Source organism: Clytia hemisphaerica, unplaced genomic scaffold (genome assembly GCF_902728285.1).
Source record: "Clytia hemisphaerica strain Z4C2 unplaced genomic scaffold, Clytia hemisphaerica genome assembly, whole genome shotgun sequence".
Classification (NCBI taxonomy): Eukaryota; Metazoa; Cnidaria; class Hydrozoa; order Leptothecata; family Clytiidae; genus Clytia; species Clytia hemisphaerica.
This window is the reverse complement of record NW_027103274.1, coordinates 330,056-402,144: the sequence shown is the minus strand read 5'-3', so window position 1 is coordinate 402,144 and position 72,089 is coordinate 330,056. Positions and strand designations below refer to the sequence as shown.

Below are 72,089 nucleotides of genomic sequence, written 5' to 3'. Positions count from 1 at the left end.
GAAAATGGCAACCTCATCTTAATTTAATTTGAAATTGAATGGCGGTGGCTTATGGATATTTAATTGAAGGAAGAGTTACACATTGAAAAGTTGTGTGTCATGCAAAATATAATTATATCATTGTCAGGTGAGACCTTAGTGGGCTAGTTGAATTTCTGGCGGCAGTGGTTAACGATGGACTTTCAGAGCTGTGGTTTTCATTTTTTCACCAGTTTAACTTCGCTGCTAATGTTGGAGGCTTGAGTGGAACTCGATGAAAATGTGAAATCTATTGGCAGAATAGGTATAGAAAACCAGTAAAGTTGGAGCAAAATTTTAGGGAAGTCCTGAAACATAATATGCTTTCCGAGCAGGTTCTGATTACTATGCACATATTAAATGATGGCTTCTTAATCTGCCTAGGTTGGCGGAACGCATTGATCTGGTTAATCAGATTTGGGTTGAAAATTAAATGACTTTTTGCACGTAAAGTAAGTATATTCATCCAGTGACAGTCGGTGGAGCTGGGAGTCAGAGAGTCTTTTCCTTTCTCTATTTGCGCCAAACCTGGGAGGTCGAATAATGAAGTGGAGCGCAACACCAACTTTCAGCTCCCAGTCGAGCGAAAAGCAAAACAGTCGCCTACTCTTATCTCCCGAATAGACGGCGGTCCGAATAAGCAGGGGGTAGGAAATTCTAATAAGCAGGGGGGTGGAATAAGGAGGGGGGGGGGGTAATTTGAAGAATTTTTTTTAAATGGTGTCAATTTCAACAAAAAAAAAGAAACTTTAACAAATGAACACGTAAAATGAGAACCAAGTACTAACAAAAAGGAAAATTTTAACAAGTTTAAGGTCTATCTACACTGTAATAAAATATTGAATTATTCGAATTTAATTAGCGGGGGGGGTCTTAATAAGAGCGGGGGGATGGATTTTTTTGTCTCTTAACAATTAGCGGGGGGGGACGTCTATTCGGGAGACAAGAGTAACTAAAATTCAATCATAAGCATAAACATTAGAACCGAGGCGCATTCAGTTTCGTTTGTACGGAAAAGGATTGGCGGTTTTGAATGCTTTGGTTCAACAACTAGGTCGAAACTCACATTCTCCACCTGATTAAATCAGAGCATGGAGTGCGTAGAAAAGATGAACTATTATATAAGACAAAGGGTGAAGTAGCCTATATTAGATCATGGAGGTATAAAGAAACAGGAGAAGTATGCTATTGTAACCATGCTCGCCCTACGATTAAAAAAATTACGAGGTATGCATGCTCATAATCTCATATATCGTGCATTTTTAATGAGCTCTTTTGTTGATAGGTGAAATCTGAGACGAGACGAGACGAGATTCATTGTTTCTGACATCGGCGTAAGAAAATATTCGGACTAAAACAGGGCCTGTAAACTTTGCAATCCTTCATCAAATGACAAGATTTTTTGATCAACATTTTCTTCAAGGTGAACTCTATTGCTTAATACTTTCCTCCAAAATTCTCCAGCGACTTTTTGTCTACAAGTTGGGTCTGAAATTGTGTATGCTTATAAAGAACTTTTCATTTTCTGGCTGGGGAAAATATCTTTTCAAAACAACATTTAATGGATGACAAAATTGAACGCAAACTTATTTCGTGGAGCTAAATTTTATTTTATTCTCGTATATTAGAAGGCTAGAAATCTTCGATGCTGATAGTAAGAATGTTCAGAGCAAACTTGAGTTCTACTAAAAAGTCGTATTTCATCGTGCGAGCCTAGAATTTCTTTTGATTTATTACATAAAAGAAATCAAAAGACTTTAACGACCAATTACCGACAAATTCATCTCCTGTCTTTCTTTATACCTCTATGATTAGATGTCAGGGCTTATTTTGTACGCAGTAACGTCTATTTCACTTTGCGGCTTTTTCGAATGTTTTGAGCCCAGGTTTCCGGGCTCTAAATATTCGATTTCTTGACGTCACTTTAAACTTTCAAAGCTCCTGCAGTAGCGAAAATATCGAATTTGCGTCAAAGCACTTGAAAGGCTTCTATTTTTCGAAAATCGTCAAAGTAGAACTCATTAAGTGCTCTGACCATAGTGAATTTTTCATAATTGCCGTGTTTAAAATGTGTTTTCTGACTGATGTAACCAACAAAATTATGGCATGTTATACATTTTCTGTTAAACAAACTATTCCTGAATCTGAAAATTTAAAAATTGCATTGAACAAATTTGATGAAGTTGAAAATGAAGACTTTTGCGAGGAAGACTATTTTAACTTTGAAGAGCTTAGTTTCGGCGAAGAAAAAACATTTTGAAATTTTTTTCGCAGTAGATGGTGTATCTTTTACCGAACAATAAAAATTTTTGTGGAAAATTTTTGTAAATGCTTCTTTGTCTCGAAATCTTCAAAACAGTGGTTTTTCATCAATTTTTGATCTGGATTTTGCTTAAAAAACAGTCATAACTTTTGACACATCTTTTTAGAAAAATTTTCCGCAACATTTAAAATAGTTCAATTCTTTGCGCACAGTGTAAAGAAATTTTGAAATCACCCATTAAAACCAAGCACTTTTTGTAAAAGAGGGTGATGCAACATATTATCAACATCTTTTTTAAGTTCATAACGTCATTTTTGCAATTAAATTCTTAATTACTCTTAAGGGATTCGATTAAACAGCAATTTATAACGGCAATTCTTTGTTAAAAGTGTTAAGGAACCTGAAATGTAACTTTTATGTTCAAATACCAAAATCAATTTATGGACTATGGTCAGGGCCCTTAAGAAACGAAATGAAAAATCCCGGTTTTTAGTGAAGTGTAGATGCTTTATAGATCTCCAAGGATGTTTAAACTTTCGAGAGCTTTCCAGAGGATATAGAATATTGGACAGCAAATTGAAATAGATTTGTTTTTGTCAGCTTTAGTTTCCTATATAGAGAGAAACATCCCCCGCAGAAACGGTAGAAACGTGTTTGAACACGCTTTTTTATAAGAAAATCCGATATCTTTGAGGTTTTCGGATGCTCTTACTTTTTTTTTAGTTTTAAGCCTAAAAATGTTCTTAACATGTTCTTATTTCAAATACTTTGTGAGAGTTGTTGTCCATTTCCCTGGAAAATTGGGTTTAGTAAAATGTTCTTAACTTGTTCTTAATATTTTGGCCTTCGAAGCCATATGTTCTCATTAAAGTTTGCTATTATAAAACAAAACGTGTAGTCGAGAAACCACATTTGGTTTGAAAAACAAAAGAGGTTTTCATTTCCTGTTAACGGCTTCATCTTATCCTGGAAATTCGCTGATATTATTTTCGTTTTCCATATTCTGAAACAGTAATCAGAAAAAACGGAAAAACAAAATGTTATATAAGCATTTTCAAAAATGGTTCGAAGAAGTATATTACTTGTTTTGTCTTTATTTTGTCAATATTGAAATGGTTTGAGTTTGATGGGATATGGAAGAAACCTAAGATCTCACCTGGCACACAACGTTGTTTCAACGTTCATCTAACGTTATCTAGCATTAGATAAACGTTAAAACAACGTTGGCTGCCAGCTGGATTGGCATAGGAAACTTTTTGAGGAGGAAAATGATTTTGCTTGTATTCATATTTAACTATAAAAGGATTTGATAGATCAAGAGAACTTTTCCTCGTTGTTTTTTTGACGTTTTAAGATACTATTTTTTTCAAATTTTTAGCTCAAAATTACCAGATTTTATGAACCAGATTTTGGGGCGTCAATTTTTGACATTTCGTACTTTTGGGACCCTTTAAGAGAGCCAATTGTTAAAAAAGTGAGCCTCATGGTTCACATAACAAAGAATTCCATTGTAATAAACAATTGTAGTAGGAGGAAATTAGGGTCAATAAATGGGGAAGTAAAGGTACTGTACACGTACATGTATCAATTCAAGGTCGAAAGGTTGTCTATCAAATTGTATCTGTTCCTGGGATCTGATATAGCGAGTATCTTTTCAGATATAATTTCCCTTAAAGCAGCCTAGCAGCGGTAAAGGTTAAGTACAGACTTCCATCCGCTTATTAAAAAATAATTAAAAGGATAATCATTAAGGTATATAGATTACAGTCAGTTATTTAGCTTGTCTGTTTAATTAGTTGAAAATGGTGCATTTTTGAAGATTCATGATAATCAAGATGTTGTTTTTCATACGGGAGCAACAAAAAAAGGACCCGTATGTGTTTCCACTAATTTTTAACTCAAACAGTGGGCCAGAAAAAAAATTGAATATGGGGGGGGTGGAGGATATAACAATTTTCAGTGATTTACCCCCTGGACAAGTATCAGTTGCCCCCCCGGACAACCCAAATTACCCCCAGACAGAGCAAATTCACCCCCCGGACAAGGCAAATTTTGATGATTTTTTGCTACCCCCGGACAATATATCCACCCCCAATGTACGGACATTTTCTGGAATAGCCTAATATAAACCTGTGGTAAGTACCCGGGCTATTTTGGGTAATTCCGTATTAAACATTACGTCATGAACATCATATGTGGACTAGAATAATGAGACAAATTTCCTCGTCTTCTGTGAAAAAGAATTATCAATTTATCAAACAATAAGCTTTTCACCATAGGTTTTAATGTAGTGAATATTTTATCTACTTCAAATTGCAAAAATAATTTTAGATGTCTTTGTCAATATTGAACCGTGATTTTGCGAGGATAAATATAAGAAATATGATGCTGACAAAGCAAAATAAACAAAGAGAATTTCTTTAAATTTGTGCTTGCACGGCTTTAAAAATGCTTAATTTTCCAGTGGGGATGGGGTCCCAGCGGGTCTGTGACACAGGGGTGTTTAAAAATAGAATGAAGTCGATGCAGAGATGAATGTATTTATTTTTGATCAAATTGTCACCACGAAGGGATGCAAGATTTCTTAAGCTCTAATATTAGAATAAAATACCCACCGTCCGCCAAATGTCTCGTCGGGTGGAGGGTGGAGTAACTCTTTGCGGTGTGCTGCATTGCGTTACGGATATCCAATAGATTAACATTGGCGTGGGTTGTCTCTGAGATGAATTAACTACGCCATGTTCCTATTATTTTCCAGCAAACAAACATCTTTTTAATGTCCATCTAACGTTATTTGTTGTCTATGAGATGAATTCACTGTGACGTATTCTTCATTTCAATCATTTTGACGTTCGTCGTTCATTTAACGTTATATGGTTGTATGGATGTCTAAAGTTGGTTAGTTAGAGTCGATATTTTACGTGGATAAGCCAGTAATCTAAGTATTTTAGGCAATCTTTCGATTGTTTTCACAGATTCCACGGCCAGCCGGCTTGGCTATGTAAGAACTGAATGGAACATTAAAAAGAGTGGGGATTCGAACCGTGAACCCTGGTTTTAAACGTCGACAACTTTGGCCACTTGGCCATCGTTCCTTAAGCGATGCCTAAACAATGTTTTGAGCTACCTGCGGTATCTAACATTCACTTATATGAAAGAGGTAGAGTCTGTCTCTGGGCAGAATTGGTGGAGAAGCAAATCACTTTTGCGGTTATCAACTTTAAAGAGATTCTTTATACTACCGCCTAGGTTTGAAGTTCTTTCGTGAGGATTTAATGAGCTTTTGAGCGTGGGTGCTAAAGACAATCAAAAATGTAGTGCTTTTTACTTGAAAACAAAAGCGAAAACGACTGGAATGTAATGTTCAGGTTTATGATTGGCTTTTGATTTTAGTGCAAATTTTTTGCTTTTGTTTCTACGTTATTTCAACGTTCATCTAACGTTATATGGACGTTGTGAACGTTATATAAACGTCGTAAAAACGTTGTGTGCCAGCTGGGAAGCTCATTTAATGTTCATCCCAAACCTGGATGGAAAAGATCAAAGCGTTGCGCCAACCTGGGCAGACTCTTTACGGAGCCATGGCCTTAAGAGTGAACACGTGTCATGCGGGGACTATCATCTGCTTTGAGATTTTTTGTTATCTAACTTTCATCTCCACTTGTATCTGTCGTTATTCCTTTGAAAAAGCATTGGAGCGAGCCGTTTGTCTGATAAAAAAAAAACAGGAAACTATTATTCTCTGATTTCCCTCAGAAAAGCCATTAGTCATGATTATATTTTTGTGAACCTGGGTTGTTTGTGTTTACCATGACGTCACAATTAAAGTGTCTGATTGAGGATCATTGACAAAACCACAATTTTCATTGAATGATCTCCATTTGGATTTGATTGACCTCTTCGTTTGAGGATCGAAAAAATTTACTTTTTAATCATCCCTGTACCACAGACCCGCTGGGACCCCAGCCCCACATTTTGCTGAATCCCGGAATCCCAAAAATTGAAGAAAATAATAACACCGTCACACCGGAGGTTAAAATACCGGCATAATGACAAAAAATAATGCTAAATACCGTCACATTCTGATTCTAAAATACCGTTTTCCCGTCTCTTTCTTTTTTTGTCAAACCCCGTAATACCGTACTAAAATAGGGCCAATCTCGTCACACCGTAAAAATACAACCCCCTCCCCCCTTTACAATACCGAGTTTATGTATCGGAGGATATCAAGGGCGACGGTAAGTAAAATCGATACAAAACAAAGTCGATAGTTGATGAACGGCTCTATATTGCCTTTGCTCACCTAAACAGACGACGGTATCTTGGTGTTTTTACCGTCCTAGAGCAAAGTGGACGGCGATTTCGACCCCATGTCAGCTTTGCTTTATACCGCCCCCCTCGATTTATCTCGAATACATAAACTCGCTAATAAAAAAGAGTGGGTCCTTCTTCCAATACACAATATCTTCCTTGTGTAATTGATCACTACCTGAACGAAGATTGAACTGGATGTAAATGTTATCTAATGGGTTTCCCTTCTAAATGTAACGCAAAGGATATTGCAAAGGGATAATAACAAGAAAATATAATTTGACAAAAAACAATATGAATATTAATAACTATTCTTGAATGAGTGTATCCTTTATCACTTCATTTTATGGATATATGTTGAAGGTTAAGCGTTGCTTCAAGGGAGCTCTACAGTAAAAGAGTATGATAGTTTGACAAAAAACAATATGAATATTAATAACTATTCTCGAATGAGTGTATCCTTTATCACTTTATTTTATCTTATCATTTTATCACTTTTTATTTGATGGTAAGACATTTTTGAAGATACTCGAAAGTGTATGTTAGAATGTAGCCTAGGATTTCAGACCTTAAATTAATTCACAGTCTAGTTTTTAATATTTTTTTCTATGGTTGACAGTCTGTTTTAACGTATGTTGAATGTGTTAAATTTTGCTTCAAGGGTGCTCTAGACAAATGAGCTACGGCACAATTTTCAGAAACATTGACACAATTTGCTTTACAGGTGGGGGGCGTACGGTTTTTCGGAATTGCGGAAATCGGCCCTTTTTTCTTCGGAATTTCGGAATTCATGCAAAATTCCTTCGGTATTTCGGAATTCTGAAACTGTTTCGGTATCGGTAATCCATGAATTTTTGCTTTGAAAATTTCGGTATTATTAAGTTTTTATCCCCTTTTTTCGGAATTCACACATGAAAAATCAAATTTGATTAAAAATTAGTCAAAACGAGGAAAAAAAACCTAAAAAATCGGTATCAGAATTGCAAGTATATTTTTATGGAATTTCGGAAATTTTGGCAAAATTATTCGGTATTTCGGAAATCACAAACCCCGTACTATACTTTACAGTATTTCAAGTTTCACATCTGTTCACCAGCTTCATTGATAGGCATTTCTGAAGATACAAAAAATTTTAAATTTACACTCTGAACCATTTATTGATGCGCTGGTTTGAATTAAATTACAATTGCTTATTTGTTTCGAGGTTTCGACTCGATTTTGTATCGAATTGTATTTCGTCTGTATTAGCCCTTTCAGTCCCACGCGACCGCACTGCGGTCCCTTTGGACCCGTCGTTTTTTCCCAGAGGACTGCATAGCGGTCCCTGATTTATTTTTCAAATCGTGATGTTTTGGCGGGAAATAAAGAGATGTCTTTAAACAGCTTTCAAAGAAGATAAGATAGCGCGTCGTGTGCAAAAGACCGCGTGAAAAAGCTTGTTCGAAGTATTTAGAAAAATTTTTGCAAGCAAAATATGTAAGGCCGAAAATGGGATTTTTTACAACTTCTATCAATTATTATGATTTTTCTATGAGGGCTAATCAAACAATTCTTTTTTCAGTTAGTAGATACTGTTGTGCTAAACATTTATTAGAAGAGTGAATGGGTTTAAATCATTTTTTCATAAAAAAAATTACCATTGAATGGCAAAAAATTGCTGTTTTCAAATTTTTTTTTGCCTTTCTCTGATCATTTGACACGCTGATGACGTCATTTTGCAAATTTTTTTCTAGCAAAATGATCCTCATACTATAAGTGAAAAATGGTGAAAACTTGAGAGGACTAGGTTTAGTGATTCCAGAGATATTGAAGCATGAGTAAATGCATTCAAAAACTCGTTTTACGGCTCTGGGAAAGTAGCTGTGAAAACTCTGGGCCTGAAAGGGTTAGCCTATTTCATAGGATTCGTGTTTTTAGTAGATGATAATTTTCTACGTCACTACAGTAATCACCTTTGTATTGTTGAGCACTCTTTTGCGCATAGAGATTATTTTACAAAGAGCGCAGGTTTTGCACAGATTCGAATTAAAAAGAAAATAGCATGTAACGGACATTGGCTTCCAAACCCAAAGGGCTAGACTCGAATCTCCTGGATGGGAAATGAAACCACTTATTTTCCATCCAGAACGCCTGCGCTTGGTTTTACACAAACTGGATGGGAAATAAGTGGCTTCACTTTTTCTTGCCTGGGAAAGGTTAGAGATTCAACTTTAGCCCTTCGGGCTTTAATCTCAATGGGGGTCTCAATTGTAACGGGTGCCTGAATTTGCATCGAATTGTATTTGTATGTATTTTGTGTCCGTCAATTTTAAATTGTATTGAAATGAGTACTATTAGAATAGGAAAGCATGTTACATGGTTACTATTTGATAACGGTATACAGACAGACAGACAATACAAGATCTTAAGCAGGTTGCAGACAAGTCAGTAATCTGTTGTGAATTTCCGATTGAGAGATCAGTGTGCCCAGCAACGTAATGAGAAATGATTTCTTGATTGTTGATTCCTTTCACGGTGAAATGGTTTATTTCTGGTTACAGTGTATAGATAGACTGACAGGTGGTAGAATGAGTCATCAGGTTCGAATGAATGGAGCGCAACGCTGTTTCAACGCTGTTTTTATGTTTAAGACGTCCTTATAACGTTAGATGGACGTTGAAACAACATTGTGTGCCAGCGGGTTGAAAACTGCAGTCGTATCATTAATAAAGGCAAAATATTTGGTTTTATAAGCTATCAGTAAATGTTGGGTAAATATAAAAATATTGAATTTTAACTTTCGTGTGAAAGATCCCTTTTTCGTTAACGAGATGACAGATTGTTGGTGCCCAGTTGGCACACAACGTTGTTTTATGAATGTGAAATAGACGTTGTTTTGACGTTGTGTGCCGGCTGGGTAGTGTGAAATGTAATCCGTCCGAGGTTATTTTGTCAAGCCGGCTTCTTATACTTTAAGTTTTCGCTATATACAATAGAAACTCTCTGATTATATTTTCAAGCCGGGAAAATCACAATTTAATCGAATAAGGGAGGTTATCGAATAGAAGAGCGTCGTTTAGAGAGTTTCTTGTTAACAGTGCCTTTCAAAATAATCGAATAAAACGAGCGTAGAACCTCGAATTAGAGACATCAGCTGTAGCTATTTCAATCATTTCCCTCTTTTTCCAGGAAAAAATACCAAAAATAACAATATGAAGACATTGGCAGCTACTTGTATTCTATGCTTAGTTGTGATAGTTGAAGGACAAGGAGATTGGAAGTACCCTTCGCTATCATCCATACCCGATCGTCGCATATCAAAAGTACTTTATAAGGTGCTACCCCTTTCTCAACGACTTAGATTACGAACTTCGAAAAATTACTTGAGGTTGAGGAAATTGTCGAGGAGAAGAAGAATCGAGGCAGGAAGATTACGTCAATGCAAGATACAGAGTGATCAAATACGAGATAAATATCAGAAAGCGAGATGGATTCAGCAACCAATGTTGTACGGTTTCACGGATGCAGAGGCTGCTAACTTCGTGCAAAGGTTCGACGATGATTTGACGGAGGTTGTCCAAGCCTCTTGTCAAAACCAAGTTGAAAGGATTCAACGAAAAGATGTTCTTGAAATGTATCGGAATATGAAAAGAACACAATGTTATGTTGAAAGTAAACAAAGTGAAAACATTGAGAATAATAGTAATAATAGACGAAAACGTGACTTGGAGAAATTCTTAGAAAATGATACGAAATCATCAATTGATAATATTACAAACTTAGTGAATATAGACACTTTACGACATCGTTCGAGACGAAATACTGACGAACAGCGAACGATACAGAATACTGACGGAAGCGTAACGCGAATACGTAGATGCGTACGACGTGGTGCTGTAACACGTAACGGTTTCGTTCGTATGTGTAGTCTCTGTCACGCTGTCACCGTACTACCTGAAAATATGTAAGTTCAATTATCTTCGGCCAAATTAGCCTTGTTTAATTAAAATCAAAATTAACAAATTTAAAATTACGAGGACTATTTTGTTAGCCTTTCAAGCAGGAGAGAAGCGGCAATTACTTTGTTCAAATTAGAAAAAAGGTTATAAACTTATTGCAGTGCAACGTGTTCATCTGGTGGCTGTCGGTGGGTTGAGGAGTAAAGGAGTCTATCCCCTGTCGGATACTAATTTTAAAGATCTACCTACCTACTCAGCAGTGAATACTTTGAGCTCCAATTTAAGCTACTTATCCGCTGGGTTAGCGGTGATTGGGGATCTAACCTACAACCCTTGAATTAACAGGGAGATTAACGAACTGAGCTACCCAGAAGCTATTTCATTTATGGTTGAGGCTAAACATTCATTTTCTTTTCTTATAATCTTTTTAGGTATCCACGTTACATCAATGAAGTTATATGCGATCCAAGAGACAGAGGATGTCTCACTGGGGGTGGTGAATGCGCAGAAAAAACCCTGAAATTACCGTTCCGTAAAGACACACAGGGACTAGGATCTGATCAACTTTCTGAATGGACAACTTATGAACAGCCTATTCGCAGCTCATGTGAATGTGGCGTTTATCGGGATTCGGTTTTCCAGTATTTTGTATAACGGATGAAAATACAGCCGTCTTTTTGTGCTCGAGTCATGGTGAGAAGCATTGCTTAATATATTCTCAGTACTGTATAAAACATCGCAACCCCGGAGGGGGGGGAGTACTAGGGCAAGATGGATTACGGGGATGCTCCGCTGGTCAGGGCACCTTTTTTAACCTCCACGAGTCCCAGGTAGGGTCGCAAAAACACAAAAATAGAAAAATCAGTCCCTCGTAGGGTGCCTATTTTTAGAAAATTTGGGGAAAAAGTAGAAATTTGAGAAAATTTTGGGATTTCAGTCCCATTCAGGGTCACTTTTTTCGCAAATTTCGAGTCCCACGTAGGGTCCATTTTTCGAACCACAGCGGAGCAACCCCGTCCGGTCGACAAGGGTAGTACCCCCCCCTCCCGGGATTGCAACACCGTGCTCAACACTTTAGAAAAGATCTGTGTATCGCAAACTTTTTCAGCACATGTTCTGAACAACCGATCCGTGGTTTGTTTGATTGTGGCATTCATCAGGATTCAGTTTGTCAGTATTTTGTGTGACGGAAAATGCAAATGCATAGCTGACACAAAACGTCAAATCAATGTCAATTCAAGTAGTTTGTGTGTTAGAAACATGCTGCAGTGACACTGTGGCGTTTCGTATAAAGTTATATCGTCGTCAACATCATAACGACGTATGGCCAGTTCTTTGTCAGTATTGTAAGAAATATTGCTCAATTGTGTTCATCACCATCCAAAACATCTCCACTTCGTTCTCAGCAACGTTTAAAACATCGCATCGCTGTGCTTTGTACTGTGCAAACATTGTTACACAGTTGACAAGAAGTGTACAATTTGTTATTCTATTTGAAAGATCGTGTTTGTTCTTTTTTCCTCAGCCTCAATAATTATTATGATTGCTCTGGCTTAGGAGAAATCATGGAATTGACAGCTATTATTGTGTAGTACCATAGGTTAAATATTCATTTTCGCTGATTGTGACTACATTTATTGGCAAATGAGATTTCACCTAGAAGACAGGTTTTGAAATACACAGGCTGCAAAATTAATTAAATTCCTATGTGCTTGTTACATGACATTTATTTCTGATTGGTTCGAATTCATTGACACTAAGTTATCAGATGTAAGTTGTAAAGCAAAGTAACATGGGAATAAAATCACGTGAACTTGTTCGAGTAATCACATGTTTTGACTGCATTGATATAATTTTGCAACCCGTGTATTAGCTTCATTCCCCATCCAAGAGTTTTCCTCTCAAAGGATTGGAAATTCATTAGCGACCAATTACTTTTGTCTTTTATATTGTAAATAAGATTTAGATTTTATTTATTTTGTAATTTTTAAAGAGAAATTTTAGTTGATTAAATCAATATTTATCAATATTAATTTAAAAATTATTTTATTTATCCCAAATACATTTCTTTTTATAGTACTTCCTTTTCTCACAATTTCAATGGTTGGTTCTCCTGTTACTTTAAATGTTAACCTTCGGGGGGAGAGGGCACTCAAGGTGAACGATGCCATTTTATGCTTTAGACGTATGTATTAAATGAAAAATCTAGTTTGAATTAGCATCCTAACCTAAGAATGCTGTAAGAATATTTTAGGATGATTTTCTCTAAAAGTTAAGAATATCCATCATGAAATGAAAAAACATTATTCTTATAAAAAAAGCGTGTAACATGCACAAAAAAGAATCATTCTTTGCAATCGTTTAAAATTTTTATCTTTCTTTACTTTTGCTTTTTTTCCACGAAATCAACTTTTGTATCTTCAACAAAAAATTAGACATATATCAAAAAAACTAAAAGACCAGCATAACCTTGAAAAACATCTTATGTACAGTTGGTGCTAAAGTTAAGAAGAAATCCTTAAAGGTACCTCTGATCAAGCGAAATTATGCTAAATTTTGCTCAGGTTGAACCTTCAAAAAGGATAATTTATCTGGGTTTTCTTCCAAGACATGTAGTAGCACACCTGTATCGCATTAGATCTCTTAGGATTCTTCAGATGTATATTGATGGTTTGTCCAAATTCATGTTCATTAAGTTGTCAACTTTCTTACCAGAAATGGATGTCCAGTCGATTGGTTTTAAATCTTATTGCTTAAAACTCTTAAATCTACTCTCAAAGTAATAGCCGGGGGTCTGGAATAAGCAGGGAGTTTGGAAAAAATCTCAAAACTTAATAAGCGGCCCCTCCCCCCCGGCTATTAGGTACCCGAGAGCAATAGTGCGAATTGTAAGAAGTGACTTTCACAACGGTCATCCTTGGCTAGAATATCACCATTTGGCTCTTTAATAAGCTTTTAAATGGCTTTCTCAGAGGCTAGAAATGAAGCAATTGAAGTGCAGACAAGTGCTATCTGACTAGCCTCTAACTAACCCCCTCGATGGTTTTCATCTCATATCATAGCATTTCATGGTGTTTTTAAGGTGCAAAAAGTGAAAAATCATCTTCCTTGCCTAACCAGGGTTGGGGCGACAATCCTTTCCCCAAAGTTGTGTCCCCCTCCTCACCTCAGACGACTCTCCGGGGCCCACGTATCATACTTAGTTAATAGGAAAGGCAGGATGACTCAAAAGAGGATATTCCTTCTTTTTTTTTAATCTGCAGCAAATTGCCTCTTATTCTAAGTATCTTAAACATTATTACGAAATCAGACAAAGATAAGATCCTGATGATCGACGTTTTACAAGAAGCGTCCAATTTCAAAATAAAAGAGGTCAGGTTCTAAACTCTACCCAAACTTTGAAGAATCTTCCTGTAGGCCATTTTAAAGCAGGGTAATAATATAAGGTATCAAATCCGTACTAAAATCTCTCATCTAACAGTTAGAAGGTACTGGACAGACTGTCGAGATGAGAGATGAGAGATTTTAGTACGGATTTGATACCTTATATTATTACCCTGCTTTAAAATGGCCTACATTGAGAGGAAGATTCTTCGTCATTGCCAACTTCAATCTTATCCTCTTATCCTCTTATCCGTAGAAGTTTTAACTGCTAGCCTACTTCTTCCTTCTTCCAACTGTTATGTTAGCCCACTCTGGTCTGTCAATTTTGTAACTTAAAGGACATCATTTAACGTATATCCCATTTTCTCCTCTTTTTTTTCTGTCCAGTACTTCTAACTGTTAGAGTGGGCTAACATAACAGTTGGAAGAAGGAAGAAGTAGGCTAGCAGTTAAAACTTCTGTTTGGATAAGAGGATAAGATTGTAGTTGGCAATGACTCTAGTCTCTTGATCTCACTTTTCAAGCTATGAGAAAAAAAAGAGGATATTCCAATTTTTGAAATCTGCAACAAATTGTCTCTTCTTCTAAGTATACGAAAATATTATTACGAAATCAGACAAACATATAATGCTGGCGATTGACGTTTCACATGGCATCAAATTTCAAAATAAAGCCAAAAGGCAGAGACGTTTTAAAACAGAAAAACAAATAATTTCTGACGATATTGAAACTTTTTATTACTCGATTGAATTGGAACAAGCAGAGGCGAGAATTTGGTTTAGTTCTTGCTTGTTAGTGAAAGGGACTTTTTGCGTACAAGTTGTTTTTGATAGATTTGCAAAGAGACAGTGCCGTCAAAAGACCCGTTTTACTGTAAGTAAGAACCTTTTTAAAATACTTTTTTCGACTTAGAATGTTGACATAATCCCGGGGTATAGGTGTGCTGGCAACAAGTAGGTATCACCTGACAATTTTTTAAAATTTGAAAAAGACAAAAATTTGAGAAATCTGGGGAGTCGTTATAAGGTCAAAATTTTCCCGTTTTTGTAACCCTTATGGGTTTATTTTTATAAGTGCATACTATATAAGAACATAAGGCTTTGCTGGTCAGAATCTGAAGAACATGTTAAGAACATTTTTAGGCTTAAAACTCAAAAAAAGTGTATTGGACTGAAATTATACATTATGATTTTTACGACCCTTTAGGTCCAAAATAAGGGACCAGAGTGGCAAGAACCCTTGCCCTCCGTTTTCCTAGATACTAATTAAAATTTCAAATGATTAACACGATAATCACAGGCTCGACATGCATAGCTTTGGGAAAAGATTATAATATTATAACATTCTTTTGAGTTGACTCTCTCTGATTCACCGTTCTACTCTCTATTATTAGATGAAAATCGAATTCATAAATCGAATAACAGACCCACAGGGACCCCTTCCCACTGGAAAAATTGTCCGAAACGTCCTCGTTGGAAATCATCCTCCAATTTTTGTCCCTACTGAAAATTCCTCACTGCTAAATATCATGCTATTTTCCTATTCCCACTGACTTTTTAAAAGTGAAAACAAAAGAAATTGAAATCCCCAGCCATAAAAGATATTGGAATACCCATCGAGTTTCAGTCCATTATTTTTACCCCCACTGGCTGAATTAAACCTTGCGGGTCCGTGAGAAGAGGGTGTTTTTACTTAGAACCAAAAATTGAGATTTCATCTGAAGGTCACTTTTTCGATTTCTTTTTCTTTTTGCAACTTTTTATTTTCGATGCCTAGGGAAATAGGGCTTTAAGCCCGCGTAGGTCAGAAATATAAACAGAGATTTGAACTCTTGTGTACGCCTATTTTAGTAACTGAAGAAAAAAAGATACTCGCAATGTTTTTGATATTCGTCAAAGTTGACTGAAAAAAAGTCGACGAAGGGAAGAAGACAAGAACCATGCTTATCAGAGTCATATTGACGTCGCATAGATATATTTCTGTTTATAAAGATAAAAATCAAACATTCTTTTCATGACCATATAAGGAAGTTGAATCAAAATGAAAACATTTAAACATTTTCAGCATGGTTTGTTTGAGAAATCAAATTGAGAATATAAGCAGAAATAAATTGGCGAATTCTTGTCGAAATACTTTTCTTATGAAAAATTGTAAGAGGATCAAACTCGTGGAATTCGACAACTAGACCTAAGAATGCTATTTTGGAGCAATTTTCAATAGAATATTAACGATTATTCATGTGTAAGGCTAAAAACGTTCACAAAAAAGCCATATTTTTGCTTGGTGTGTTGCACCTAAGAATACCGTTAAGAACATTCTGGGATGATTTTCCCCAAAAAGCTAGACATGAAATGGAAGAACAAGATTTTATTTTTACAAAAAATAAGTTATTTTGGAGGCGGCATGGTGGCAATACAAATTTGGAGTGCTTTTTGATTTAACATGCTCTATTAGTAAAAACCTTTAGGATTGCATTCAACGGCTTCTAACTTCAAACAAAATAGAACTAGAGCAAAGGGAAAAAAGTAGATGATTAGATGGTTAATTTTCAAGCGTCTTTAGAAGTTTACCGTGTACGTTAAATATGAAAACCTGTTATCAGGTTGGAAATAGGAAGATCAAAGAATGTCGTGAATTTTATTTTCTTATAAGAAATTCCCTTCGCAATACATCTTTTGGACCGTAGTCACCGATTGCCGCGCGGGCATTTTTTTGTCTATTTTACCACCCTAAAACCGTCCCAGTCTTTTTGTCGCATCTAGAGGCAATAGAAAAAAACATAAAAAAAGGATTGGATCGAATTTAGGGTGGTAAATTAAATAATAAAGTGGCACGCGCCTGACCGCGCGACTACGGTCAAAAAGATGTATAGAGATTGTGAAATTTCTATTCAGATAAAAACAAACTCTTTCGAAAACACGTGGTGTGAACAGTTATATGAAATGCTGAAATATTAATGTCTTGCGTCATTCGGGCATTCGGTCGATTGGTATTCCTTTTCAATCTTTTGAATAGCGTTATTCATATTCTTACTTGATTCATATATTCTCAAATTACATTTAAAATCTTGCGCCGCGTGAAGGTGGTATCTGATTTTCAAATTTTATATGTTGCGCTTGGTGGAAGGCGTGGAAAAAGTTCTTCAGACAAAATTGAGTAATACTTAAAACAAGTCTCATACAAGGCTACAGGATATAATGGCTAATCTTTTTTTTAAATGTGTTTTTAGTTCTAGTTAAAAAATACCCAAAAATTGGTATTTTTGGGGTATTTTTTAGCTGGACCCAAAACAATGATTTTTTGTTAGGAATATGTTTATAAGGTCCCGGGATGTGAAAAACCGCCGAGCGCCATTTTTACACAGCTTGGTTATTTTCCATAATGACTGAAATTCCAAAATGACGGATTTCCAAAATTTTGAAATTTTGAACTGGCTCTTCATTACAGCCATATCTATACCGTTAGAAAGGATTTTAAATAGTTGCAATTAAAAGATATTGATAAAAAGTATCAAGAATTTTTACGGGGGAGAAAGAATTTGTTGATTTGTTGAGTGTTGGCCTCAATAAGAAAGAAAAATCTTTTGATGATTAACAGAATAAACTCCTGATGGATTGGATTAGATCTGGTAAAAGGGATTTCGTCAGGAAGGGAATAAAATTAAGGTGTCAAATTGTTGAAGGGCTGGATAATAATTATTTTCTTATGATTCGGGATTTGAATTTCTACTGTTAACAGCTGATATCATTTGGAACTTTCAATAAATTGGGTTCAGGGAATTTATGAGTGGAATTTTAGGCTTTTTCTTCAGCCAAAGACGATTCCAACGTATATATAACCTATATAAATTTGATTCTAGATCCCAGTTCTCTACCTCTATTAGAAACCTTAATAAGTCCGTCTTTCGATAGCTATCTATCCGAAAATGGGGTAAAAGGCTCTATTTCCCTTGATCCTTAATTCTATACCCTGATATATCATCTTCACTGGTTCTGACAGGGGGATAGAAACACAGTGTATATTTCACATTAATAAGTAAGAGATGAAATATATACCTTATTTGACGGAAACTAAATGTTTGCCTTCTCCAATCAAATTCACTTGACAAGCTCATGCTGTTACGTCATGATAATGACGTAAGGGAATCCTTTTCGGATGTATGATTCAGATTTGCTTTCAAGAGTATTCAATGTAAGGTATTATTACATCACGGACCCAACAGCTGATTGGTTGAAAGTACGTATTGACGGGTTTTACGTCACTTTCAACCAATCAACTGTTGGGGCCGTGATGTAATGTCAGAATACTTGTAGTGGTGCATACCATAAATAGAGGTCTTGTTAAATTACATTTCTTCCGCCAGTATGGAAACAAACCTTCGATTTGCCTTGGTCAATTCAAAGTTGAAATAAATCATGAGTAATCAAGACTGATTGTGATTCTATAAAGGCTTCCCGTTGGCTAGACGCAAAAACTTCAAACAATTTAGACCAATAGAAAAACGTTATCGAAGCTGATTACAAATAATTCTTTTCAACTATGAAATGGCCTACAAGATCAAAATCAAGATTCGAACGTTTGATTCGATAATGGCCGAAATTACGTCAATCAACAGTGCATCAAAACTTCTTTTGGGAGATCACAGCAGGACAGATTCGTCTTTTGGGGGAGAATAGGGCAGGGTAGACTCAGGCCGGTGGAAACGGAGAGACTGGGGTGACTTTGGCCTCCCCCTTTTGAGCAAGTGAGATTTTTTTCTCAAACTCAACGGTCGTAAGGGGCTCATTTTCGGTTTTTTCAAAACTGCATGTACTTCCACCTCATAAACATACCTATTTTTGGACTTTTTTGGAGAAGCTTAATTTAGCCGTCATGAATGTGTCCTGTCAGATGTCCCATAATGCACCAAACTCGAAAAATTTTGGAAAATCCTTGAAAAATCCGCCATTTTGATGACGTCATTGACAGAAAAACTTGAATAAGTTCAGGTAGAAAAAAGATTTCGAGCTGAAATTTCGACCAGAGACGTATATAAATAAAACAAATTAGAAAATAGGAAAACAAAATCGAAAAAATGCTTACGTCAGCAAAAATGGCTGAAAAACCATTTTTGCGAAAAAATGCTGACGTCATCAAAAAATCAAAACAATTTCGATTTAAAATGCTTTAAATTTTTAATTTGAATCTCTGGTAAAAATTTGAGCTCGAAATCTTTTTTCTACCTGAACTTATTCAAGTTTTTCTGTCAATGACGTCATCAAAATGGCGGATTTTTCAAGGATTTTCCCATTTTTTTCGAGTTTGGTGCATTATGGGACATCTGACAGGACACATTCATGACGGCTAAATTAAGCTTCTCCAAAAAAGTCCAAAAATAGGTATGTTTATGAGGTGGAAGTACATGCAGTTTTGAAAAAACCGAAAATGAGCCCCTTACGACCGTTGAGAATTCCTAGCGGTTTTTTTTCATTTTGAGCCTTTCAGCCTCCCAACGGTTGTTCCACCGGGCTTGAGACTTGATGCAAGATCTTTAGTATTTTAGTTAAGATTGTTTAATTTTTCAGTTTGAAATATGTCTAAAGTTTAAATAACTCATTTTAGCAAAGAATGTTCAATTTAATAATGCCGATCGTGTGAACAGTAGCAGCGATTCAAACAAAACCAAAAATTTCTGTGCTTTTTATACATAAGCACAAGTAAACTCGAGAAAGAGCAGAGGATATTGATAAATGTGGTTCACGAAAAAATCTCATGACTTTAAAAGTTTTGCTTTTAAATAAGAGTGATATTGTTTGCTTATTCATCAATTTTAATTTGTACAAGCTTATTTCGATATTGAATTAACACGGATGTGGAGCAAGATTGGTCAGAAAGAGGAAAAGAAAAACATTTTTTGCTTTTATCAGCAAAATATAACAATAGGCAGACACTGTCCTGATATATAATATGTGTCTGATATAAAACGGGGACAATTATGTAAAAATAAAACCTTTAATCGTTAGCGTGATGGGTGGGTCATATCGACTTTTTGAAAGAATTAGACAACACGATTTGAATCCCAGCCGGCACACGACGTCAAAACAACGTCCATTTGACATTCATAACGTCCAAATAACGTTATTTGAACGTTAAAACAACGTTGTGTGCCAGCTGGGATGTTAGGGCAAAAGATCTTAGAGAGACAGATTATTGGATGATAGTAGTTGAGACAGGGGTGTTTTTTCAAAGATTTTCAATAATACACCTCTGTCTCACAACACCGGTGAAACTTCTTCCTGCAGGGAGGATATAAATTTCCACATCAAATGACATTGGATTTCGGTGTCAGAACAATCAAGTAGAAACCAAATCAATTATCATTCATCCAGCTTGTACTTTATTTTATTTTCTCCAATTTTTTAAGGTATTTCTTTTTTTTATGACTTAAACGAGAAACAAAAATACAATGTTAAAGATATTTTAAAGAAACTTTCTAACAGGTGGTCTAAAGAGCGCTAAATCTCATAAAAGATCATCCATTCTGCGCATACCACGCTCTGCTCTAAACGGATATGGCAAATGTAAGTGACGATCTGACCTGTTAGTTCAGCCAAAACAATCAAACCGCGTTGCTTTTGCAAATTTCTATTGAAATCCCACTGGGGATAGATATTCTAATCTTACCAGATTAAAAAATTCCGGTAAGATTATTTTGGAGTGCAATTCTCTCCATTGAATTTCAAATGGGCATGAAATTTTAGGTTATTTTTCCCACCTGGGACAAAATTTTGGTTGGGGGCCCCACCGGGTCTCTGACACAGGGGGTGTATATAAAAACACAGGTTTGCAAGATGACGTAGGTTGCCGCCCGACTTTTGAAAATCGGAAAATTAGGATCTAAAATCGAGGGAAAACGGGAGATTTTTTCATAAAATATTGCCTTTTCTGGGGATATTTTTTTAGTGTTTTTCCCCTTAGTGGAAACGAAATTAGATATTGTGATTTTTACGACCCTTAGGGGGACTTTGAAGGTCCAAAAAGGCACACTTGAGGGCGGTAGATTGTCTTACTCTCCAATTGCCTAAGTAACCCCCCCCCCTCGAAGAAAGGGTATTTAGGCATGACCTAATACTTTCCTCACACTTTTAGATTAAAAACGTGAAGTCAGATCTTCGCCAGATCTTCGCCAGATCTTAGATTATTTTGATTTTTCGGTATTTAAATAAAAAAAAATTGAACACTCAAAATATTCCAAAATATAAATTGTTCTTTATTGTGAAGTCGAAAAGAATCCCAGTTGGCCCACAACGTTTTCTCGACGTTTATCTAACGTTCACAACTTCCATATAACGTTAAATGAACGTTAAAACAACATTGTGAAGTCGAAAAGAATAATAAGAACTGATAAGAATCTTAAGAACTTCTACTTTGATTCATAAAGAAGCATTTCGAAAATGGGGACGAGGTCTACATATCCTTTTATAAGAACAATCTATATAAAAACCTGAGGCTTCAATTGCCCATTAAGAACAAGTTAAGAACATTTTATGGCATTGTGGACTCTAAAACACCCAATTTTTTAGGTAACTTTACCAAAATACTCTAAGAATATGATGAAAATAAGAACACTTTAAGAACATTTTTATGCTTAAAACTCCAAAAGTTAGGAACATCTGATGGTTTCAAAAATTTCTGATGTTCTTATAAAAAAACGTATAATTAAAAGATTTTCAAAACACACTCTGAAATATTTACAAGTTGTTGCGTAAAGAGTGAAAGATTGTTTTTAGATCCTAAGATAAAAATATTTTGAAATAATTTGTAATATTTTTCTTTTCTTTAACTTGAATAGCTTAGCTATGAACTGAAATTACTGATTCCGATGATGGATAAATTTATGAGCTTATGATCTCTAGAACTTAAAATAGCTTTGAATTTGAAAATAAAAGGGAAATACAGTCCTACAAACCATACATATGGTTTGTTTAATGGTGAGAGGAACTTGCAAGAAGTAAAAAGATGGATTCCGTGAACCAAGAAGTTCAAGCTAGGTGGGCGGCCCAGCAGTATGCAGATTTACGAGGTGGCGGATATGTCTGGTCAGAGCAAAAAATCGATTTCTATTTCACTCGAAATTTGTCCAAACTTTTGAAAATCATGAGAGGTAATTTCGATTTTCGTGAATCTTGGACCCTTACAGAGACTCCATTTGCTTTTTAATCGTTTTTGTACCCCTTTGAGAGACTTTCGAGAGTGTAAAAAGGGACTCTTTTGAAAAAGAGGAGGAAGCTTAGCAACTTATAAATAATTCTGAAAGTTATGGGAAAAAAGTTCTTTAACCAGGCAGAACGGGAGCCTTTACTAGTTTCATTCGGAATATTATTGTCTCCCCTCCCGCCCCCTCTGCAATGTTGAATTTCACCGTGTGAGACATCAAACTAACTCATCATCATTGTAGAGAGTGGAAAAGGGAGAGCAACAGGAAAACCAGCCTGCTTTCTTGCTTAGCTGCTCGGGCCTTCTTTTTCAAATAAGACTATATATCCATTGCAACGTCTTGGAGTTGACTTAACTTGGGTCCATCGATCGTCGATTGGAACCTGATCCCCCCCCCCCCCCTTTTTGGAGGTCTCCAATGTGGTCGTTGTCGCTTGATGTTTGTTGGGTTGACTGGATCTTTACGAATCACGTAAAAAAAACAAGAGGCGCATTTTTCTAATGGTGTCTATGATTTTACAACAAGTCGTTCTTTGATCCTGCCATGGTCTGAAACCAGTATAGGATCGGTAAAATTCCATTTACTTTCGGCTAAGGTTGTAGTCCTGAAGGTAAACGACTTAGAGTTAGAAAGACTCAAAGGAAAGCTTGTATTCTTGTCCTTTTCTCTTTTACTGTCTTAAACGAGCTGGTATATGAATTTGATGTCTTTGAAAATTAGTTTCGAATTTCGATGCAATTTTTGGTTGCGAAAGATGACATTTCGTTAGATAGTGCTTTAGAAATTCGGAATAATTGTCAAAATGGCAGAAGCAGGTACCCCTGAAACCCCTTTCCGTGACCGTGGATGATTTAGAGTAATTACTACCCTATAAGTAATATACTCTTTTTTTTAGATAACTTTTAAATGTATTCAAATTGTGCCAGTACCCATTGAAACCTCTTTTCACAAGAAAGGTTTCTTTATGGCTTAAACGATCGAAAACCGGTCCTCCCTACAGAGAATTCCCGTTTCTGTATTCAGTGGTCTAGGAATCATCTTGTTAGAAGCATCTTACACAGTGGCGTTGTGGCAGGGGGACCGGGGGGGGCATGGTCCCCCAGCGGAGATTTTTTTGAAGAGGCGCCGAAGAGCAAGGGGCGCCAAAAAAGATTTTCTTAAACGCCCAATCTTAAAAATCATACTTTACGCGCTTTAAATTGCGCCACAAGACCAATTTTAAATTACTTGCAATTTTTTTTGTTAACTGCAATCTTGCTTATTTACAAGTTTTTTTGTGTACAATATAGCATTATTAAATGAAAATCTAACTGCGCCTCAAGACCAATTTGCTCTGTAATGTTATTATAATATTGGTAAAATTGTAAAATTGCCCCTTTTTAACCTGACTGAAATTCGAGCCGTTACTAGCAACCCTGCGGGGCGCAAGGCGCCGAGTATGCACCCGACACAGTGACAATGACACTGTCAGTCACTGATTGAATTTCTATCTACCTACTTCTTGGAAGACAGGCAAGATTGTCCGGGGAGTACCTTGGGTTGCGAGCTGATGAGGGTGTGTCGCCCGACTTTCAACTCTCGTACCTTTACTTAGCGGGCCTAAAAATGAGGAAAAAAATATTTTTGTGAATGTTAAGATCCTTATTGGGAGAAATTTGACCAAATTTCGATCTTTCCGGGGACATTAAGTTGAATTTTTCCGACTTTTAGTGGGGCTGAAATTAGATTTTCTTAAAAAAGGTACCCTTTAAGGGCGGCACATATCCGTACCCACCATTTGCCTAAGTATCCCTCGCGCAAGATCGATAACCGCTGCACTTCTGCGTTTGAACAAATAACTAACTTGTTAATAAAATATACTATTTTTTTAGATAATCTTAAATATACTAAGATAATTAACTAAAACTTTATCAAACTAACAACAATTTGTTCTGTAATCTTTGGAAAATGTCAGGGCGAAGATCATTTTATTTGGACAGTAATTCTGTTTGTTCAGCAGAGGAAGATGAAAATGAAGGTAATTAATTAACTCTATTAATCCAATTAAGTGCCACTGGATTCATATGAGATCGTTCAATCTCTTTTTGTCATGTACCCGCAGATTTATGTAAAGCCCGAACTGCTAGATATCGTTTTTTAAGCTCTTCCAAGCAAAAAAAAGTAAATATCACAAAAGATTATGCTGCTATTGTTTTCGAAAACCTACAAAGCTTGTTATTGGTCAAGCGCTGAAATTCGATCGTAATGTCACGTGACCTAGGTAGGATTTTCTACCTAAACTTGGCACTCTTTTCAACCGAAGCCACTACATCTAGCCCTTCGGGCTTTATAAATCTATGTACCGAATTAGCTTCACAAATGATATCATCCCTCGGGGAATTTTCAACATTCGGTTATTATCAGTAGACAGTCATAATAAAAGGTCGAAAGCCTTCTTAGGGGAACACGTACCCAGAGACTTAACACGATGGGGTTAAGAGCTTTCTCAATTAAAGTCTGTAAATTACTCACTATAAGTATATCTGTGAATAACAATATTTAGCCGTACTTTCAGATCATGGGTGCAAATGTTGCATACCATCTATTTCTGATATTTCATTTTCAAGCAGTCGTAGCTTCGAGGTTCCATTATCGTGCGCAAAGTTGTGTGGTTGGCGTCCGTCTGGGCCATGTCTAAGATTCCCAAAATGGGGGGGGGGGCGTACAGGGTTTGCGAATTCCAAAATACCGAATAATTTTGCTAAAATTCCTGTGATTCCGTAAAAAAATACTTGCAATTCCGATACTGAATTTTTTGGGTATTTTTCCTCGTTTTGACTAATTTTTCATCAGATTTGATTTTTTCATGTATGAATTCCGAAAAAGGGGGATGAAAACTTTATAATACCGAAATTCCAAAGCAAAAATTCATGGATTTCCGATACCGAAACAATTTTAGCATTCCGAAATACCGAATGAATTTTGCCCGGTTTCCGAAATTCCGAAGAAAAAAGGGTCGATTTCCGCAATTCTGAAATACCGTACGCCCCCCCCCCCCCCCCCCCCACGAAATGGTTACTTGATGTATGCTTGATACTTATCAACCAAAGAGAGTATATATTTCTGATTGGTTTTAAAAAATTTCAAGATAATCTTCCTAACGGTAATCAAATCTCAGAAGAACAAACTTACTCTCGGGTACTTAATAGCCGCCCCCCCCCCCCCCCGCTAATTAATTTTTCGAAAATTTTCCACCCAGGACATTCTTATTCCAACCCCCCGCTTATTAATTTTTGGGAAGATGTTTTTGAAAGTTCCCTTTTTTTGTCCTAATTCAGCTGTATTAGCCTCCTTTTCAAAAATTTTCCACCCAGGACATTTTTATTACAACCCCCCCCCCCCCTTATTAAGTTTTGAGATTTTTTCCAACCCCCCCCCCCTCCGCTTATTCCAACCCCCCCCGGCTATTAGGTACCCGAGAGTATGTTATTTATTAATACATTGGAGTCTAAGGAAATTTCGATTTTTAGAGTATCCTCGGCTAACCAACAACCTTGAGCACCGTAGCTAGATGCTAAGGTCCATTTCTAGGATAATATCTTGTTCAATTGATACATTTTTTCATTCAAAACCCCTCTGGTGAAAATCCTTCAATAATTTAAGATGGGAAAAAAACTCGACATGGCAGGTTGAAAAAAATTATATTTTGTAACAAATTTTATCTCACAATAGTTTAAAATTTGTTAACAGCTCAGTATTACTGTGTAGTTTAGCGAATTAAAACTAAATATCACCTTATTTCTTCTTTCGTAGCGGATTTAATTAGCAATTATTTTCTCTAGATTTCGTAAGAACAGAGGGGGATGAAAAAGTTCTACAGTATAATATCTACACCAGTCTGTATTACGTAGCAATACTTTGATATACTAGCGATGGTCCATCTTTCCCAGCTGGCACACAACGTTTTTTTGACGTTTATCTAACGTTCACAACGTCCATATAACGTTAGATGAACGTTGAAACAACGTTGTGTGCCAGCTGGGTTACTATTGCTTTCGATAATTAAGCCTGGTTGTGAAACGTGACCTATTATACACGCCTGTCTCACAGCTCCGGTAGAACAATTTTTTCCTCAGTAGAGATCAAAGTTTCTATTGAAATCCCAATGTGGGGATAGAAATTATATTGTTCCAAGGTTAAAAAATCCATTTAGGATGGTTTAAGTTTGTGATTTTTAAACATTGAATTGCGAGTGGAGATGAAACCATAACCAAACTAATTAAGGTAATATACTGGGGGGGGGGCACTCAAAGTAAACGACTTACCGTACGTACCCTTAAAGGCCCTTTTTATAAACTTCCCAAAGTGCACTGAAATGGTCGAAATGATAGCAAAAATGAGAAAAAGTTGACTGTAAGGGTGTAAAATTTGAAAAACCTGCCCATTCATTTCCCTCAAAATGGTCAGATTCCTCCTCCTTCCAATGTTCCGTTGAGGTCATGGTGATCCTTTAACAACAATAATCATAAACGTCGAAAAATCTTATATTACTGAGCTATCTACGTGAAATATCAACTCCTATATTTATTTAACCTGATGAAGGGAAGATATTACAATAGTCTGTTTGGCAAATCCTCATTCAATATCACTCAATAGCTCTCAAAAAAGTAAGACCATGGTTCCTCCCCCACCCTTGAGATAAATTAGGGACTAGTATATGGTTTTTTCGATGCAGACCCGCAGTCCCTCTCTCACACCGAGCTATTGAAATCAAAAAGACTATGCTATTTTCTATAAGAACGAAATTTACAAGAACAGGCTTCAACTGGCACATTTTAAAGCATTGCGGACTCTAAAACACCCGATTTCTTAAGAAAACAAAATACTCACAAAATGGTGGAAATGAGAAGATGTTAAGAACATTTTAGACTTGAAACTCAAAACGTTAAGAACATCTGAAGGCTTCAAACATTTCGCCTGTTCTTATAAAAAAAAACGTGTATTACGTATTGGACAATGCATTCATAACGCACAAAAAAAGCGCAAAATATTTTACAATTTTGTTCTTGTCATAAAAAATTGATTGAGCTTAATAATAAAGAAAAAACAAAAAAGTACGGGTTTTACAAAACATTATAATAAAAAAAACCTGAATAAAAGAGGGAGCAAAATTGTCTATTTATGATATACGGCTTTCCATTTTTGAAAGAAATTCACAACGATTGTTTCCTTCAGCCGGACATTAAATTCTATTGTTGTAAACAATAGATCTATTGTTTTGAAAAAGGATTGAAGTGTGAGTTTTCTCTTCCTCTCTCTGTATGTTCTTATAAAGAATATTGGTTGGTAAACAAAAGGAAGAAAATTGAAAAAGAAATTGATGAAAAAGAAAGCTGTTAAGCGAGGTGAAGAAAAGATGGGCTGAAATAAGATGATGAAAAATAGAGGAGTAAAAATACTAAAAAAAAATGAAAATATATTATGAATTTATTGTATTCAAGCTAAGTCGAATATAGGGTACAACAACACAAAAAAAGGGTAAAAAAAAGGCATAAGGACAAGCAGGGAAGAATAGAAAGCAACAGATCCAATATATAAGGCTTTCTGTTATGTTTGAGGCAGAGATTTATTTCTCATTTTGATATTTGACCAAAAGGTCACCGCACCAGAGCTTAACACAGCTGCGAAACGACATAGAAGAAAAAGAAGATTTTTTTAGAAGAAGAAAATCACTTCACACTTTTTTTAGCAAGACTTACTTCCGGCCTGATAAGAGGTTTGTTTTTTTTGTTTATGTTTTTGCTTATTTTGATTCGATTGACCATAAAGTTTACCAGAAAAAGACTTTTTTTGTTTTGATTACATTCAAATCTCACGGTCGGCACGCAACGTTGTTTTACCGTCCATCTATTATTCATTTTATCAAAGAAAGTGGACTCCTGGGGAAAGAGGGGGCACTTAGGCAAAATTGGGTAGGGGGACGCGCCGCTGGTCAGAGTCCCTTCTTTAAACTTCGAAGATCTTTGACATGGTCTCGAATTCACCAATTTTCAAGATGTGTATCTGATAGGGTCAACTTTTGGTAATTTTTTGACTATTTTCAGTGTTGAAATTAGAAAGATTCTCAATTTTTCGTCTACTTTTAGTCATTTAGGCCACTTTTCAGGGTGATCGATTTTTCTTTCTAACAATGTCCCAAATTTGCCATATAGTCATATCTGACAATTCAAGCTCCAGCGGTACGTCCCCGTCGGCTATCAAGGTCAGTGACCCCCCGCCCCCCATATCCCGGTTTGGAAGGTTTTTATCTTTCCCTCTAATATAACAGAGTGCTCAATAATTTAATAATAATTTATAGTCACCATTCTCATTATAAGTTATAGGATCAAAATGACTTGTCTAATTTTCCTTAACCCAGAAACCATGCGAAAAAAAACAGTTTGCTGATTCCGACGAAATTTGGTGAATCCAAGCTTTCTTTTCCATTTCTTTTGTTTTATTGATTAGTTTAAAAGCCTCGAAAATACAAATATTTTACGCATAATGACTTGAAATGGCTACATTTTCTATCGTTTTCAGCTTTCAGTCTTCTTCTACACGTCCCCCGCGTCCCTGCCTGTTTGTAACGTTTATAATCTGCTGTTAAATAGCATTTAAGATCTGTATGTAGGATGCTAATTCAATTTATAGGTCATTTTGATCTTATAATGATTTCATCAGAAAAGTTGTTTCGTAATTTGCATATCTTTATGTTTGATGATATTAGAGTCGTTTGAAGAGGCTGATAATAAAGAATTCTCGCTTGTGTGGGCTCATCAATCATGGATGAAAATTGTAGGACAAGGGTAGAATATAAGCTTCAAGAACCATTCCCCCAGTGACAATGTTGAAGAGCATTGGAAAAGTCGGTGGGAAGGCTGCACTAAACATTTCCACTGGGGGAGGAGGGGTCATTCCATTGTTTTTCAGCGTTTTTCAGTGTTTTTCTCAAACATTAAAGTCCATGATTCTAGTAAGCAATGTGTGGAGAATTTACAAGAAAACTGCTTACAGTTGACGCTCTCTAGTTCGATCTTCATGGGGAATCGGATTTCCATCGAATGAGGTACATATCGTCGTTTAAGAGAGTTTCTTGTTTCTTGTCGAATAACGGAGCGTAGGGAATATTAGAATGTCGAATCATAGAGCGTCGACTGTATTTCTTTACCACTTTTCAACCGCGGTTCGGCGCGTGCCACTTTATTAATTAATTTACCGCCCTAAAATCGATCCAATCCTTTTTTTACACTTTTTTCTATGGGCTTTAGGTCTGAAAAACGGTTTTAGGGTGATAAAACGGAAAAAAAAATGCCCGCGCGGCGATTGGCGGCTACGGTCGAGTTTTGTAATATTAAGTTCCAATCTTTATCAGACCAACCTTTACCAGGTCACATGAAAAGCTTTTAGCCAGTTTTTCAAAAGGGTGTAAAAGGACATATAGAAGGATACAATTAAAAGTGTTAAAAGATTTTAGCAAAATCTTAAAGCAAGATCCTCACACTTTAGGTGTGAAGCCTATTCCTCTTAGTGGAAGGCCTATTCTCTCTTTCTCATTCTCTCTCTCTCTCTCTCTCTTAAGTAAGGTTGAAGTTTGAAGTATGTTAGAGTGAATTTCTCACTAGGGTCAATTATTAAAATTCTCATTTACATTAAGTAGTATCTACAAAAATACCCGGCTACTCTATTATTTCCATATCATTATTCGTTTTAACTAAATGTTATACTTGGAAATCACACGAACAGAGTAGACGGGTCTCCCAGCTAACTCTGCAATTAACTTCTCATTTTGCGAATGTGTGAGGATGAATCAATTTCTGTTGAGATACACGTTCTTTTCATAAGAACAAACTACATAAGGCTTCGATGGTCATAATGTTAAGAACAAGTTAAGAACATTTTAAGGCTCTGTCGACCTATTTCTTAGAAAAATGGTCAAAAATATTCACAAAATGGTCAAAATAAAAACGTGTTAAGAACATTTTTAGGCTTAAAACTCAAAAAGTTTAGAACATCCCAAGCTCAAGAATTGTGGATATTCTTATAAAAAAGCGTGTACACCTAGCTAGTAGCGTAGACAAGTGTGAAGGAACATTTGCTTAGGAGAGCAGATTTAAATGACACAGTAATTATGTTTTTATTCATGATATGCACCACTGGGGAGTCTTCTGAGAACTCTTAAAATTTTCCACCCAATACGTCACTTAAACAATAGAAAAGTGACATACTGGTTGGTACAAAAACAGAAAAGCTGCATAATTTCGTGAAGTCAGTGATGCATATCATGAATACGAATAGGTAAGTGTTTTTTCGTAAAAAATCTGCTCTCCTACGCAGATCAGTCTTCACCCCTGTCTACGCTACTGTACAATAGCGTTTTTTTTATTTAAATGGACTTCCATTTAGCAGAGGGTCTATGTATCTTTTAAGAACAACTAAATCACTGAAGCAATTTGGAACAACATGCAGTTCTGTCCCGCAAAAAAACATTATTAAACCTTCTCTAAAGGTTTGGGGACACGAGAAGTCTTTTTCGTGTTGGTGCAATGCAACATGCTCCATCCCACCAACACAAGAAAAAAGTGCGTGTCCCATGGTTTCTCTTTCTGTTTCATGGGACAAAAAGTGAGGGAAATACCCAAAAGACACGCTGATTTTGTTGCTAAGACAATGGAGCAAAATATAATAAATCATTGCCAAGAAATCATATTGAATAGTGCTCAATGATAAACAAACAAGATACCAGAGCCAAGTAAAATTTATGAATTCTTATGGAAACCAATAACTAAAGCAATGAAATAAAAAGTTCAATTTCCTAATGATTTCTCTTTTTATATTTTCAGGACTTACAACAGGCGAACCAGTCTCCTTTATGTGCTTACCGTGTTCCATCTCTGCAAGTTGCGTCTCTTCAAACAACTACACAACGGCGTCCTTAACATTCTCAAAGGTCGTTCTAACGGCCGAAGAAACACGTGTCTATCAAATCCCATGGGAGAAGCAACAAAAGAAAATACAAAAGAATAAACATCGATCGTTATGTTTTTGTTGGTGTTGTGTATGCACGTGCTTGTGGTAAGACTTCATTTTTACAATATTCATATCGCAATATTTTCTACAGAGGCAGCCAGAAAAAACATTACTTTTTTCCGGGGCTCTTTTTTTATATACAACTTTAATACACAGGCCAAGCGGAGACGGGGAGACTTTTGAGACTCCAGCTTCCTCACTTTTGGGCAAATTAGATTTGTTTTCTCAAATTTTATCTCATTTTGAGACCTTTACGACGGTTGTTCCACCGGGTCTGGTAACTTAACTTTTTGCTCAGCTCATAACCACGGTGGTCTTCGTGGGTTCATTCTTTGGCCGGGTCATACTTAAGGCTTTGTACTTAGTACAAAATGGTACTTGAATCCTCTCTACTTCATTGTCAGTGTTTAAGAGAAGGAACTAGGGTAAGAGAAGCACGGTAGTAGCTATTGAAAGAGTAACCCTCGGGTCATTTCCGATAGACACTTGCTTATACAGTTTCCTATATTCGAATCTTTCTATTATTCGAACTTATTCCCAGTCAAGGAGAAACCCTCTTAATATACTTTCTATAATTTGAAACTCTCTATAATATATTGTATTCAATTACATGCTGAATAAACAAACAATTATTTTTTTCTCTTTTTGACCAACCTTGCTACACATCCGTGTCAATCCAATATTAAAAAGCTTGTTAATTAGAATTGACGATCAATCTAATTTAAAGGTTTTGTTTCGTTTGCTTACTCATCATTTTAATTCACAAGATTTTGGATTGACACGAATGTAGAGCAAGATTGGTCAGAAAGAGGAAAAAGATGATTATTTTGCTTATATCAGCATAATATTAAAATATTTTAGCTGTCCTGCTATGAAATATGTGTCTGATATGAAACGGGGGGGTATGTAAAAACATGGACTGATGGCATGGCAAAACATGGCAAAAATAAAACCTTTAAAAGGACATAAAAGTACTAACGAAATTTGTAAACAAACCATATGCAGCGGGATACAAAATCAAAACAAATGAGGTCACATGTCAAAATAAAAAATCAAACCAAATATGGCTGACTTTGATTGTTTCAATTGTTTTACAAGTTTGTTTTGGACACTTGGTTTTAATTTTTCTCTTTAATGACACGTGGTTCGCGCAATGTTTTACTACTTTATGTCCCTCTAAAAACAAAACCTTTACCTTTCCAGCAAACCGGTCAACAACCGTTTATCACGAAGAGTTTCCATGAGTAACCATGATCTGAAGAGGAGGACTGCTTGCTACAAAAATCTTGTTGAACAACAAAAGTAAGTCAATCTTTTCTTTTAACAGCTTAATATATTGCGCTCACAAGGGTGCCAAATAACTTCTTTATAACTGGCCCAGTGAACGGCGAACTTCGCCGGTCCAAGGAACGGAAAAAATTACCAATAGTAGGTTTCAAAACTCCACTCGCTGCAGTCACTGACCTTTATATACCCTGGACCAAGCTTCTCAATCCCAGTCAAGCAGAACCTTTGATCGGAGTTTTTTGAAAATTGGTACCCTAATGGCGACACTACTCGATAGCGGTGTAAATGCTAGGTCTACTGTTCCTCAAATTCTTTTGATGATGTAGCGACTTTAGACGTTAATTTTTAACATTGCAATGGCTTCTTCTCGGGTACCAATTCCAAAAAAAACTCCAATCAAAGATGGCGGATAGTGCTTGGTCCAGGGATATATAAAGGTCAGTGGTTGCAGTACATATTCACGCTAATTAAAATCTGGTCTAGGTAAGAATTCACTGCCTTAGAATGTAGAATTTGCAGGTGTTATTTTTTATTCGTCAGCCTATCAAAAACAAAGGAAAACCCCTGCTCATAATAACGGTTATTTTAAGAATTTACAAGGCATCAATGGTTTACTTTGAAACGCCACCGGGGTAGTGAAACAGGGGTACTATACGCTTTTTTATAAGAATAAACACAACAGCCCTTTTATTGAGTTTTAGTCCCTAATCTAAGAGGCCTGGGATCCAATCCGATAAATTTTTCTTTTCTTTTTAAAGACCATCAGTTGAACAAATTCAGAAATGGTCCGTCAGCTTTGAAGATTTACTGTTCAATGAACGTAAGAATAACTTTCCATCATTTTTTTTACATAAAAACAGTAAGTATCGATATATTATTAACCCGGGGGTACTAGGGTTGGCAGATGAGGGGTATGTGAGGATGGGACCTCCAAAAAACTACCCTTAGAGAGACTGATTTTCGCTGAAAAGATTGCCCATAGAGAGACTTTTTTGAAAAATCTTTTTCGATTTTTAAAAATTCGCTACCTTTAAAAAGTCAGTCAGAAAGAAAAAGCTACCCTTAGAAAGACTTTTTTATAATTTTTTCACTCTAAATCAAAAAGATTTCTTAAAAATCGTGAATTTTCCGACCCTTAGAGAGACTAATCTAAATTTTTTTGATTTTTGTGACCCTTAGAGAGACATCCATTTTTGCCTTCCCCCGGATTATTAACGACGACGGAAAAACTTCATCATTCATCGTTCACGCCACGGAATTTTTCTATGCCGAAAGCACGGCAGCCTTTACTACGCAAGAAATTGAGTTTGCTTCTAGAACGAATTTCCGCTTGATTGTTTATTCTAGATGCAAAGAGGATATACTCTGCGGGGTAATTCTATCTTGCTTTTCCTGCTTGGCTTGTAGAAAAGTTCCGTGTATCATGAACGCAGGCTAGAGAAGATTTGTCCGAGATCGTGCATTATCTATCAATACTTAACTTCACTAATGTCTATTTTAAAGGCAAAGACCCCTTAAAATACACCTTTTGGACCGTAGACGCCAATTTCTGCGTTTTAACACTCTAAAACCGTCCCAGTCTTTCTTTGCACTCAAAGACAATAGAAAAAAGTGTAAAAATAGGATTGGATTGAGTTTAGGGTGGTAATTCAAATAATAAAGTGAAACGCGTCTGACCGCGCGAGTACGGTCGAAAAGGTGTATTGATTACGGTGATGGTAATTTTGTAAATCTTTTTTCTAGTCGGACGCAAATTGTTCTATCTATTTTTGCAACAAGAACATAGCGAAGAGAATCTTCAATTTTGGAGTGAAGTCAATGGTTTAAAAGATATCAGTGATTGCAAAGAAAAGGTTTCCAGAATGCGTTCCATTTATAAGGAATTTATCAAACCTATGGCTTTAAAAGAGGTACAGTTTTACCTAAGTATCATTATTCATGATATTCATATATATTCATATATTCGAAGGCGCTGTGGTATAGTGGTCATTGACCTTGGTTGCTGCACAGGCGACTGAGGTTTGATTCCCACTCGCAGTGGTTCACTTGGCAAGTGAATGAACCTTCGCCCGGGTCAACCCATGCCATGTGAGGCGAATTGGGTATTCAGTCTAAGGTGCTGATGGGGCGCTTATTGAAAGCGTCCATAGTTGCAAAATTAGGCCTCAAAGCCTCCTGCAACTCAACCAAATAGAAATAGAAACCATACGTAATGTTTTCTATGGACACCAGTTTTTGCCAGTAGTGGTGAATTTTATACAACTTTTGTCTAGCTCAAATTTGCCACTACTGGCTAAAGCCGGGGTATTTCCGTAGAAGGCATTACATCACGAATATCATGAATCATAGTGTATTAAAAAATTTTGCAACCCATTGTAATGAGGAGGGAAGGATTAAATGGTTTTTTTGAAGAAATCCTTAAGCACAAAAGTTATTCAATATTAATATTCAGAAATTTGCTACAACCTTGTAAAGCTGCTGTAAAGCTGCTACTTTTATACCAAGAACATGAGTTGGCGAAACAGGGGATGGCGACAGTATTAAAGTCTGTCTCAAAAGTATGTAAACACTTCAGCTTTTGAGAATTTTCTCAGCATCCATTTATGCTATATTAAAAAACTATACACCGTTGGAAAGATATTTCCAAGGAGAATAATCTAAAGGATAAAAGATTTTTGAAAAATTGAAAAATGAAGATATCTTTCTAAGGGTGTATAACTATAGACTCTAAAACACAATAAAATTGAAATATTTTTTATGTTCTAATAAAACATCCCCTTCTCACAGACCCACTTGAAAAATTGGCAAAAATATTGTCCCCAGTGGAAAATTACATACTCTAATTTTTGTCTCCGCTGAAATCTGCACTGCAAAATATTGTGCTATTTTCCCCATCCCCACAAGAAAACAATGGAATTCAAATCCCATAGCCATAAAATAACATAGGAATAACAATCCCCATCGGGCTTTGGTACGTTATTTTTACCCCCAGTGGCTGATAAAATCCCACCAGGTTTGTGGGAAGGTGTGCAATAAACAAACGGTGTATGTTTTGTTCTTAGGTGAACATTGCTGGCAATACACGACGTCAAATTGAAGACCTGATGGAGACAAAACCAAACGAAAAAATGTTCGACTCTGCACAACATCAGGTTTGAGAATTTTCTTTCTCTCAAAACATAACTTCAACATATTACCGCGCCGGGGGGAGATGGCAATATATGCCCTGTCATATGCCTTTCCTTTTAAATGGCTCGACGGGACCGTGTACAGTTTTGGAGAATGTCGGGTATGAGCGGGCTTGATCTCCGAAATGAAACCCTTTAGAGAGACTAGATTTTGGCGAAAAATGGACCCTTACAGAGATAACTTTCGAAAAAATTCCTAAAAAGGGACCTAATTCGAGCACCTATTTTTGCCGAAGTACCCACCCCCCTCCAGGTATCACCATGATATCATTCTTATTTTGTCCACCTGATTTATTAACTTAGTCAACCTTTCAAACATCAGACAAAAGTTTCTGATATTATGGAGGATTCTTTCCATGAGTATTGCGAAAGTCTTTAATCGTCTTATTCGTGATATTCATGACGTAATGTTTTATACCTACGAAAGGACCCAAAAAACAGGGTGTTTGTCACTAATTTTGAATTTTAAAACAATAAAACCAATAAGCTTGTTTGGGTACTTCCGTATAAAACATTGCGTCATGAATATCAACAATACTATGAATACACGGGCTGCAAAATTATATAAATGCAGTCAAAACATGTGATTACACAAAGTTCATCTGGTTTTATTCCCATATTACTGTCTTTACAAATTGCAGCTGATAACTTTATTAGTGTCAATAAATTCGAACCAATCAGAAATAAATGTCATGTAACAAACACATAAAGATTTCGAGTGAAAGCGTGATTTGCCTTCAGACTTTAATGTTGCAACCTATTTTCAGGTATTTTTGATGATGCATCGCCAGAGCTATCCACGTTTCTTGCAATCTGAGATGTTCCATTCCATTCTACAAACAACATACGCTTACAATCCAAATTCACCAAAACCACCTTTAACTATCTCCAACACAACACCAAGAAGTATTGGTGAAAATGACACTACAGAAAACGCAATCGAAGATCAACCGCAAAGTGGTTCTACCCATCTCCGGAAATCATCACCAAGTAGTGACTTAACTCTCACCAACCCACATCCATCAACAACAAACACCAAACAACGTCCAAAGCTTGACAACCAATCAGCAGATAATCGAAATAGCCGATCTTTCGTTTCTCCCAACCAGCTCTCGCCAGCCTCCCTCCATGAAAATCCGACCGCGCGGGCAGAAGAGGATGATAAAGGGGTTGAGGACTCGCGAAACACACAGCTAGACAGACACCATTCGATGCCATCAAGTCAAAAAGGCCAACAACAAAAGCAGAAATTGAAATTTGACAATAAACTTGGCCCAAGAAATTCCAGCAACACTTGAACATTTTTATGAAATAACTTTGTTGAATGGTAAACCTGATAATAAAAAAATTTGAAACCGTATATAAAAATATCATTTTATCAGGATTTCAAAAAATGGAAACTGGATGAAATATCTTGGCGCGTTGGTGAACTATCCCATCTGGCACGGACGTCATATAACGACGTCTCTATTCCTCAAGAACGTTAGATGAACGTTAAAAAAACATTGTTTGAACAAACTACTAAGTGGGACGGACTTTGGATTGTCACCCTTGTCACTGTGACACTCTTGACGCCAGGAAGATTAAAATTGCTGCTAATGATATTCACGACGAAGTCTTTTATACAGAAGCACCCGAAATAGTAGATCAGGCTGGGTTGTTCTCATTTTTTTTTGAAATCTTCATGCTTAAAAGTTCTTACGATGTTCTTCGATGGGCCAGGAAGGACTGAAACAAAGTATTATTCTCAGAGCTATTTTAGAGCAATAAAGGAAATGCTTGGGGAAAAAATAGAGCCAAGATTGACTAAAGGCAAACAACCGCTCTTTTACGCTTGCTTCCGTATAAAAGATTGCGTTATGAATATTATGGATTTCTATGAGAAATTAGCCGTTCTCCATTTCTTCAGTAGCCTGTAGTAAATTAATAAAATTCAGAAGATTTGAAAATTGTACAAAATAATAGAATTTATTGTAAAATATTGAAATGTAGATTTTAACAGAAGAATTACTATTTATGTCTGTGTGTTAAATCCCCAGGGAGGGGGTACTCAAGTCAAATGACCTAATACCGTGCGTGCGGACCTTAAGAGTATGTTTTTCAAAATAAAAAAACGCACTGTAAGGGTAGTAATGAGGAAGATGTGTGAAAGTGAACTCTAAGGCTGTAAAATGTTTTTCGGGCAAAATTTTGAAAAATCTGAAATTCTTTTGCCTTAAAATGGGCAAGTCTTCAATAAAATGTATGGCAAGGGTAAAATTGGCATTTTTTCGACCCCAAGTTTTGACGTTTAATAATAAATAGGGGCTGACAAATTTTCAAATTTAACAATAGGAAAGAGGATTGATATTGTATATTTGAATAACTTTCGAAATAAGGGTTGACTGAAAGAAAACACTTTCAAAGATTGACGAGGGGGGGCTAGCAATGACAACAATGTAAGAAGATTTTTTTGTTAAATTTAAACTCACCAAGGCCCTTACTTGGTCATTTACATCCCTTTAAGTTTAGTATTCATGGAAGGATTGGAATTTTGCATCAGACGGTGTCCAACTTTCGTTAAATCTTTGGAATATAGGATATAAATGTTCTTTCTGAATTTTCAACCTTTGCGAAGAAAACCTTCTTTTAACTTTTTCCGCGCGCAGTATTGTTTGAAAAGTGTGAAAATGTTCAAAATTTTATTTTTAAATCCAAAATTTCGAACTGGCGTAAAAGACTGTTGCTTGAGAGCTAGAAAATGGTTTTGGTTCTATTGTATTTCTATACTCTTTTTAAAAGCATTCGTTTTATGTCCTTGCTTTAAAATCAAGTGTTCAGGAGTTATGGCTTTAAATATTGGACTCGGTAAATTGGCAAATTCTGAACGTGCATACGGTTTTCGAAGGTTAATTACTTTCTTTTAAAAACTGCTCCCAAGTAATAATCCTGTCCTTAACGTCTCCGGGTTAATGAACGATTTTTTATTCGTTTCTGATAACATGAACTTTTCTTTCGTTATAGGAAACGGCACTATAATTTCATTGTAAGTTTTAATCAAGGCACAAAAACCTCACATAATAATTACATAATCTTTGACCATGGTGATTAATTAACTTTTTTTCAATTCCTGATTTTTATAATGATGCTTATCTTTTACAGTTCCATCATCTGGCATGAGGTAAACGGCAGAAAACAAACAAGTTCGTAATTGTCATCAAAACAAATCATGACATCATCAGATGTTGAGGCTTGGTTTATTATGACACTTCTAGGGTTTGGCGTTTTGTACCGGTTTTGTACCTGGGACTTCACGAGTCCAAGATAGGGTCTTCAAAAACACCAAAATGGAAAAATTAGTCCCTCGTAGGGTGCCTTACTTACTTGAAAAATTTGGGGAGAAAGTAGAACATTTAAGAAAATTTTGGATTTCAGTCCCATTCAGGGTCACTTTTTTCGCAAATTTCGGCAAAACGAGTCCCACGTAGGGTCCATTTTTCGAACCTCAGCGGAGCACCCCTGTCGGTTGGCAAGGGTAGTACCCCCCGGGTTTTGTACATTCATATGACAAAGATGTTTACGGTTCCTTCTTTGTCGACCTTCCCAGCTGGCACACAACGTCAAAACAACGTCCATGTGACATTCATAACGAGTATAACGTCCAAATAACGTTATTTGAACGTTAAAACAACGTTGTGTGCCAGCTGGGTTGTTAAGGATAAAGTTGTATTTGATGCTTTTGATTAAATTTGTATATATGCGACATTTTTTATATAAGAACAAGCTAAAGCCTTCTATTACAAAAATTAAGAACAAGCTAAGAACAATTGAAGGCTTTGTGGATTTTTTTTCTATAACCCGATTCGTTATCAAAAATTGAACAAGAATATCTGAAAAATTGTGAAAATAAGAACAAAAACCCAAAAAGTTAAGAAGCTTGTAAAGGTTTTAAAATATTTGGATGTTCTTATATAAAAAAATCTTGTAAAAGTAAAGAGAAAGCATGCATTGGATCAATTAAATAAATTAGATTTTGTCATGATGAAATGAGTTTAAAGCATTCAGCAATTTTCTACAGATTAAAAAGTTGAAGTTATAAACATAACAGAGAAATTGTTTGGTGTTCGAGACGTGTCGATCAGAGGAAAAGCAATGGACATCAAAGCGATTCACATCGTGGTCATCTTCGTGGTGCTTCAAGGTAAAACTCTTTTATCTATACACCCCTGTCTCTATACAACCCAGGTGGAACTCTCCCCACAGTGGGCTGAAAATTTTCTATCGAAATCCCAATGGGGATATAAATTCTATGGTTTTCAGCCCGTTTTCAGTCAGGTCAAAGAATCCACTGCAATTATTTTGAAATGCAGTTTTTTTGTTGAATTTCAAACGGGGATGAAAAAAAGTCATTTTACCGGTGGGGATGAAATCCTAATTTTCCCAATGGAGACGATTCCCTATTTTCGCTAAATCTTTCAGCGGAGTCTATGAAACAGGGTGTTCATAAAAAAGTTATGTTATATTCAAATAATATCCCAGTAAAAGATACTTATTTTTTCTGATACTTGGTCCGCCTTGATATCCAAGCTTTAAGGGCTCTGGCAGTGTAGCTGGAACCTCGATATTCCAGTATTAGAAAAAGCTATACCTGTTATCTTTTTTCTATAAAGAATCAACAAGCCATCAACATCGATAAATTACACACATTTACTCAGAGAAACTTTTAAAATTATCTGCCATTATGACTTTCTTGAAGCCGTTCTGAAATGAACCAATCGGGTTATGAATCGGAATTCCTATGGGAGTTCTTTTCCGAAATTTGTAAAATAGCTAAGTCAGCAAAAAAAAACTTTTTCCTGGGGGTTTGAGGGAAAAACAGAACTGCTGTCATTTGTTTTTTATTTAACCAGATATTTAAATTTGGGCTCAAAAATATTTAAATAAATAAGTTAATAGTATTCAATATACTATTTGTATCTATCAGAAAATAAAACACTTACAGAACGACATCGTTTATCATTTGGAATACCCCCGTATTTGGACCATTCTATGGTGGGCGCAAAATAGGGCGGAAACTAAGTAGCACCCTCAGTGCAAGATTGCCGCCTCATCTTTATTCGCCCGCGCGAGAATGCGAGCTAATCATTTTTTTCTCGCGCGCTCAAGGGGAAAAGGAAAGTGATCGATATTCTTTGAAGGAAAAACGCCAGAAACAAACCCAAAGAGCAAAAGATGTATTTTGTTGTTGACAATCGATCCTGTGAAGATGAAAAAATTTCTGCTTTGCGTTTTTTTCGGAACGCTGAAAAACTCTAATTTCGATCATCCTTTAAGATAAAGAGGTTGCGAGATTTGGGTTAGCGAGGCAAAAATCGCTAAAAAGCTGGTAAAATCGTAATCCTCAAAAATCGATGTTCCAGCCTCACTGTCTGGTCATAGTGAAAAATCAATTTCAGAATTTGAAGATAAAACCTTATGTTTTCGCTTCTTTGACATGTTTAAGAATAAACTGCTTTTGAAAAAATGACTGTAAGTAATTACATCATGAGTAATTAAGGAATAACTGGGCCATAACTGTGGACCTAGTCTGAATCGCAGACCTCTACAAAACCACAGGTAGTATAGGTCTGCTTAATGATCTACCAACCGCTTTCCGGTTCGCAAAGGAAATCTTGGCGAGTAATTTGATTGACATTGATGTGCGCGCAAAAACGATCGTTTCGAACGTTTTCAATGGAATGTTTACATTTGAAATTCGAATCCCAGACCAGAAAAACAAAACAGAAAAAAGATAAAAAACAATCTGATGCGCGCATTATGTACAGTCTGTAGATTTATTTTTGACTTTTGCTTTTATAAGATATCTGGTCTGTAAATTTGTCAAAACTTTTCCATCAGCTCTTCGGTCGAAGCTCAAAAAATACAAATATGAACACAAAAGTGAAAGAAAACAACCAGAAACACTCCAATCTCTTCAAAAAATTGGAGCTAAGTACAAGATACAAAGGCCACACAGTATTAAAAAGTGAAATGCCAAAGCTGAAGAAAAGTTCTTTGATTGTTTTAACATTTAAAGGCCCTTGTTGAAGGAACAACAACACTCCCTTTTTGTAGAATCATAAAGAAGTAATGTCAGAAATATTCGATATGACTCCCAAAATGTACTGTATATACATAACTAGAATACCTTGAAATAATCTGCAACATATATGTAGAACTGACAAAACAATTATCTGGAGCCAAAGTGATCAACGAATCCAGTGTGGTAAAAAATTATACACTCATGCAAGTCCAAATTAAAGCATCAAAATGTAGTTTTATGAAGCAAAGTTTTGTTGGTGCACACAGAAGATACATCAAAGCACTTAAATTCAATAAATCTAATTTCTCATCTTTTACAAAATCTCCACATTAAACAAGAAAGGAGGAAGAAAAACAAGCAAACTTCCTTCCGCCTACTTTTTTTTCAAAATCCAAATATATTTTCCAATCTATGATTTGGTGCCTCACAGAAAATTTAAACATTACGTAATGTTATATTTGTAGACACTCGCCAGCTAAAAATGTCTTTAGCCGTATATCGGCTAAAGGCGGCAAATCTCTGGACAAAGGAAATATAGCTTATTAAGCATCCTCTATAAGGAGCACGAATCCGTTAGTGGATGCCAGCAGCCTACTGTGGACCTTAATAAAAGAATAAAACGTCAAAACGACGCTATTCATATACTTTTCACAAAAAAAGCCTAATCTCCTTGGGGAAATCATTTTATTATTTCAAACTTTTTTTAAGTTAATGACAAATAATTTCTAAACAGTTATAGCTGTTTTTGTATGGAAAATTAATGGAGACAATTGCCAAAATGAGGTTTTTTGGAGATTTGAAAGGAAAGATACTTCCACAAAAATTTTCCGAAATTGTATTTTTAGATACTGAATAGATACATCACCTGAACCAAAAAAAATTCCAAAAATTTTCATTTTTACCGAGATTAGGGCTTTGAAAGGTGAAATACTCTTCTTCGAAAAACTCTTCGTTTTCTTCTACATTTAATTTTTTCATCTCACTTTTCGATTTTTAAATTCTAAAAAGGTAGGTTTAACAGGACATATAAAAAAAGTTATACATTAATCTTTTTAAAATGCAGAAATTGCCATTTAAGTTGGTGTAAAATCGAAAAATTGGGTATGTCCAGAGCCCTTAAATTTTTTTCCAATTTACATGTTTCTTACAGCCTTGAACTACCTAAATGCTTGTAAACCCAGCTGTGGAAAATCTTTAGCTTCATTTATCTATTTAGTGCCACTTAGAATCAGCAAAATTGCAAAAATTTCAACTATTACCCCTCAAAAATTTGGAAAATTGGGTCAAATTAGTCCTATTAATGGTTGTACAATTTGCAAAATCTTCCTATCCCTTCTCTTTGTTAGCCCACGAGGGTCGAATATCAGGAGGCACATAAGCATCAGTCCGCAACCTTAGTACTCTCACTTTTTGACTGTAAAAGTATCTTCACATTCTAAAAGTGTTGCATAGGCTATCAACGTAGTAGCGTAGACAAGAGGGGGTGCAAAATTTGTGTAGGAGAACAGATTTTCATGACAGTAGTTATATATTGATGATATAAAAAGATGATTACAGTGTCATAAAAATCTGCTCTCCCGCACAAATTTTGTGCTCCTCTTGTCTACGCTACTGCAACGTAAAATATCGATTTTTAACTATATGTAATGATTTGACTCAAGTTTTCTTTTTTCATTTTTTAATTCTTCTTGAACAGGTTTCAACACACACAAATGTGATGCTGAAGGTTTTGAAGATTATGAAGACAATGAAGATGAAAGTTTTGTCGATATGAAGAACGATGAGGGTACACGGTTTTTTTTTATAAGAGCGTCAAAATTTTTCGAAGCCTTCGGATGTTCTTAGTTTTTTGGATTTGAAGCTTAAAAATGTTCTTAAAATGTTCTTATTTTCAGCACTTTTTGAGCATTTTGATGTAATTTCTTAAGAAAATGCATGTTTTTAAGTCTCCAAAGCCTTAGAATGTTCTTAGAATGTTCTTAAATTTTTGGGCCTCGAAGCCTTATGTTCTTATATAGTTTGTTCTTATAAAAAAAAAACGTGTAAGTGAAAATATCGTTGATACCTTTTTTTTGAGACTATGCGAGATTTTTAATGTTCTTAGCTTTTTGGATTTTTGACCTAAGAAAGTTCGCATTTCCACTATAGAAAGGAAACTCTTTCAAATCTGATACACGGGCTATCCCAGGAAAAATAGCGGAAAAATCCCGGAAAAGTGACGAGAACCTTAGTGCAGGAATGGGAATCTTATGTCCGCCACGCACTTTCTTACACCCTATATTTCTTCTAAGATCAGATTTTATCTTCTTTGTGTTATAGATTGTGATAAACCATGCACGCGCGAATACCGTCCAGTTTGTGGAAGTGATGGTCGCATATACGCAAATCCTTGTTTACTGAAGAACGCACAATGCAAAAATCCAAGTTTGACCGAGATTAAAGATGCCGCATGTGAAGAAATGATTGAAAATGACAGGTATAGTTGAGTCTCTTTAACTCGAACCTCCAGTCTATAACTCGAATGTCTTCTAAACTCAAACAAGTTTTCTCATCCTTTCAGTTAAAAATGCTATATAAAAACCTTACCCTATAGCTCGAAATTTCCTTAACTCGAACAAATTTGTGCTCCTGTGTAGGTTCGAGTTATTGGCAGTTATTATCAGGCCATCCACCAGGGTGGCCCTGATCTGACCGGGCTACTGATCCCGGGCTGTAACCTATTTTGTACTCTACCCAGCTGGCAAACAAGGTTATTTCAACATTTATCCGACGTTTTATTGACGCTGTGAACATTAGATAAACGTTGAAGCAACGTTGAATGTCAGCTGGGCAGCTGTATATTTCTTTATGTTTACAGTTTTGTATTTTGATTGCAGATCACGTGACAATCTTTGATCCAATGGAACGAAACAATCAACCAAGGGACACATCGATGTAAAATTACTCCAAAAGCTACCACTTCTTTTCTGCATTCAATATTTTTCTAAATTATTTGTAAATTCCTTTCTATTGTGCACTTTTCAAAGAAATATAATACCATACACACACACACGCAAACCTTGCCCTCATAAGTGTTTTTAATTATCTTATCGGCTTTTTTTACACCGGCCTTTATTAGATATTAGCGTTATTTTTGCGTTGTTGGTATAAGTGTAAACGTTCTTTTTATAAGGCTTCGATGACCAAAATGTTAAGAACAATTTAACAATGTTATAAGGCTTTATGGGCTCTAAAGCACGCAATTTCTTAGGAAAATGGGCAAAAATACTAAAAAAATGGTGAAAATAAAAACATTTAAAAAAAACTTTTAGGCTTAAAACTCAAAAAGTTAAGAATACCCGAAGGCTTCAAAATTTTTGGATGTTCTTAGAAAAAAACGTGTACTAAAAGAGCTGACGTAAGAGATCGGATTTAAATTCGGATCGGTGTAAAAGTGAACGAACAGGTAGAAAATTTGCGGGTGCTGAACTAAATTTTCGATAAATCTTGTCTTTAAAAAAGGCGTAACTTTCTACATTTTTGATCCATTTAAGTGTTATTTTGATTTGATAGAGAATTGGGATGTGCCGCTGGTCAGGGTTCCTTTTTTAGGCTCTGAAGATATCTGACAGAAACCCAAGTTTATTAATTTTCAAGAGGTTGATTTGGCAGGGTCGGATTTCGGTTATTTTTGACAAGATATTTTCTCTTCAATTTCAACAAATTTATAGATAATTTTTTTCTCAACTGGGCGACAAGATTTTATTCAAAGTTTACTAATCTTGTGCTTAGGCATTTTAGGTATTTTCTAACTGGGCAGAGGGTGTTTGCAAAGAGTTATTCGAGAATGTTCTCCGAGACAAGGTACTTATTTCACATCTGCCAGACTCCGGTAATAAGGAACACGTCGAACACATTCGAAAAGATTTGGCGAAATCTGGCAAAATCCTTGTTCCAGATGGAAAAAAACTCCTAAAAAACTACAATTTTGTAAAACAGTGCTATGTTATGTGTTTGAACAGGCTTTTTTATATTTTGGCTCTGGAATCCATATTCTCTTAGCTTGTTCTTCTGAAATAGCGCATGCATCTTTGTTTCAAAAAAAGAAATAATGGACAAACTAAACCTTCTTCAATGAAAACTCACCGTCTCACTGAGACAAGGATATTTGCCAGTTATGCTTGTAATATTTTACGACCTTTTTTAACTGATACATGGGTGGACCGTTAATGTGGGGATTGTGGGGGAACGATGTTTTGCTGGTATTGCAGAAATTTTCCTTTTAAACTTTGGAACCTCGGAAATAACACAGTTCTTTGATGTGATAGGATTATGAAATAATCTCGGTTTCGGAAATCAATCAATTTTTACTTCATAAAAAAATTTCGATTTTGGAATTGAAAATCTTTTGTGGAATTTCAGAAGTAGTGGCAAGTGGAAAGTGGTTTCTCGGAAATCAGAAACCTCGTACGTCTTCCCCCTTGATTTCAATGAATTTCACAAGTCTAGTGAAACATTATAAGGCAGATAATCATGAATACCCCTGGCTCAAAACCACGGTGGGACTTTTTCCACAGCAGGGATAAAAATTTCAGTCAAAATCCCAATAAGGATAGAACACGCCATATTATATCGAATTTCCAAAGGGGGTAAATCAAAGAATTTCCCAGTTGTTTTTCTAAACAAGACAAGAAGCCCGTTGGGCGTGAAGGCCCAGCAAAAGTGAAATTTTTGCGCGCGATTTTCGCAAATTTCGGAATTTCTAAAAATTCCAAAAAATGTTTAACAAGATTTCAAATTTCCCCCAGGAAAGGAATGGCCAAAGGATTTAAAATCTTACTGCGTCGAACAAAACACAATGAAAAATAAGTCAACAAGGATAATTCTCCCTTTCTTCATTTCTTAGAACAGGGAAACGTAGCATCATGGAAAAAGGCGCTTGTTCAATCTTGTTCAAATTTACACATGAGCTGCATTTTAGTCTCCATTGCCATAATCCATTAATAATCGGTATTTGAAATAATTCTGTGTTGCGAGTTTGAAAAATCAAACCACCAATTCGTTAAACGAGACAGATCTAGAAACAACCATTTTCACACGTAGTATCATGGAAAAAGTTCCAATCTTGTTCAAATTTACACATGAGCTGCATTTTAGTCTCCATTGTCATAATCCATTAATAATTGGCATTTGAAATAATTCTGTGTTGCGAGTTTAAAAAATCTAACCACCAATTCGTTAAACGAGACAGATCTAGAAACAACCATTTTCACACTTAGCATCATGGAAAAAGTTCCAATCTTGTTCAAATTTACACATGACCTACATTTTAGTCTCCATTGCCATATTCCATTTTAAATCTGTATATATTTGAAATAATTCTGTGTCGTGTTTGAAAAATCAAGCCACCAATCGTTAAACGAGAAAGATCCAGAAATAACCATTTTCACACGTAGCATCATGGAAAAATTTCCAATCTTGTTCCAATTTACACATTAACTCCATTTTAGTGTCCATTAACAAATTCCAGAATATACTTGAAATATTTGAAATAATTCTGCGTCGAGTACGTTGTCGAGTTTGAAAATCATGCCACGTCCCACTGTCACTGTACTGACCGTTGTTTAACAGCGACAGATCCAGAAGCAACATTGTGTCTTATTTAAATTTACACATTTCAGTTTATTTATTTCTATATTAGAAGCCATTATTTCCTAAAAATAAAGTCTTTTTGACAAAACAAGAAACTTAAATGACAGTGATTTAAGGTAGAATTTTCAGCCCTAAAGCTTTATGAAAACTTGAGCAAAAACTATAAGATATGACAGAATGTTGAAAAAGGCTTACAAAGAAAAATCACTAAAAGGTTTCTTTGGTTTGAAAGTCTCTAAAGCAAAGAAAATGTTCAAGAAAGTATGAATCAACACGAATCAATTCCTCGCTTCGACCGCCATCTTGTTTTGTTTTGAAAACATTTGTTGTTTAAGGAGCGCGAAATCAGAAAATATATCTTTTTTAGCCAGTACCCGACTTTAGCAAGCTTTTCCCTGTCCAGACGGCAAAAAGTGTGGTACTGGTATTAAGCGCCGTTTCTACCAAAACGGACAGACAGAAGGAAACACGGACAAAAAAATAGTGAGACTCTCATTAAAGGCCCACTCGCTAGCGCTGGGCCAAAAAAAAATTGCTAATTTTCAGAACCACCGGATCTACAATCATGGTCGTAATATTGGAGAAAAAAGGGAAATCCCCCGGGAAATTTTGAAACCACAATCGATTTGTAAGTGCTCTAGAGTAGGTTTGAAGGGTAGAGTTTTAACTCTGAGTTTTAACACTAGACTTAAGACTAGATCCAAAAGTTCAAAAATAGTCCAACAAGGCTCAGAATATAGCCTGGAAGTCTGCCAACCCCTCCCAAATTGAAATATTCGATCAAGTTAAAGAAATAGCCCAAAATCGACTTTCTCGCCTGAACTTTAAATCTTGAAAAACGTTAAAATAACCGGAATTTTCATTCTATTTCGACCATGATTGTATAATATAGTGATAAATGAAAAATGTGAAAATTTCAAACTTTTATTTTGAAATCTAAAATTTTAAACTGGCTTAAAACTTTTCAATTTGAGATCAAGACAATGGTTTTGGTACAATGAGAAAGATATTTTTATACTCTTTTAAAATGCGTCCTGTTTTGCCTTTTTAAATTAAGTGCTTAGGAGCTATGACCTTGAGTCTGAGACTCAGTAAAATTTGCAAAATTAGAATGTGTAAACACGTCACTCGGGTTTGAAGGCTTACAGGGTTTTCATACACGTTTTTTTTATAAGAACAAACTAAATGAGTAAGAACATAAGGCTTAGATGGTCAAAATATTAGGACAAGTTAAGAACATTTTAAAGCTTCGTGAATTCTAAAAACACCAATTTCTTAAGAAAATGGACAAAAATACTCAAAAATGGCGAAAACAAGAACATTTTAAGAACATTTTTAGTTTTAAAACTCAAAAAGTTAACAACATCCGAAGACTTCAAAATTTTTGGATGTTCTTATAAAAAAACGTGTAGTTGTTTAATTGAATTTACAATGCAAAGGAAGGAAGTACTCCCTGATTCCTATAACAAATAGTACAAAAACACATTTTTTTATAAGAACATCTAAAATTTTTGAAGTATTTTGATCGATTTTGATGTTCTTAGCTTTTCGAGTTTTAAGCCTAAAAATGTTCTTAGAATGTTCTTTATTTCACCATTTTATGAATATTTTTCTGCAGTTTCTAAAGAAAGGGGATGTTTTAGAGCCCATGAAGGCTTAATATGTTCTTAACTTCTTCTTAATACTTCAGCCATTACTCCGTTCTTATATAGTTTTCTCCTATAAAAAACGTGTATAATAAAAAACTCAACTCACAGCTACCAATTGAACACTTTGACGGACTCTTTAAGACAGATTTGTCCTTAATACAACCACAAAAACAAATTCCATTCTTTTTATAAGAAAAAGCTTACAGAAGACACGTCATCTAATTGAGATTACTGACCTTTATAAAGCCTAGAGGCAGTTACTCAATCCAGGCGAATCAAAATTTTTTGACGTTTGACGTTAAAATTATAACACTGCAATAGCTACTTTGCGGGTACCACTTTAAACAAAAACGATCAAAGATAGTGGACAAAGCTTTTTCTCGGGTTTATAAAGGTCAGTGATTGAGAACTGACTGACTTGAGAACTTTAACGCTTATCACATATTCCAAGTGATATGCCGAAGGAGTTTAAGATTTGAAGATAAATCATATATCAATTACACTTCAATTTGTATTTCTGACAAGGAGACATGCTAGTCAGTATATATTACAGACTGATTTTAATTTCTTATAAGAAAAAAACAGAAGAGTCTATTTCAGAATGACACTGACAAATTATAATTCACATTTTTTATAAGAACATCCTTAATTTTTGAAGCATTCAGATTTTCTTGGCTTGTTGAGTTTAAGTTAGAAAATGTTTTCTGAGAATGTTCTTAAGTTCACCATTTTGTGAGTATTGTTGTGCGTTTTTTCTAAGAAGTTGGGTTTTTAGAATACAGAAGCCTTGAAAATATCTTAACTTGTTCTTACTATCTTGGCAATTGAAACCTTATATTCTTATATAATTTGTTCTCATAAAAAAGCGTGTACAAAGTGAATGAAATATTTTCTTATTTTAAACAACACGATTGAGTTTGGATTAAAAACAATTTGAATTTTGATTTAATTCATTTACACTTAAGAGATGACTCGGAGCATGATGACAACATACTTAAGAAGCAGTAGTTAAGGATGATATATATATTGAACGATGAAAAGGATCTGAGGCCGTCTATGTACATGGTGTTGTTTTTGTATATTTAAGGCAGGGAACTACCGCTGTCAACCTCATATGTGGTCTTTCTGATAGTGTTTTTGCAACTGGTGTTCTTTTATTTACACTTAAGAGATGACTCGGATCATGATGACAACATACTTAAGAAGCAGTAGTTAAGGATGATATATATATTGAACGATGAAAAGGATCTGAGGCCGTCTATGTACATGGTGTTGTTTTTGTATATTTAAGGCAGGGAACTACCGCTATCAACCTCATATGTGGTCTTTCTGATAGTGTTTTTGAAACTGGTGTTCTTTCATTTACACTTATGAGATGACTCGGAGCATGATGACAACATACTTAAGAAGCAGTAGTTAAGGATGATATATATATTGAACGATGAAAAGGATCTGAGGCCGTCTATGTACATGGTGTTGTTTTTGTATATTTAAGGCAGGGAACTACCGCTGTCAACCTCATATGTGGTCTTTCTGATAGTGGTTTTGCAACTGGTGTTCTTTCATTTACACTTAAGAGATGACTCGGAGCATGATGACAACATACTTAAGAAGCAGTAGTTAAGGAAGATATATTGAACGATGAAAAGGATCTGAGGCCGTCTATGTACATGGTGTTGTTTTTGTATATTTAGGGCAGGGAACTACCACTGTCAACCTCATATGTGGTCTTTCTGATAGTGTTTTTGCAACTGGTGTTCTTTCATTTACACTTAAGAGATGACTCGGAGCATGATGACAACATATTTAAGGATGATATATATTGAACGAGGAAAAGGATCTGAGGCTGTCTATGTATATGGTGTCGTTTTTGTGTATTTCTTTAAAAATATACCGTGAGATCGGGTAACTTGCATCAGTGGAGGCTGTCATGCATTGCCCTCAAATGAATGACCTGGCTGCTCATTAAAATACAAATTTAAATCAAAGCAAAAATGGTAGAGTCGATCTGGGAGTGGAGCTGCGTAGTTCATTTGTTTTGAAATTTTGCTGCTTTGATTGGTCGCAGTCATTTGATGGCTATGCAAGTTTCCCTCCACTGATGCAAGTTACCCGACTTCAAGGTAGTTGCTTGTATAAATTTGTTGTTTGTGACGTTGTAGTTGATGTTGTGTTGTTTCCAAGGATAAACTAATGGGCGCGGTAAGCGTTTTTACGGCAGGGAACTACCACACTGTCAACGTCGTATGTTGTCTTTTTGATGGTGTTTTTGCAACTGATGTTCTTCCTAAAGAAGCAGTAGTTAAGGATGATATAGTCATTGGGAAATAACACACAGGAAAGAAACCTTTTTCTATAATCTCGTTGGAGTAATTTTTGTCTGAATTTGTATCTCCTGAAGAGAAGTGGTTTATTTTTTTACGTCAAAAGTTTTTTGGACCACCCGGTATTTTGGGAAATATTTTCCCTCGATTGAAGCTGTTTATTAATAGAAATGATATGATATTGAGGGAAATTAGGGATTAATCCTAATTTCACAAGTTTTTGGTTTTGTTTTATCATGTTTCATTCATTTTGGAAAATAACAAACTGTTTGATGAAATAATTTTTGGTTGTTTTTTCCAGTTTTTTCCAGAAAGGAAGGTTTGGAAGAAAAAAAAAGGAATTTATATACTTTTCTTTTGGTTATCATTTCATTGGTTTTCTTGGGTCACAATGTGTGGAGCATCTTGTGAAGATTGTTTGTGGTCAAAATATATTGAGATTTTAGTGTATTTTGACGCGTTTTCAGAATTTAAAGTTCGGGCGAGAATTGTTATTTTAGCACTTCAACTTTCTTTCATTAAATATTTTGAATTTAGAGGGGCTTGGTGGCTTGTAGGCTATATTCCAAGCCTTATCGGAGCAAATTTTAGCTTTTAAATCCTGAGATCCTAAGGCTGTATGTCTTAAGTGTCATGTAGTTTAACGCGTATAAAAATTATTTGTGGTGTTTAAAATTTCGTAGGGAATTCCCCTTTGTCTCAAATGTTTTATCCGTGATTGTCTGAGGATTTTATAACAACTATTGACCATTAAATCCAACGGGGTGGATATTAAGAAATAAATTTCACCAGGTTTGATTTTGAGATCTCAAAAGCTTACTGGGGGGATTTAGCTAGCTCTCTTTTTACACCGGGATAGAAAAACTGTTATAAAGCATTTGCGAGTCTGGTTTTCAGGTTTTCACAAGGGCTTGAAATTAGGCAGTTTTGGTCATTAATATAGTGGTGTTTTATAATTTTCAATAATCTTTATAATCTACATAATTTTTATAATGTAGGGATCGGCTATCTATGAACTGAACGGAACATTAGTAGAAGGAGCGGAGATTCGAACCGCGAACCCCTCGTTTAAGACGCTGACGCCTTTGACCACTTAGTCATCGTCCCTTTGCCAAGATATCCAGGGTGGATCTCACTGCGAGAATACATTTACCGTAAACATAGATGTGATTTTTTGATTTGAGGTGATTTTGTTGATTTTCAAATCGAGATCCCCTTGTTTGGTTAGGAAATTCTCTTTTAAGACTTTTGAAGAGCTTAGAACTTTCAAGTCGATTCACATGGACAATAGACGATATCGGCTTTCCGAATTCTCCCCGAATGATTACCAATGATGCATTGCGCGGAAAGTCAATATCGTCCGTGAATTTTTTTGCGCAATGCATCATGGGTAATCATTCGGAGAGAATTCGGAAAGCCGATATCGTCTATTAAGAGCATCTCTTAAGGACCATAGAAACACATTACAAGTATTTTTGAATGAGACAGTTTCGTAAACAGTTTGGTGTAATAAGGTTCGAAAGTGACTTTCAAACTGGAATTTTTGCCATTTTGGGTTATTGGATGACATTATTAAAACGTCAAAGAGATACGAAAGGAGTTGCTAGTTTATTGACCCCTCATTTTATCGGAAATTTTATGGAAAAAAGGTTTGGAAGGTTTAAAGAGGATGCACGTTGTAGCGAGTTTAGAAAACTAGTATATGTGTTTTGGCGCATTTCTGGTCCAATGATGTAATCAAAACCTGAAAAATACGAAATATCGAGTTTAAGAAGAATTCTAGCAATGATCAATCATTTGATGAGTAATTACCAATAGAATGTCAATGAGAAATTGATCTCAGTAAATTAAACATTTATTACCCTTTCGATGACGTCATCAAAGGCCAAAATTATACCATCAACACAAAATTTGCAAGATTTCAAGATTTCAAGATTAAATCAGGTTGAGAGTCTATACAATTAGAATTGGCTCTTTGTTGAAAAAAAAATAAATCCAGATTGAGTATAAAACTTAACCCTAACTGGAATATTTTGTATTTTTCCCACAGTTCGCTTATTTTTTATGATAAATTTGAAGACATTTTGTTTTCTGAAAACTTAAAGTAAAACAAAATCAAAATTATGAGCTTCACAAACGCACCAATGTGTTAAAGACCCGCGCTCCATACTTGGAAAATACCCAAGTGAAGAAATACTCTCTTCAACATAACTTTTCCCGCGCTGGATGATGAGCTGACAAAGTAGTTTACTAATAACTTAAGTGGATAAATATTCGTAAACAAACTCGGGATTTTAACAAAAATCCTGGTCTGGGAATTTTCGTGAGCTTTAAATTTCGCGAATCTTAAGAAAAACTGGATAACTCATCAAATATAATCTTGGCGTACACTAATCCACTTAGGAAAACTAAATTTTCTCATTTAGAAAAAAAACAAACAAACAAACAAACAAACAAAGAGTGAATGTAAAAAGACAAAGTCACGGAGTCATTTGGTCTTGATTGAAATGTTAGCTAGGAATGCTGGCCGCTATTTTCTTCCTTTTGATAGCCACAAGTGAGTATTTTGTCAAATTATGAATGGCGGATCGGAGGTTCGAAGTTTTTGACCGAGAGTCTTAATTTCCTTATAAGGAAAATGGCTCCGTAATTAATTATGAGCCCCCTGAGATCCGCCAATAGTTCATTTATAAGATAATCAAACTTGAAATCCTTAGGAATATTTTTGTGATGTTTTATTTTCTATTTGTATGAACTATTATTGGCTTATCCTAAACTTTAAATGAACAGCATGGGCCATTTTAAAGACTGCGACAACATTATTTTTAGGGGTTTGATTTTTCTATTTCCGCCAAATTTTCTTATTTTAAAATAATGGATTTCAATATCCGGCCTTAAAAAAGAACCGGTCCGTTTTTTTACCCCAATTGACTGAAAAAAATTGTAGCGGACCTCTGTGAGAAAGGGGTGTTGTCATGTTATCAGTAAGCTTTTCAATTAACTTTTAGGCATGTACCAAAAGGCTGACTCACAAGTTTGCAAGAAGTTTCCAAAAGTATCGAACAGACATCCATCTTGTTTCAAACGACCAACATGTGTTCGTGATGGTGAATGCACTGCAAAAGAGAAGTGTTGTGAAAATGAATGTGGAGTATTAGAATGCCAAAAAATATCCTTCGAATGGTCAGCATTAGGTAATACAGTTGACTCTCTCTCCCAGCTGACACACAACGTTTTTTCAACGTTTATATAACGTTCACAACGTCCATATAACGTTAGATGAACGTTGAAACAACGTTTGTGTGCCAGCTGGGCTAGTAAGTCTTTCGATAGCTATCTAGCCGAAGGTAGGGAAGAGCACGACTCTTTCTCCTTGGATTTATCCACTTACCCTTGATCCTTCTCTTAAATCAAACAGAGAGGCATCAAGTACTATTTTGGAAATCTTTGGTATGATCCGGCTGGGGTTTGAACCCACAACCTTGCGCACCGTAGCCAGATGCTCTACCACTGCACTACATTACTACACTACATTAAACTCTCTCTCTAATTCGATCAGCAAGTGACCATGAAATCTTTTTCGAATTAGATAGAATTCCCTAGGTTGTGGGGACTGAAGTTCTAGTTCGAATTACAAGAAGATTCGAATAATAGTTTTGAATTAACCGTGACTTGCTAACATTTCTTTATCCAGTGCCTTAGTGCAAAAGTAGAGCATTACGTATACATTGCATAAGCTTGTGGGATCATACCAAAGACTTCGATACTTAGTAGAAAAATTGTTCCTGATACCTCCCTCTACTTAATGCTCAGTAATTAAAGTGAAAGAATCATGGGTAAGTGGAGCAATGCAGGGAGAAGGAGTTGCGTCCTCCCCTACCTTCGGGTAGATGGCTGTCGAAAGAGGATTTCCAATTCAATTTTTCACAGCCCAAAAAGCCCAGATTGTGGATTCTTAATAAAAAAGATTGACCTTTATAGATTTTTAAATTTAGGTAAAAGCTTGGTTTTTTTCTCCAAATAGGAGACGAGCCAATATGTGTATAAATGATTTATTCCTTTAGAAAAATGTCCTTCAACAACAAATCGGATTTCAAAAGAAGATTGCCCAAAAATAAAAACAAAGTTTTGCTACTTGAATAACTGCAACAGGTAAGGCAATAGAGCTTGTTTTTAATGTATGTTAATTTTGAATTCAACCTTCTGATTATTAATACGAAGAAATCTAATTCAACGAACTTCAAGTAGACTCTCGCTTCTTCGAGCTTCCATTATTAAAGTCTTCTATAACCCGAACTTGTTTCCAGTCCTCGTCAAGGAAAAACCCTATTAATATACTTTTTATAATTCAAATATCTCTGTAATTCCCGGGGGGGGCACTTGATTTCGAAACGACGGTATGTGCCGCGCAAAATCTGCTTCTCAAAATCGTATACTTACAGTGCAGTTCAATATGTCTGAAAAAGGCACCCTTTCAGTGCATTTCCTCTTGATTTACCCAAACTTATAGCGCACTATATTTCTCAGCTGTAAATCTGCGTGAAAGAAGAAGCTTGAGAAATTTTCTGTTTCAAAGAAAAACTGAAAAAATTATTCTTGTCAGCTGTAATTATCAGACAATAGAAACTTTTTCAATCAAAGGAGAAGTAATTCTTTTTCTTTTTAACAATTATTTTGGATTTGTTTTAAAATTCGACCCTTGCAGTGCAATCTCACAGAAACACACCCTTTAATACACTGCATTTTGGAATGCTGAAAAACCCCACCCTTAAGGGCGGCACATGACGTAGGTCAGATCATATGAGTGCCCCCCTCCCCGCTGTAATTCGAACAAAAAAGATCCCCCGTCAGACTTTAAATTAGCAAGAATCTTAACTGGTAAATCATGGTGAAAATGAAATGAACAATAAGTCTCAGCTTTAAAAAACGAAAATATAATTTGGCCTAGCATTCCTTGCATATAACTTTAAGAAAGATTCATTTATTCACTGGGTAAAAAACATTGTCGATGGATCAATGAGACAGGGGTGTTATCTTTCTTTATTTTTTCAGATGTTGCACACACTTTAGTTCTTGTAACCCGCAACCGCTGATCTTAACAGACGTAGCTAAATGTAAAAAACGTAAGTTTCAAACGATTGAATTAGGCGAGACCAATTTAATTTGTTGTTCTACAGGCCCGACCGACCCTGTTTTTGCTAAAATCAAAAAAATAATAATATCGAATTTCCACTACAATATATTTTACACACTAGTTATTTGTAAGAATTAAACTTGAAAGCTAAAAATTAATTCAAGAAATTAAAAAATCATGAAAAGCATTCCATACACTAAAAATTTATTATGATCTTCATCGAAGATAAAAATCTAAGTGAATTTTTGATCCAGATACATTTTGGAAAATTTTATCGGTACCTTATCGACCCTGATAAATGAAAGATTTGTTCTTATTTTACCGACCGACCGACCCATATTATCTAACGATCTGTTCGTAGAACAACAAATTAAATTGTCCTCGCTTTAGTATACTTTGAATATGTAGTCTGCTTTCTAATCTGATAGCTAATATATTGTTATAATAGCCCCATACCAACTGTTTTTATAAGGGCAATACCGCAAAATTTGACCAATGTCGAAAAGTATTGGCCCCAGCTTGCGAGAGCAATACGTTTGACATCGGTCAACACGGTAGTGCCCGAACAAACAGTTAGTATAGAAGAGAAACAATAAACTCACTGGTTTCGTTAGCCTATACTAGACGTCACCCGCGTTTTTTCTACGCTGTAGGTATTCCACTTTGCGACTTTTTCGAATCTTTTGAGCCCGAGTTTTTGGGCTCTAAACATTCGATTTTTTGACGTCACTTTTAACTTTTGAAGCTCCTGCAGTAGCAAAAAAATCGAATTTGCGTCAAAGCACTTGAAAGGCTTCTATCTTTTGAAAATCGTCAAAGTGGAACTCACTAAGAAACGAGATGAAAAATCCCGGCTTTTAGTGAGGTGCTCGCTACGGTTTTGTGAGCTGAGGAACCAGTCGCTCCGTCTCTGAGATACCACACTGACGTTGGTGGATTCATCAGGCGGAAACCTCCACAGTGTCTCATGTTTCGCCCCCTAGCCTCGACAGACTATGGAGGCGGGCACCTCCCATGAGTTGTCCTGCCAACATGATGGCTGACCCCTAGATTATTACTCGATTTATTTTTTGTATAATGAACCATTTTTAAAATGTTGAAAAAAGCCTCCTTTGTATGCGTTCTTACTTGGAAAGACGGACAAAAACATTGCACACCTTTGATCTGCACAATTTGTACTCGTCGATCCTGTCATTTTGTTTATATCGACTATGGTCCTCTCACTCGGGTAATAAACAGATTTCTGTAAAGCCCTCAGTGCTTTAAGCTCTTCCAAGCAAAAAAAGTGAATATCGCAAAAACAATGCTTGTATCGTTTTTGAAAACCCGCGAAGCTTCTTATTGGTCAAGCGCTGAAATTCTATTGTAATATCACGTGACATAGGTAGGATTTCCTACCTAACCTCGGCATACTTTTCAGCTAAAGCACAACATCTACAACCAGTGCCATAATATATTGGCACTTTTGGCTAATTTACCATTTTTCGAAAATTGAAGTTCGAGCGAGAATGTCAATTTCAGGCCTTCAACTTGATTTCATCGATTATTTCGATCTAGGAGGGATTTATTGGTTTCTAGGCTATATTTCAAGCCCTACTGGACCATTTTTGAACTTTTGGATCCTCAAATTCCTAAGGTTCTAAGACTTAAGTCTAGCATTAAAACTCAGAGTTAAAACTCTACCCTTCCAACCTACTTTAGAGCATACATACGAATCGATTGTGGTTTCAAAACACCCCGGTGAATTTCCCTTTGTGCCAAGTATTTTGTCACTGATTGTAGCCCTATAAATTTGTGGTAATAAGCATTCATAAAAAAGAAAATTGTTATTTCATCATTCTTCTAGAGATTTGTTCAACTCACCGCTGCAATCACCAAGGTGAACAATGCTTCATTGATAAAGACAGCTTAAAACCATATTGCAAATGCAGTGATAGTTGTCCATTGGAAGTGAACACAATTTGTGTGGAAAGTATAGACCGACGAAAAAAGACTTTCATTAATAGATGCATGATGGAAAGAGAAGCATGTGACAGAAAAATAACGTATAAAGTGTTATATGAACGGAAATGTGACCCAGACCCCAAAGCAGGTATACCATATTTTCTTCAGTGAAACATAAAAAGCTTTGCGATGTGTAACCAAATCAAAATAAAACATTTTTTTAACGATAGTTCGACCTCTTATGACTCTTACGTGTCTTTTTCAAATTACTGTGTCTGTTTCTGTTTCTTCAAATATGAAAAGTGCTCAGAGCCCAAAGAAGGGTCTGTTATGAAATTCTCCAAACACCTGTGTCTTTCCAACAGCAAAAATATAAAAAAGGCTCAGAACTCTAAAAAGGGTCTCGTTTGAAATTCGTTGCATTTTTGTTCATGCTACATGAAAATTCAAATCCATCTGGAGGCAAGGCTAAGTTAAAGTGTAGCCAGTGGCGTTGTGGCAAGGGGGCCGGGGGCCATGGCCCCCAGCGGAGCTTTTTTGAAGGGGTGCCGAAGAGCAAGGCGCGTCAAAAGAGATTTTTTTAAATGCCCCGATCTTAAAAATCATATTTCATGCGCCTTAAATTGCGCCCCAGGACCAATTTTAGTGAAATATTTTTAATTACTTGCAATTTTTTTCGCCCGCAATAAAGTTAATTGGTAACTTCTTTGTAATCTAGCTAATTTACAAGTTTTTTTGTGTACCATATAGCATTATTAAATGAAAATCTAACTCCACCCTAAGACCAATTTGCTGAAAACAATATTGAAATTATAAAACATCATAAATTTTTTCACTCGCTTCGCACGCATTACACATTGTTTCTTTCTTTTCACTCTAGCAAGTATCAAATTTGTCTATTTTTATTTAGTTATTTAGGGTATTTTGGCATTCAATTTTTAAAAATTTTCTATTCGGCCCCAACCATGGTGTGGCATGTTTTACCCTACCCCCCTGCCTTTTCCATTCATCAAAGATATATCTACTCTTATCAACTAAATATCTCCTTCCTCATTATGCCTAGGCAAATGAATTAGTAAAAGTTTAGAAACTGGTGGTTGGGGCACCACTTTGAAAAATTGGTGGCGTCATTTAAAAAAATTGACTTTGGCCCCTCCAGAAAAATTTTCCAACAATGCCACTAACTGTAGCCTACAGTAAATATAAAGTGTTGTATGAACGGAAATGTGATCCAGACCCCTACAGGTAGGATATATGATCTTCATACATAAATAATCAGAACCCAAAGTAAGAGTCAGTTACGAAATTCTCCAAACATGGAGCAAGATTTATGAAGCATTGTCAACTGAAAGAATCATAGAACTTGTTCGAGTTAGACCTTTTTTCCCATAACAGAAATGACATTTTCAAAACTATGTTAGATAAATCTTTTGCATCTTTTATAGTGAAACCTTACATGAAGCCATACACTAAACAAAATACAGAACAGTATGTACCTGGCAGTCTTGTAATGGTGACGTGTTACGCTGATACACGTGGTAGGAACTTACGTTGGATTCAGAAACGTGATGACGGGACGGAAATCCTGATCTCGCAACCTGAAAATGAAGGTGAATTACAAAAGGTTTGAAACGATTTTCATATATTTGTACGTAAAGGATCAAAAAGCTTCATGGACAAAATATTTGAGACAAAGGGGAGTTCCTGGCGAAATTTTAAACACCACAATTGATTATTAAGCGCCCTAAACTACAGTTAGAAAGTAGAGTTTTAACTCTGAGTTTTAAGATCTCAGGATTTAGCTCAAATTTGCTCGAATAAGGCTTGGAGTATAGCCTAGAAGCCACCAAACCTCTCTAAAATCGAAATATTCAATGAAAGAAAGTGGAAGTGCTTAAATAGCAATTCTCGCCCGAACTTTAAATTCTGAAAAACGTTAAAATACACTAAAGTCTCAATATATTTCGGTAAGGATTGCAGATTGAGAGCATAGCACGAAAGCCGTTATGCCCAATGAAGTATAAGCCCGAAGGGCTAGAATCGAATCTCCTTGGTAGGATTTGAAGCCTACCGAAGCCTACAAAAGTTGCGTGGCCTAGCGCGGTCCGCTTGGCTTTTACACAAATGACAGATTGAAACTAAAATTTACATCAAAATTTTATTAAAAATATCACTCGAAAACAGAGAAATCACTAGATTCAATCTGTCGTCAAAAATACGGTGCATATTTCAAGGTTCACCTTTTCTTGCTTGAGAAAGGTTAAAGATTTCATTCTAGCCCTTCGGGCTTATACTTCATTGGTTATACCCCTTCCAAATCGAAATATCAGATTAGGTAAAGTAGAAAGCCTAAAAATGTCATTTTCATCCGAACTTGAAATTCTGCAAAACACTAAACTGCCAACATATTCTGACCATGATTCTATCACCTGCTGGTTACATAATACACGTTTTTTTTTTATTAGAACACCTAAAATTTGGCTGAGCCTGGATGTGCTTATTTTTTTAGCAATTTTCAGCCTAAAATGTTGTTAAATGCGTTCTTAATTTTTCAGACTACTCTAAATCGACAATTTGATGCAAAATAAAGAGCACTTAAATTTGGCAAAATTTGGACAATATTTGACTCTTGACTTTTTAAGGTCCACCCCTAAATTCGGTTAAAACTGCTTAAAAAGAGGAAAAAATTGTAGTTTCTTGTCATTTTTTTCCAAACTGAGGCTGGGCAGGTTCTTAAGATGTTCTTAATTTTTCGACGAATTTCAGCCTATATGTTCTTATAAACTAGGTTCTAATAAAAAAAAAACGTGTAAGGCACCACGCGAACAGTATTGCAGCACTTTCATGAAATGTTTTTAGTAAAATCTTGGAAGAAACTTTTTTAAATAAGAAACTGATACAGTTGATGCTCTCTAATTCGACGTCCTACTACTCGACACGCTCCTTTACAGTATTCAATAAAACTTTAAGTCCAAGTCATCAAGAATCTCTCATAAACGACGCTCTATTATTCGAATAAGGGATTCGATAAAAATCTAATTCCCCTTGAAGATCGAATTAGAGAGCATCAACTGTAGCTTCTTGACAAGATCTTTTTTAGATATTCAAATGATCTTTCTTCATGAAGATCTTGAAACAACTTTACATGTTTGAAAAATCTTAATAAAAATTTATACATGGGAATGATTGTATCACCTGTAGGTTACCAAAGATGGTATCACAAAAACAGTATTGCAATTGATGATTCGACAACTTGGTCATGGAGGATACGGTGAATATGTTTGCAGGCAATCGTTCAAAGGAGACGATCATCAAACCATATTCAGAATCCTTCCACCAAATAACAGTAAGTTGTGTGCTTTGTGTTAATAATCGCGTATAACTTTAAGAGGGCTATTTTTTAGTTCCAAATAAACGAATAAACGGGGGGTTGAAAAACCTTCCAGATATCAATAAACGGAGGGACCTAATTGCCGTGGGGTTGGAAATTGTACTTCTGAATACCCAAAAATAAGGTAAATATAGGCTAAAATCAGGCTATTTAGAAGAAAATAAGTAGCTTTCTCTTTGACAGCTGGCTTTGAGGGCAATTAGGGAAAAATAGCCTGAGGTTTTGACCTTTTTCGAAATTTCTTAAAAAATTGGTAAAAAGTAAACTTTTACATAAAGTAAAAATCAGTCAAACGATTAGGAAGTAATAGTCATTGTCATGTAGCTAGCTCAGGCTTTCCCTTTTATAAGTGAATATTCCTTATAGACCCTTCAAGCGGAAGCCTTTAACCGATGAAATACACACCCCTGTGTCACAGACCAGATGGGCCCCACTGGGTAATTTGGCCGGAATTTCGATAGAAAAAGTTGCATATCAAAACCATCCCCACTGCAGAAATAGGTTTCTCTTGTCTGTGGGACAGGGATGTGAATGCCAAAGAAATGAGTTTTTCATTTTAACTGATGTAAGGTTTTGCTTTTAAATAAGAGTGACATCGTTTGCTTACTCATCAATTTTAATTTACAAGCTTAATTTTCACTTTGGATTTGACACGGATGTGGAGCAAGATTGGTCAGAAAGTGGAAAAGAAAAACAATATTTTTGTTTATTCAGCACACTAAAACAATAGGGAGACACTGTCCTCAAATGAAACGGAGCAACTAATTTAAAACCTTCTAAGCTTTTTATCAAACATCTATCTACACTGTACTTTGTCACCTTTTAATACAAAACCGGGTTTCCTCTATAAAAGACTTCCTCCTATAAGATATATTGGGCTTCTCCAGAAAAAACCGTATACCCGCTGTTGAGGAGGTCCATTTCCGTTCCAAGGGGGTAAGGTTTGATATGTGGCGGGATTCCATAGGGAGATATAAAAATCTGTCAAAAATAACTGGAATTCCATGGGGTAGCTTTTTAAATTCTACTAAACTCAGAATTCCAGAGGGGTTTAAACCTGAAAATGCCTAGAGTTCCAGGGGGTTACAGCATTTCCAGCCACAGAGAGATGGACCTCTTCAACAGGGGGTATACGTTACCGAGTTTATGTATGTGTGCTTTCAGCGACGGAGACGGTAAGGTTCTAATTTGACTAGATCATGACCAACTGAGGACGACGGTAAATAAGCACTTTTACCATCCTCGATTTTGCTGGTCGGAAGTGCGGGTTTTTCCAAATCACTTCAGTCACTTTACCGTCATCAAAAGTGCAAATACATAAACTCGCTATTATTTATAACACCCCCTTATCACAGACCCGGTAGGATTTTTTCAGTCTATCGGGGGTAAAAATATCGGACTGAAACTCATTGGTGATTGATTTTTCTTCATTTTAATAGTACTGTTCTCCTTTTCTCTAGGTATATTTGATAAAGAGTCATGTTACGTTGCATCAAGTAGAGGTGTTGATTTTGACCATCGAAGCTTTATATTCTTATAAAGTGTGTTCTTATAAGAGTTATAACAAAGGGGTACACTTTATATCTAAAATCTACACCTACACTGTTTTTTTCTAGGTATATTTGATAAAGAGTCGTGTTACGTTGCATCAAGTAGAGGTGTTGATCCGGAAAAAGGTTTTGCAACTTGTCGTGGAAACTTCACAAATTTTTATTACAATGATAAAGAAAAGGAATGTCAAAAATTCTTTTACAACGGATGCGGTGGAAATGAAAATAACTTTCAAACAAAGAAAGATTGTGAAATGAGATGCAAAGGTACAGTCTCTTTAACTCGAACCTCTACAACTCGAATATCTCTTTAACTCGAATCTCTATAACTCGAATATCTCTTTAACTCAAATCTCTATAACTCGAATATCTCTTTAACTCGAATCTCTATAACTCAAGGGCGAGAGTGGTTACAATAACATACATCTCCTGTTTTTCTTTATACCTCCATGGTTTTACAAAGTGGGACATGTATTATTGTGGCGCTATTACAAAGGTCTCCACCTTTTCACCGGTTTTCAGTATTCATTTTGAAGTTTCTGAAATTACTCTATAACTCAAATATCTCCTTAATTCGAATAATTTCTATCATCACTTCAGCTAACTACCTCATAGGTAACTCGAATTTTCCTTAACTCGAATAAATTTGTGATCCCCCTGTTTGTTCGAATTATGGAAACACTGCTTTAAATGTTCCACTGAAAAATCACGAATGAAAGAATCACGAGTGAAATCTTTCCCATGCCGGGGGCACTGGTAAATGTTGGATATGTGTGGACTAGACCAACTCCCACTTTGTAAGACACCCTGACGCACTTTTTAATACCTAACGTACTGACACTCTTTGTCACCTATACGTCATAGAAGACTTTTATCACCTGGTGACGACTACTTAAGTTTTTAGATGTTTTAGCGTTTAGCCTATTTCATTGGATTCGTGTTTGAGTGCATGATATTTTTCTACGTCACTGCAGTAATCAACTTTTTTTATGGTTTAGCATTCTTTTGTGAAATGAGATTATAAGTTTTACGAAGCTACCAGCGATGGAAAAGAGTTCTTGAATTTCCAAACGAATACACCTGTCCATAAATTACGTCACGAACATCACTTAGCTCGTATTCAAACAGTTACCATGGTTGTTATGTCCCTTGAGAAAAATTTTTTTTATGAATAAAAAGTAGTTCTAGCTGGGAGTTAATCACCATGGCAATAATTCCACATCAAGGCAAATGATGTTTGTGACCTAATTTACGAAGAGGTCAATTAAATAATGACGAAATTCAATTTCTGGACGTCTATCTCGAAAGGAAATTTGCACAGATTTGCATTCCCCCTTTTAAATGAATAGAAAATAGCATGAACAGATGTACAAATCCTGTGAAATAGGCTAATTTCCCACTTTGTAACACATCCTGACGCATTTTGTGATACATGATATGCACCATTGCAATATCTACCACAGACCCAACAGCTGATTAATTAATTAATAACCTTAATTAAGAAGGTTCCCAACCCTACCGGTGTCCCTACAAGGATCCCTACGGGATCCAAAGTTAAGTCACAGGGTACGATTGCCCCTAAGAAGGCCTTCGGCCTTATAATGTGACTCCAGAGCTCCAACCCTAACCCTAACTATCACCGCGGATTGAAAAATTTCACTTGCATCCTGGAGTATGATATCGTTTGCCAACCTCATGGTGCATATCATGAATTCACCCTTTTGTCAATTTTCCAGGTTTATCTTACAAGAGTCCTAAAAAGCAGCCGATACATTACGGTAATCAGTGTGGAAACGAAGTATGTCAATACTTTTCGGAATGCAAACAAAGTACATTTACAAATCAAAAGAAATGTGTTTGCAATGATGTTTGCTCTCTCTTCCCGAACCCTGTATGCGGCTCTGATGGACGATCATACATGTCGCTGTGTATTTTGAAATCGATCGCTTGTCGCTATCGCAAACCAATATATGCCATACATCGAGGACTTTGCGGTAAGATTTCATTAATAAAAATTTTCCATTTATATATAAAATCGGGTTCATTGTAGAATTAGCAAAAATATCTTTATTAGCTTATTTCATTGAATTCGTGCAGCAAGCAGTCACATAATATTTCCTTTGATTTTCTAAAACCGTTATCATTGCTAAAAACCATGATTTTGATAGCATAATCATTAGTTGTGTCAAGTTACCAAACACTTTAAACAGAGTAGCTCTATCTAGTGTTTTAAATAAGAAATCTGTGAAATAACCCTCCCCCTCCGATTTATATTCAACACCAAACGAAAATGCAATTTAAGGGCTTTTACCATAGTGAATTTTTCACATTTGCTATTTATAAAATGTAGATTTCTGCCTGATGTAGCCAAAAAAACTATGGCATATTATACATTTTCTGTTAGGCCAACCATTCCTGAATCTGAAAATCAAGAAAATCACAATGAAAAATTATGATGAAGAAGAAAATGAAGACTTTTGCGAAGAACAGTATTTCAAATTTTAAGACCTTATTTTCAGCGAAGAAATAACATTTTGAAAAACTTTTTTTGCGTTAGAAGGTGTATGTTTAACCAAAGTAAAAAAAGATTTTCGGAAAATGTTTGTAAAAGCTTCTTTGTCTCAAAATCTTGAAAATATTGGTTTTTGACCAATTTCTCATCCCAATTTTTGGTACAAAAAGAGTCATAACTTTCAGACATCAATTTAGAAAATTTTCCGAAAAATTTCAAATAGTTCATTTCTTTGCGGAAAAAACTCGAAAGAAAAACGTTAACTACCCATTGAAACTTAGCATTTTTTTGTATAAGAGAACAGTTGATTAACGTCTTTTTAAAGTTCATAACGTCATTTTTGTAATCAAATTCTTAACTACTCTTGATAAAATAAATTTCCAAACAGCTTGTAAAAGCGATTTTTTGTTAAGTTAAAAGTGCCAAGGAAGCCAAAACAAAAGTTTTATCTTCAAATCTCCTGACAAATTTTTTGACTGTGGTCAGAGCCCTTATACATAATTAAGGCGCTCCTGATTCACAGACCCGAAGGGACCACCACCTCACTGGAAAATTTGGCAAAAATTTCTTCCCCTATATGGGAGAAACATACTACAATTTTCCAGTTAAAAATTGATTTTGATTTCACCCCCATTTAAAATTTAATGAAATATTGCACTCCAAAACCATCCCAATGCATTTTCTTAGGTTAACAACACCTGAATTTCAATCCCCTTTCAGATTCTAATGGTAATTTTCACCCCACTATGCAGTTATGCAAGGGCCGTGATGTAGGGGATTATAGAAATGAGACTATAACAAGATGTTTTCAAATTACTTTATAGGTTCGTCTTCATTAAAGACAACACCAAAACCGAAAATCAAATCTCTTTGTGATATAGTAAGATGTCCACCGTATGCAACATGTCATATTGACAAAACTTCAAATGCCCCACAATGCATCTGCTCAAGAAGATGCTCTCTTAAATATGACGTCATTTGTGCTACAAATATGAAAGAATATTTTAACCAGTGCTTTATGGAATTAGACTCTTGTCATTCGAATATGAAATTCGAAGTTTTCAAGAAAGGATTGTGCCCCTTTAAAAAGACTTGAATTTTGATTAGGACAAAGAAGTCTTGTTGGAATATTCTATTAGTTTTTAAGCTCTCTTTTTCTTTGGAATATAAGAATGGTATAAAATTTATCAGAGCAATATCGTTATTTTATAAGAACAAACTATATAAGAACATAAAGCTTCACTGGCCAAAATGTTAAGAACAAGTTAAGAACATTTTAAGGCTTTGTGGACTCAAAAACACCCTATTTCTTAGGAAAATAGTAAAAAATATTCATAAAATGGTCAAAATAAGAACTTATATTAAGAGCTTTTTAGGCTTAAAATTCAAAAAGCTAAGAACATCCGAAAGCTTAAAAAAATTAAGGGCTCTGACCATAGTGAATTTTGATATTTGTCATGTACAAAATATAGATTCCTACCTGAAGTAGTTAACAAAACTATTCTTGAGTCTGAAAATTTAAGAATCGCAAAGAAAAATTTGATGAAGAAGAAAATGAAGACTTTTGCGACAAAGAGTATTTCAACTTTGAAGAGCTTAATTTCGGCAAAGAAGAAATATTTTGAAAAAGCTTTTGTGGTAGATGGTTTATCTATTACCGAACTGAAAGTATATTTTCGGAAAATTTTTCTAAAAGCTTGAAAAAAAGTGCTATTTGACCAATTTTTTATCCCAATTGTTCATAGAATAACAGCTATTACTTTTGATGCATCAATTTAGAAAGTAATAGCTGCTATTCTATGACGATTGGGATAAAAAATTGGTCAAATAGCACTTTTTTTCAAGCTTTTAGAAAAATTTTCCGAAATATACTTTCAGTTCGGTAAAAGATAAACCATCTACCACAAATTTTCAAAATTTAGAAAAATTTAAAACAGTTCAACTCTTTGCGGACAGTTCGAAAAAATTTCGAAACAAAAAGGTTAATTACCCATGAAAACTTAGCACTTTTTGTAAAAGAGGATGATGCAACATATTATTAACGTCGTTTTAAAGTTCATAACTTCATTTTATCAATCAATCAAATAAGGTGAAATCATATTCAAAGAGTGCTCGATAAAACCAACCAGGAGTAGAGCTAACTTCATTTTAGCAATTCAATTCAGATTTAACGTCAAAAATTGGTCATTAAACCTTTTGAAAAATCCTTGAAAACCTTCTGAAAAAGCACCCAAAGTGTAAAGGAACCTGAAACATAACTTTTATGCTCAAATACCAAAATTGACAGAGCTTTTTCGATCACCTGTAGGCGGTTTTAACAGTGTAGATATAGAAGTAAAATCTCCTTTTTAAATTGAAATAAACTTTTAACTCGCTTAACTCTACGACTACACATTGCTTCCCTTACATTTTGTCTGAAAATGAGAGGCTTTAATATTTTTGTAATGTAGCCTAACACCCCTTCACCAAAGCGTAATTATTTTTCTTTGGGGGTGGGGGTCTCTAAACATCGATCAGAAATGGCGACGACGACCAGCAACCAGATAAACTTTCAGTACCCGACAAGGCTAGCACACAATATTGTTTCAACGTTCATCTAATGTTATATGGACTTAGTGAACGTTACATAAATGTTGAAACAACGTTGTGTGCCATAATCGAGCGTGCCTCGAATTGGTTATTTTACGCATTGAGCGCGTGGCTTTAAATACATGAGACAGGGGTGAGCTTACTCTTTAATATGATATATTCATATAATGAGGAGAGACACTCTACGTTGGAGAAAGGGAAACATTGATAACCCAAATTCATCTGGACGCTGGTAGTGGTTCCCGGTCGTGGTCACTATTTTGGTGGATGTTTAGAAACGCTTTGCTTTTGCTTTCATTATGTGCTAGTATTGACCAAAACCATTGCAAAACATGCAGATCAAAAGAAATGCATAAATCATAAAGGCCTCAAGTAGACTATTACTTCTACTCATCACTTTTGTATTGTTTATGACGTCATTCTCCTATCGTGGATCCTTCCTCCTATTTATCCATGTTTATTATGGGGAGTTTGTAAACATCGACTAAAAGGCGACCACTACTGGCGTACCGTGAAAAGCACAGGTCTGTGGTGGCTGAGCGCTGCCACGAGGGTTTTTAAAAATCAAAATTGGTTGTATGATGTAATAAAACAAGAAGCCCGTTGGGCGTGAAGGCCCAGCGTAAAGTAACGTGTTGAAAACGAGCGTGCAAAACAGCAAATGTATGACCTCGTTGACATGGATCAAAGTGAAGACAGGAAAAAAAAATTCAAAATCACCGCGGTACTTCTCATTGGTTAGACGCTTGAAATTTTATTGAATGGTCTCCTACCAACCGGGCCTACACAGGCGCAGGTTCACCCGGTTGAATGCTCTCGTGTACCTTTTTGCCTGTAGTCAGTCTTTGGTCAATAAAATATTTTATCAGGCCTTAGCAGCGGACCCCCCTCGCGAAAATGTCTTCAACTACATTCAACTTTCCAATAAAATTCTAGCCTGGGTATCCAGACTCAAAATTTCAGAAAAAAAATTCTTACCTGGTGTAACTAAAAAAGTTTGTTACGGTTTGTTTGATACTGCCTGTGAGTGAACCCTTGTTGACAGACTTTCAAAACCCAGGCAGACACACATAATTAACTTATCATAAAACCTCTTTTGCAAACTCAAAAACCTTTCAAAACTACTTTAAACTACATCAAAACATCAGCCACATTTTAAAAAGGCTCCTTTCCAGCGGCCATTTTGTTTAGAAATGAACCTGTGTTTTCATTTTCATTTGTTTATCTTTTTTCACAAGGTCAGCTTTTTCCATAAATTATGTGCGCCCATAGAAGAATATTAAAAAATCCCCTGAATATTCTGCTAGAATGGGCGCTTTTTAACGAATTAGGTGCACTCGCATATGCAGGGAGAAATATCCCTGCGGGCATGTTAGTTGGACCAGACCGTAAACCAGAAAGATAATCTTTAAAAAACTAGACGGTGAAATAGTTTTTACGGTCTGCATATCCAAGCTAATAAAATTCATGTGGTTAATGTGAGTTAACAGTTAATGCGAAGATCAAGAAATGACCATTTTCACTGTTCATGCCTTGCAACCATGAGAAATGTTCAATCTAGTTTGAATTTACCCATGAGCTGCATTTTAGCGTCCCCGTCAACTCCTCTAACTTGGGACTATCTGAAAAAACATGGGATGGCAATTCGGCCACCATTTCACCGAACCTCCAAAGTCAATTGGTTTGAGTTAAGGAAAGGCGTATTTAAAAATACACGATTTCTCTTTCGATTTTACAGTAAGTGAAAAAACAGACCAGATATGCAACAGTCCCATGTTTCGACCAATCGTCCCAAGCTAGAGATTGAGTCGAGTTTAAAAATCAAGCCACCGACTGTTTAATGCAACAGATCCAGAATTTACCATTTTAATTAATGTGTAATATCATGAAAAAGTCCCAATCTTGTTCAAATTTACACATGAGGTCTGCTAACATATTCCATAATCAGCTTACTCTCGGGTACCTAATAGCCGGGGGGGGTTGGAATAAGCAGGGGGGTTGGAAAAAATCAAAATTTGATAAGCGGGGGGAAAATGTCCTGGGTGGAAAATGTTTGAAAAGGAGGCTAATACAGCAGAATTAAGACAAAAAAGGGAACTTTCAAAAACATTTTCCCAAAAATTAATAAGCGGGGGGGGGGGGAGGTTGGAATAAGAATGTCCTGGGTGGAAAATTTTCGCGAAAAATTAATTAGCGGGGGGGATGGCTATTAGGTACCCGAGAGTATTTGAAATAATTCTGTGTTGAGTTTGAAAAATCAAGCCACCGCACCAATCGTCAAACGAGACAGATCCAGAAATAACCATTTTCACGCGTAGCCTCATGGAAAAAGTACCAATCTTGTTCCAATTTACACATGAGCTCCATTTTAGCAACGACTTAATAAAATAGCTGGACCAGTATCCTATTGAAATGATCCGCGTAAAAATGATAAAAAAATTAATGATTTTTTGCATCATTAAAATGTCATTCCGCGTGCAAAAGCATTTTTTTAAGATTAGCTATTGGTTGATATTGATCACATGACCTAAATTTTGTGAATATGTTCTTCAAACTTTTAGGCTTAAAAATTAGTAAACATTGTTAAAATTATAACATTTGTATTTGGATAGTGTTTGTGTTTTCTATCTTAAGAACGCACCATGAACGCACGTTTATTTTCTTAGTTAGAGTCTTTCAAAAATGTTAATGTTCTTAAAGAACAAAAAAAGTCTAATTTCTTTGTAATATGACTTACGCGGACGGCGGAAAGACGGCAAGATGAAAGAATACAAAATGAATAGAAAACAAAAGATTTCTAAGAGCCATTGTATGAAGTTATTGGTCCATCTATTTTATTAAGTCGTTGCTTTTAATAATCATGTGTTGAGTTTGAAAATCATACCACGTCCCACCACTGACCGTTGTTAGCGACAGATCCAGAGGTGACTGTTTTCTTGTGTAGCATCAAGGAAAAAGTTCCAATCTTATTCAAATTTACACATGAGCTGCATTTCAGTTTATTTATTTCTATATCAGAAGCCATTATTTCCTAAAAATAAAGTCTTTTTGAAAACAATAAACTAAAAATGAAAGTGATTTTAAGGTACAATTTTCACTCATAAAACTTTATGAAAACTTGAGCAAAGACTATAAGATATGGCAGAATGTTGAAAAAGGTTTATAAAGAAAATCATTACAAAATATCTTTGGTTGGAAAGTCTCTTGACCACTAAAGCAAAGAAAATGTTCAAGAAAGTATGAATCAACCTCCTCGCTTCGACCGCCATCTTGTTTTGTTTTGAAAATTGTTTTTGAAGGAGCGCGGAATCAGAAAATATATCTTTTATAGCCAGTATCCGACTTTAGCAACCTTCTCTCTCCAAACGGCAAAATTAAAAAGTGTGTTACTGGTTTTAAGCGCCGTTTCTACCAAAACGGACGGACAGACGGAAGGACGGACGGAAAGTTGCAAATCAAAGGCCCTATCGCTAGCGCTGGGCCAATAAATTTGATTTCGATTTTCAAATCAAATCATTTTTTTCTTTGATTTTAAAAGCTTTCTTTATGTTAATTTAAATACATTTTCTACTTCTAATCAATTTTCAACTCATTTCGAAATTCAAATCGATCTTGGTTTCAAATCGATCTTGATTCCAAATCGATCTTGGTTTCAAATCGTAATTGAATTCAA

At 35.7% G+C, this 72,089-nt stretch overlaps 4 protein-coding genes across 5 annotated transcripts; all 4 read left to right on the top strand.

The window, feature by feature from the left end:
* Positions 1-9,764: 9,764 nt before the first annotated feature.
* On the top strand, positions 9,765-12,100 carry LOC136802225 (uncharacterized). Its single transcript, XM_067058947.1, has 2 exons — positions 9,765-10,535; positions 10,962-12,100. The coding sequence occupies exons 1-2, from the start codon at positions 9,784-9,786 to the stop codon at positions 11,182-11,184; spliced, it is 975 nt and encodes a 324-aa protein (XP_066915048.1). The 5' UTR covers positions 9,765-9,783; the 3' UTR covers positions 11,185-12,100.
* An 11,880-nt stretch (positions 12,101-23,980) lies between these two features.
* Positions 23,981-37,633, top strand: LOC136802210 (uncharacterized). Of its 2 annotated transcripts, none has more exons than XM_067058927.1 (7): positions 23,981-24,128; positions 30,970-31,201; positions 32,360-32,458; positions 33,202-33,263; positions 34,187-34,353; positions 35,506-35,595; positions 36,399-37,633. In XM_067058927.1, exons 1-7 carry the CDS (start codon positions 24,059-24,061, stop codon positions 36,927-36,929), a joined length of 1,251 nt encoding a protein of 416 aa, XP_066915028.1. In that variant the 5' UTR covers positions 23,981-24,058; the 3' UTR covers positions 36,930-37,633. The 2 variants fall into 2 exon arrangements, with proteins under 2 accessions (XP_066915028.1, XP_066915036.1); XM_067058935.1 differs by lacking the exon at positions 23,981-24,128 and adding an exon at positions 27,781-27,866.
* Positions 37,634-39,657: 2,024 nt separating this feature from the next.
* Positions 39,658-44,197, top strand: LOC136802199 (serine protease inhibitor dipetalogastin-like). The gene is made up of 3 exons (XM_067058915.1): positions 39,658-39,811; positions 43,389-43,478; positions 44,012-44,197. Exons 1-3 carry the CDS (start codon positions 39,763-39,765, stop codon positions 44,176-44,178), a joined length of 306 nt encoding a protein of 101 aa, XP_066915016.1. The 5' UTR covers positions 39,658-39,762; the 3' UTR covers positions 44,179-44,197.
* A 9,537-nt stretch (positions 44,198-53,734) lies between these two features.
* LOC136802188 (uncharacterized) lies at positions 53,735-67,012 on the top strand. The gene is made up of 10 exons (XM_067058905.1): positions 53,735-53,853; positions 54,305-54,490; positions 55,361-55,448; positions 56,349-56,419; positions 58,277-58,522; positions 59,820-59,998; positions 61,576-61,720; positions 63,382-63,582; positions 65,052-65,309; positions 66,652-67,012. The coding sequence occupies exons 1-10, from the start codon at positions 53,817-53,819 to the stop codon at positions 66,921-66,923; spliced, it is 1,683 nt and encodes a 560-aa protein (XP_066915006.1). The 5' UTR covers positions 53,735-53,816; the 3' UTR covers positions 66,924-67,012.
* The last annotated feature ends 5,077 nt before the right edge of the window (positions 67,013-72,089 follow it).

What these genes read in the sequence shown, in the direction of transcription:
- LOC136802225 (XM_067058947.1), top strand. Translation starts at nt 9,784, where the DNA reads ATGAAGACATTGGCAGCTACTTGTATTCTATGCTTAGTTGTGATAGTT. An exon ending in ACCGTACTACCTGAAAATAT is followed by an intron (nt 10,536 to 10,961) that starts GTAAGTTCAATT and finishes TAATCTTTTTAG; the next exon opens with GTATCCACGTTACATCAATG.
- LOC136802210 (XM_067058927.1), top strand. Translation starts at nt 24,059, where the DNA reads ATGTCAGGGCGAAGATCATTTTATTTGGACAGTAATTCTGTTTGTTCA. An exon ending in AGAGGAAGATGAAAATGAAG is followed by an intron (nt 24,129 to 30,969) that starts GTAATTAATTAA and finishes TTATATTTTCAG; the next exon opens with GACTTACAACAGGCGAACCA. An exon ending in AATCTTGTTGAACAACAAAA is followed by an intron (nt 32,459 to 33,201) that starts GTAAGTCAATCT and finishes TTCTTTTTAAAG; the next exon opens with ACCATCAGTTGAACAAATTC.
- LOC136802199 (XM_067058915.1), top strand. Translation starts at nt 39,763, where the DNA reads ATGGACATCAAAGCGATTCACATCGTGGTCATCTTCGTGGTGCTTCAA. An exon ending in CATCTTCGTGGTGCTTCAAG is followed by an intron (nt 39,812 to 43,388) that starts GTAAAACTCTTT and finishes CTTCTTGAACAG; the next exon opens with GTTTCAACACACACAAATGT. An exon ending in CGATATGAAGAACGATGAGG is followed by an intron (nt 43,479 to 44,011) that starts GTACACGGTTTT and finishes TTTGTGTTATAG; the next exon opens with ATTGTGATAAACCATGCACG.
- LOC136802188 (XM_067058905.1), top strand. Translation starts at nt 53,817, where the DNA reads ATGCTGGCCGCTATTTTCTTCCTTTTGATAGCCACAA. An exon ending in TACTTGAATAACTGCAACAG is followed by an intron (nt 55,449 to 56,348) that starts GTAAGGCAATAG and finishes TTATTTTTTCAG; the next exon opens with ATGTTGCACACACTTTAGTT. An exon ending in ATGAAGGTGAATTACAAAAG is followed by an intron (nt 59,999 to 61,575) that starts GTTTGAAACGAT and finishes TATCACCTGTAG; the next exon opens with GTTACCAAAGATGGTATCAC.